Source organism: Scyliorhinus torazame, chromosome 2, assembly GCF_047496885.1.
Source record: "Scyliorhinus torazame isolate Kashiwa2021f chromosome 2, sScyTor2.1, whole genome shotgun sequence".
Classification (NCBI taxonomy): Eukaryota; Metazoa; Chordata; class Chondrichthyes; order Carcharhiniformes; family Scyliorhinidae; genus Scyliorhinus; species Scyliorhinus torazame.
In genome coordinates this window covers 50553939-50626027 of record NC_092708.1, presented here as the reverse complement: position 1 = coordinate 50626027, position 72089 = coordinate 50553939, and positions in this window count along the sequence as shown.

The window sequence follows — 72089 nt, the reverse complement described above, 5'->3', positions numbered from 1 at the left end:
CTATGTGGGAGGCAGGATCAGTGGGGGCGATTCTCCAATATGGCAGCCAAGTGTTCGCGCCGTCGTGAACGACGTCGCGTTTCACAACGGCGCGAACAGGGCCCGGGCACGTCCTATGCTGGCCCCCTGTTCACACCGCTCCAGCCTCTGTACGCGGTGCCAAATGGGCGCCTTGCCAACCCGCGAATGTGCAGTTGGGGCAGCTCAATCCTGCGCATGCGCAGTTGGGCCGCGCCATCCTGCGCTTGCGCGGGGAACTTCTTACACCCGCCGGCCCCAACGCAATATGGCGTGGGTGTTCAGGGGCCGGCCGTGGCGGAATGTAGGCCCGGGGGAGGAGAGGCCGGGCCGCCGATCGGTGGGCCCCGATCGCGGGCGAGACCCCTTCGGAGGCCCCCCCCCCCCCCCCCCCAGTGAAGGGGCCCCCCTCCACCCCCTCCCCTCCCCCCCCTCCCCCCCCCCTCCCCACAGGCCACCCCCCCGAGCGTTCCTGCAGAGTTCCCGTTGGCAGCGACCAGGGGTGGACGGCGCCCGCGGGACCCTGTCATGTCGGAGTGGCCGCTTGGCCTATCCGGGCCAGAGAATCGCCGCTCGCCGTTTGTGGCGATTCTCCGAGCCGTCCGGCGCGATTCACGCGGCGCTGTTTTCGGGGGGTGGGAGAATCGCGTGCGGGGGCCGGGGCGGCGTGGCGTGATTCGCGCGGCGCCCTGTTGATTCTCCCACCCAGCGGGGGGGGGGGGAATACCGCCCATTAAGTTTGCAGGCACGAAGATTAGCCGGGTGGTTAACAGTAAGGCTGAGTATCTTGGGTTGCAGGAAGATATAGGCAGGATGGCCAAATGGGAAGATAAGTGGCAGATGGAATCTAACCCTGAAAAGTGTGAGGTGATGCACTTCGGAAGGAATAATTTGACAAGGAAATATTCAATGAATGCCATGACACGAGGAAATTCTGAGGAACAAAGGGACCTTGACGTGTTTGTCCATAGATCTCTGAAGGCAGAAGGGCAGGTTAATAGGATGGTGAAAAAGGAATATGGGACACTTACCTTTATCAATCGAGGCATAGATTACAAAAGTAGGGAGGTCATGTTGGGGTGGCAGTGAGGCGGTGGCATAGTGGTATTGTTGTTGGACTAGTAATCCAGCGACCCAGGATAATGATCTGGGGACCCGGGTCCGAATCACACCGCGGCAGGTGATGGAATTTAAACTCAATTCAAAAAATCTGGAAATTTGAATTCAATAAGAATCTGGAATTAAAAGTCTAACGATTGTTGTAAAACCCATCTGGTTCACTAATGTCCTTTCGGGAAGGAAATCTGCCATCCTTACCTGGTCTGGCCTACATGTGACTCCAGACCCACAGCAATGTGATTGACTCTTAAATGCCCTCAGGGATGGCCACCAAACCATTGAGTTGTATTCAACCGCTACGAAAACACAAAAAAAGGAATTAAACCGGACAGACCACCCGGCATTGAACCAGGAAGTGGAAACAACAAAGGCAAACCCAGCCCTGCCGACGCTGCAAAGTCCTCCTTACTAACATCTGGAGGCTTGTGCCAAAGTTGGAAGGGCTGTCTCACAGACTGGTTAAGCAACAGCCTGACATAGTCACAGAATCATACCTTCCAGATAATGTGCCGGACACCACTATCACAATTCTTGGGTATGTCCTGTCTCACCAGCAGGGCAGACCCAGCAGAGGTGACAGCACAATGGTATACAGTTGGGAAGGAGTTGCCCTGGGAGTCCTCAACATCGGCTTTGGACCCCATGAAGTCTCATAGCTTCAGGTTAAACATGGGCAAGGAAACCTCCTGCTGATTACCATGTACCGGCCACCATCAGCTGATGAATCAGAACTCCTCCATGTTGAACACGACTTGGAGGAAGCACTGAGGGTGGCAAGGGTGTAGAATATGCTCTGGGTGGGGGACTTCAATGTCCATCATCAAGTGTGGCTCAGTAGCACCACCACAGACCGAGCTGGCTGGGTCATAAAAGACATAGCTGCTAGACTGGGTCTGCAGCAGGTGGTGAAGGAAGCAACAAGAGGGAAGAACATACTTGACCTCATCCTCACCAATCTGCCTGCTGCAGATGCATCTGTCCATGACAGTATCGGTAGAAGTGACCACCGCACAGTCCTTGTGGAGTCAAAGTACCATCTTCACTTTGAGGATACTGTACATCATGTGTGCCACTACCATGCTTCGAACAAATCTAGCAACTCAAGACTGGTCATCCATGAGGCACTGCATCAGCAGCAGAATTGTATTCAACCACAATCTGTAACCTCATGGCCCGGCATATCCCCCACACTACCATTACCACCAAGCCAGAGGATCAATCCTGGTTCAGTGAAGAGTGCAGGAGAGCATGCCAGGAGCAACATCAGGCATACAGAAAGGTGAGGTGTCAACCTGGTGAAGCTGCAACACAGGACTACTTGTGTGTCAAACAGCATAAGCAGCAAGAAATAGACAGAACTAAACGATTCCACAACGGACGCATCAGATCTAAGCTCTGCAGTCCTGCCACATCCAGCCATGAATGGTGGTAGACAATTAAACAACTCACTGGAGGTGGAGGCTCCACAAATATCCCCATCCTCAATGATTGAGGAGCCCCGCATATATATGCAAAAGACAAGACTGAGGCATTTGCAACAATCTTCAGCCAGAAGTGCCGAGTGGATGATCCATCTCTGTCTCCTCTGGAGGTGTCCAGCATCACAGATGTCAGCCTTCAGCCAAGACAATTCACTCCGCGTGATATCAAGAAACAGCTGAAGGCACTTGATACTGCAAAGGGTATGGGCCCTCACAATATCCCGCCAATAGTATTTGTGCTCCAGAACTTGCTGCACCCCTAGCCAAGCTGTTCCAGTACAGCTACAACACTGGCATCTACCTGGCAATGTGGAAAATTGCCCAGGTGTGTCCTGCACACAAGAAACGGCAAATCCAACCCAGCCAATTACTGCCCTATCAGCCTACTCTCCATCATCAGCAAAGTGATGGAAGGAGTCATCAGCAGTGCTATCAAGTGGCACTTACTCAGCAATAACCTGCTTACAGACGCTCAGTTTGGATTCCCCCAGGGTCACTCAGCTCCTGACCTCATTACAGCCTTGGTTCAAACATGGACAAAAGAGCTGAATGCCAGAGGTGAGGTGAGACTGACTGCCCTTGACATCAAGGCAGCATTTGACAGAGTATGGCATCAGGGAACCCCAGCTAAACTGGAGTCAGTGGGAATCAGGGGGAAAACTCTCCACTGGTTGGAATGTTATCTGGCTCAAGGAAGACGGTTGTGGTGGTTGCAGGTCAATCATCTCAACTCCAGGACATTACTGCAGGAGTTCCTCAGGGAAATTTCTATGTGTAACCATCATCAGCTGCTTCATCAATGACCTTCCTTCCACCATAAGGTCAGAAGTGCGGATGACTGCACAATGTTCAGCACCATTCGCAACTCCTCAGACAATGAAGCAGTCCTTGTCCAAATGCAGCAAGACCTGGACAATATCCAGGGTTCGGCTGACAAGTGGCAAGTTACATTCGCACCACACAAGTGCCAGGTAATGACCATCTCCTACATATTGGATATCGGATAGATATTTATTGTCACATGTACCAAAGTACAATGGAAAGTATTTTTCTGCGGCCAGGGAACATAGTAGACAAACGAATAATCGACAGAGTACATTGGCAGTGGTGCATCAACAAATAATGATTGATTGCAGTGCGTAATGAGGCCAAACGAGAGCAGCATAGGGCAGCGTGAATAGTGTTCTTACAGGGAACAGATCAGTCCGAGGGGGAGTCGTTGAGGAATCTAGTAGCTGTGGGGAAGAAGCTGTTCCTATGTCTGGATATGTAGGTCTTCAGACTTCTGTACTTTCTGCCTGATGGAAGGGTCTGGAACAATGTACTCTGTCGATTATTCTTTTGTACGTACTGCGTACGTTCCCTTGGCCGTAATTATTTCAATTACTGTTTAGATCCATTTAGAGTATTTCGTTCAGTTCTGGTCACTGCACCTCAGGAAGGATACAGTGGCCTTGGTGGCAATGTCGTGCAGATTCACCAGAATAATATTGGAATTAAATTGTTAGATCGGTTGAATTAACTAGGCGTTAATTTCTTTGACAATAGAAAATAAAGGCTTGATATAAATGAGTCTTGTAAAATGAAGGTGGGGTAGGTGGGGGAAATTGTTTCCTCTGGTCGAGAAGTCCAGAACAAGGAGGCACAACCTTAAAACTAAAGATAGGCCTTTCAACAGTGATGTTCAGAAGCACTTGGTCAAACAAGAGGCCATGGAAATCTGAAACTTTCTCCCTGAAAAAGCTATTGAGAATGAAAATTTATAAAATGATATTGATATATTCTTGTTCAGTAAGGATATTGAGAAATTTGGGGCGGGATTCTCTAATCCCGCGGCAGAGTGTCCACGCCGTCGTAAACGTCGTCGCGTTTTACGACTGCGTGAACGGGCCGACCCGACGACTAATTCTGGCCCGCAAAAGGGGCCAGCACGGCACTGGAGCGGTTAACGCGCGCATGCGCAGTGCCTTCCTTCAACGCGCCGGCCCCGATGCAACATGGCGCAGGCCTACAGGGGCCGGCGTGGAAGAAACAAGGCCCCCAGCCAGAGAGGCCGGCCCGCCAATCGGTGGGCCCCGATCGCGGACCAGGCCACATCGGAGCCCCCCCCCCACCGAGGTCGGACCCCCCCCCCCCCCACCCCCCTCGACAGGCCGTCCCCCGACCCTTCCACGCCGTGTTCCCGCCGGCTGAGAGTAGGTGTGGACGGCGCCAGCGGGACTCAGCGATTTCACGACGATTGCTCGGCCCATCCGGGCCGGGAATCGGCGGCCCGGATGCGTACAGCGGCCCCAACAGGCGCCGCGCCAATCACGCCGGCGCCAATGGCGCCGCTTCTCCGCTCTGCGGAGAATCGCATGCCGCCGTCAGGATAGCTTGGTGCGATTCGCATCGGTCGCGGGGATTCTCCGGCCCGGCCCCAGCTGAGAGAACCCCGTCCATGAAGTTACGATAGAGATCTAATTGACTGGTGGAATATGCTGATGGGGCTGAATGGCCTACTCCTCTTCCTATGTTCCTAGTGGTACTTTGCAGCAATTTTCCTGGCACTAACTTCATTCAGTTTACAGTAAAATGATCATTTCTTATGTTTGGCTCCACTGAATCTCTGTTGGCAGGAGTCCAAACCATTGAAGCAGATGTTAATTAATATTATACAATCTTAATGTATTTGCAAATGACCCAGTTGACTTGTTGCAGTTGATGTACATTAGTGACAATAAAGAGATAACATGGAATAATATGCTCAACAAAAATAGAAGCTCATCTATTAATTATACAGCGTTTAAAAATACGTTTTTGCAGTTGTTTTTAATCTTTCAGGGGGTGCAGTACCAATGGCAGGGCCAGCTGGACGGAATCTTCCAGTAGCCGCAAAGTTGTTTTTGGCAGGACCAGCGTGCGCAGCCCTTCCACTTCAGGCGGAATGACTGGCCACACACAATCACATGACAGTCGGGCGGACAGCAAGCCATTGCCCCTGAGGGTCAAAAGTCTGGCACCATATTTAAAGAATACCCAGACAAACATCAGTTTATTGCAATCCAGCAGCATCAGTCTTGTTGTCCGAGAGAAGGTTCTGAGAACTGCAACTGCAGCCACCCCTCTGCATCTTTGATCCCTGGAAGTGTTGCCTGTGCACTCTCTGAGGCATTTGGGTGACCTGGCAAGAGTTACTTCAATGTTCCTATCTTGGCAATCACAAGTGTAATTATCTCTGCCAACCTTTGAAAGTCCACCGACAACCGACAGACCTCCTGTTTGAAATGCGCAGTGATTTATTTGCATGTTTCTCTGTTAATTTGGATCAGGCAATAACAATGTTCCCATTGGAATTTATTTGCTGTGCACGGCCTGTTTTTTTAAAAATGTGTAATTCCTTTAAATTTGTTTGCAGTCACACCCATCGGCTTATTACCCCAGGACAAGGCCTGACGAGTACCTGTCATCTGCTGCTGCAGGGTCACACACCCGAACAGCTTAGCGGCAACATTAGGCAATGATTGTGCCTTTATGCCTAACTCCCGGCCTTGAGTACATAATCTAAACTGACACTTCACTTAGCTTTGCCAGCTGTGGTTGGAGGTATTCCTGAAGGTTTAATGACATATGAACATGTGCAAAACGCCACAGAGGGAAAAAAAACAATTCTTTAATCCAGCCACCTCGGTTGTAATACCTCCATGTACTACAATTAAAACAATCCTTCCTGAGAGAGAAGGCGGGGGGACAGATTAAAGACCCAGAAAGAATTCAGGCTGGCAAGGTTGTTGCGTGGGGGGAGTGGTGGCTCTGGAAAATTTCTCTTCAGCGCAGCCTTCACTGACCCTGTCCAAACACCCATAGAATCATAGAATTTACAGTGCAGAAGGTGGCCATTTAGCATATTGCGTCTGCACTGGCTCGTGGAAAGAGCACCCTACCCAAGCCCACACCTCCACCCTATTCCCTTAACCCAGTAACCCCACCCAACGATAAGGGCAATTTTGGACACTAAGGGCAATTGAGCATGGCCAATCCACCCAACCTGCACGTCTTTGGACTGTGGGAGGAAGCCGGAGCACCCGGAGGAAACCCATGCACACACGGGGAGGACGTGCGGACTCCGCATGGACAGTGACCCAAACCGGGATTCGAACCCGGGACCCTGGAGTTGTGAAGCAATTGTGCTAACCACTATGCTACCGTCCTAACACGTCAAGGTGTCTTCTTCTCACATTCAGCACTTTTCCAGCAAATAAATGGCCCCCTTATCTAAATAAAGACATAGTGGCATTGGAGGCAGTCCAGAGAACGTTCACTACATTGATCCTGGGTATGGAGCAATTTTCCTATGAGGAGAGGTGAAGTAGGTTGGGCTCAATGGAGTTTAGAAGAGTTCAGAGGAAATGCAAAAACGTACAATTCTTACAAAATGCCTCTCTGCTTTTTCACCTTTGTTAGTTGTAGTGGTGTCAATGAGGTTGATTCTTAATTCCTGAAGACTCCAGGACAATCCTGGAGGGTTGGCAACCCTAACATCACTGCAATACGAGGGAAATGCCACATTGTTGGACTGGTTTAAAAACTGAAATCCTATTTTTTTCAGTTGAACGTACGAGATCTTGCAGACTGATTCAGAGAGTGCAGCTTTCCTGGTTTGGCCTTCAACGTTACAGTCCCCACAAAGATTCAGTGGAGTTTCCAGCCATTTACTGGGGCCTGAAATAACTGTGGCCCTTTTGTTGGAGATCTGGTGAGAATATGACAGAAGGAATGGGGATCATCAGTGTTATCTATGTCCTCCATTATTGTGTTCCAAATTACTCAATTGAGTGCCTTGAGTCTTCCCCAATAGTATTATCAGAGACAAAGCAAAAGTACATGGATAGCTGGGAGTTTAATAGTGCAAAGGGTGCAGTGGAGGTTTACCAGGATGTTGCCAGGGGTGAGGGACTTCAGTTATGAGGAGAGATGAGAATGTTAGGACTGTACCTTTGGCGGGGTATTGGTACAAGTAAGGACATGGACAACTGGGGTTTGGATTACCTCAAATTTATGAATGATAGAATGTTGGCTACCGGCCAGGACTGGGTGCATCTGCAGACATTCCTGTAACTTCCGTACAATCATCTGACATACGGAGATCGTACGCCGCACGTGTAATCGGGACTGTGCAGAAGTTCCAACGCATAGACATGCGCGCTGAAAGCACGGCAAGTTTTGCTGCAAGTGCTACGCTGAAGCAGCTGTATATGAAATCTCGGGACAGCGCCAACTTGGGCAGCTTTCCCCGATGTTAGGTGAGTTTTTACACTTGTGTATTTGTACTTTTTCCCCCCCATCCAGAATCATCGAGCAGAGGGAGGAGACATCGGAGTCCATTTTTCCCATGGTTTAATCTTTTGTAATATTGTTTCTAAATATGTTTAAAATGTGAAAGAAATACATATTTTTTAATTTTTAAAGCCTTGGTTTGTCATGAGGATCTTAATTCCATTAACGGAACTATAATGGATTGGGTGGGTACGGAGTTTATGTAATCTTCGGCGATCACTCGCTAACAAGTATGATTGTCCACTTAAGAAATTCCATGTAACTGGTCCTTGGCTCTGTGGGTCCTTGAGTAGCTGATGAGCCTGATCCGAGAGATGCGTCTTCAACGCTTGACAGGTATTTCCGGAAGGTGGGATTGGTCCTTGAACTCTAGAATGCTGGTATTCCTCAACAGGCTCCTTTTCCGGGCCTCCTTTTGTCATTGGGTGTTCTCGAAGAATTGTGACACTTCACAAAAACGTTCCTCCAAGTAGAAAGGGTCTCGCAGGGATTGATGTCTGTGTTGCATTTCTTCAGGTAAACCTTCACGGTGTCTTTGAAGTGCTTCCTTTGTACTCCTCTTGTTTGGGAACCATTTAGGAGCTGGTGAAGAAGATTTGCTTTGGCAGTCAGGACTCTGACATCCTCAGCACATAGTCAGCCCAGAGGCATCGGTTTCGGATGATCATGGCATTGATGCTGGTGCTCTTGTCTTCTTCAAGGATGCTGATGTTAGTACGCCTGTCCCCCCAGATTTTGCGGAGCTAAATTGCATTTGGATTTAGCAATGCACTTTAAGCTGTGTTGTTTAAGAGTTTCCCTGATGTAATGTTCATCATTACAAGCCTCAATGATTGCTTCAAATGCTTTAACAAAGTTTAATGTCTTAGCTTACATATGCAAGCCCCCGTAAGCTAATGTGAACTATCTCTCTGCCAGGTATTGCAGAATCCACTGCAGATTCAAAATCTGGAGTCAGGTTATATGTTTGACTGGTGAGGAAATTAATCAATTACCCACCCTTGAGAGTGTACAGACAAAGGACATCATATGAAATGATGTCAGAGGACATGTGTGCCAGGAGACTGCGCTTCAGCAAGGAAGCAATAAAACACCTTGTGAAATGTTGAAGGAAGATCTGAAGCCAAACTCTAACTGCTGTACTGCTTTAACAGTGAAGGTGAAACTCATGGCAGTTGTAGTGTGTTGTGCATGGCACAACTTTGCCCTTTAGCATAGACTGAGCATTCACCCGGAAGATGACTTGCCACCAGAGGTGAAGGAGCTGGAGGAGGGCAATATAGGGCCTGATGCAGACAGACCTCAGGTGCAGATGTGCAAGCCCAGGCTCCAGGGGCTGGTTTAGCTCACTTGGCTAAATCGCTGGCTTTTAAAGCTGACCAAGGCAGGCCAGCTGCACGGTTCAATTCCTGTACCAGCTCCCCCGAACAGGCGCCGGAATGTGGCGACTAGGGGCTTTTCAGAGTAACTTCATTGAAGCCTACTTGTGACAATAAGTGATTTTCATTTCATTTCCAGGTGACGCAAGGGCAGTTCGAGTTTGCTTGGCAGCTGCTGCTTTTGGACATTGAACCCTCCCCCATCCCTCCCCTCCTCCTCTTCCTCTTCCCCTCCCCTCCCCTCCCCTTCCCTCCCTCCCTCCCCACCCTCCCCTCTTTACAGAAAGACAACACAACTGTTTTGTTGAAGTAAAAAATAATATTTTATTGATTGTTGTGTTAAAGTGAAAAAATAAATGTTATTGCAAGAAATTTGGAAACTGAGGTAGTTGTGAAACAAAATGTCACATTGCAGCTGCTAATGTTAAACGTTAAGTTAAACCATAACATGACATAAAAGTTTTGCATTTACAACATTAGTTTTGTTCCTAACCATTTTCCATTAAACTTTGTAAACTTCTACAAATGTATAATTGAAACATCAAATGCAACTTTTAATTATGAGATAATTATAAATGAATAAGATAATTGAAGGAAACAAGGGAGAAATATAATCATGATAAACACAAATGAAAGGGCGGCACGGGGGCACAGTGGTTAGCACTGCTGCCTCACAGCTCCAGGGACCCGGGTTCAATTCCGGCCTCAGGTGACTGCCCATGTGGAGTTTGCACTTTTTCCCCGTGTCTGCGTGGGTTTCCTCTGGGTGCTCCAATTTCCTCCCCACAGTCCAAAGATGGGCACTTTAGGTGGTTTGGCCATGCTAATTTGCCCCATAGTGTCTAAAATGGTTAGGTCGGGTTACAGGGATAGGGTGGAGGCATGGACTTAAGTAGGATGCTCTTTCCAAGAGCCGGTGCAGACTCGATGAGCTGAATGGTCTCTTTCTGCACTGTAGGGATTCTATGCAAAAAATAAAATCAGATGTTACAAGGACAGTGACAGCTAAAAGCAAAAATCCCTGAGGGGGCACTTTTGCAATCTTATGACCAGGTCAGAACCACGTTGTAACAGCATTTTATGACCCCCTTCTGCAGGTCTGTAAGGAGACAGTATTATTTACATTTTGTCCTGCTTCAGGAATCTTCATCGTTAGTGGTCCGAGAAGATCTGGCTTCTCTTCTTCCCGACTAAGATTTCAATTGCCATATACTAAACTAAATCATACAGATACTTTAAGCACGTGACACGTAAAGTTATATAGTGCAGACTTAAATAGTAGTTTCACAGATTTGAAACAAATTACAAAACCTATGTTCACTTACAACTATATAATAATAATCATCTTCAATCATAAAAAATAAAATCAAAATTTATTTTAAAACAACCAATAACAAGAGCATTTTCCTGTTTAAAAGAAAGAAGGAAAGAAAACTGTAAACAAAAACTTCAAAATACCTTTACAAAAGCTGTGAAGCCTGTTGCTTGTTGTCTTCAATACAAACCAGCAGTTCAAATCCCTGAACGCAATGGATGTTGCCTTAGTTTCCCCATCACAAGGGGGTTTGGCTACATTCAAACTGCGCTACGCTGGGGCCTGCGCAGTGTCCCGACACAGGCTGCACCTTTCTTGGGCTAGCTGCTCTGCTATAGATGCTCATTATTTGCTCAGGTGGATGCAGAGCTTTGATTTCAAAATAAAACATTCTCCCAGCGCTATTCACTATCTTGTCCTGCTGCTGCCAATTTGTTCACTAGCATTTTTATAAAAACATGCTTGCATACTTGGCTGCGGAGCACGTTGAAGATAAGTGAAGAACTGAGAATATGGTTGCTTGTGGCAATGAAGGTGCAGTACCATTCTTGCACAATGATGTGAGATGCGGCACATTAGCACAGTGGTTAGTGCGGTTGCTTCACAGCGCCAGGGTCCCAGGTTCGATTCCCCGCTGGGTCACTGTCCGTGCGTAGCCTGTACGCTCTCCCTGTGTCTGCATGGGTTTCCTCCGGGTACACCGGTTTCCTCCCCCAATCCAAAGATGTGCAGGTTAGGTGGATTGACCATGCTAAATTACCCTTTGAGTCCAAAAAATGTTGGGTGGGGTTACTGGGTTACGGGGATAGGGTGGAGGTGTGGGGTTGGGTACGGTGCCCTTTTCAAGGGACGACGCAGACTCGATGGGCCAAATGACCTCCTTCTTCACTGTAAATCCTATCATTCTATGAAGCCTGAGGCTGCTGCTGAAGTTGGAAAGTTCGCTGTGATTTTTGAGTGCTGGGAAGTGGGCACTTTTCTACCTCAATGTCGGCAGGCCATGGCTTTCCGCCAATATGTGGAAGATATGGGCCAAACGTCAGATTGGTTCAGTTGGTAGAACTGCGTTCAAAGGTTGTGACTTCCAGCCCCAGTCTAGGATTTGAACACATATCCCGTCTTCCACTCTGGTGAATACTGAGGTGGCGCTGTACTATTGCAGTCCTTTGGATGACATGTTGGTTCATGCGGCAAAAGGATCCCAAGGCACTATTTAAAGAATAGCAAAGAGTTCTCCTGGTGTCCTGGCCAACATTCCTGCACCAGGAATCACCGAAAACTCATTCACAATCCATTGACTCAATTTCTTTATTTGTGAATTTCTCTGCACACAAAATGGCTGCCACATTGATCTCCAGAACGTTAGTCAGTATATTTAAACATAATTTGTTCTGTAAGATGTTACTGAGAAGTGTAATAAGGAGTAACAAGTATAAATCAAAGCCTCCCTTTATAAGGAGTCAACTGCATGTTGCATGCATATTTTTTCTTGAAACTTATTTATCTTTTATGTTTCATCAGCTGAGTTTATCCTTTAAACCTCACAGGTTGTGATGATCCACTGTAATAGGACATGTAAGGTAGGACCTGCTCTACAGGTTCGCCGGTAGCTCCTGCCGGCTGGCTCCGCCCACGGAGAACTGTATAAATATGCATGACCTCCAGTGCCCTGCCATTTCGCCAGCTGCAGCAGGAGGCCAGTTGTACCCAACTTAGTCTTTGTGCAATTGATCGTGCATCAATTTATTACAGTCAGATTTTCCACAGAATGGATATCCGAATTAAGCCCGATCGCCTGCAGCTGGATCCTCACTCGCCCGACGCCAGGAAAGACTTTACTCACTGGCTAGCATGTTTCGAGGCTTACATCAACGCGGCGGACCCCGCGCCAATGGAGGCTCAGAAGATAAACGTCCTGAACTCCAGACTGAGCTCCAGCGTGTTCCCGTTGATCCAAGATGCCACGAACTACACAAAAGCAATGGAACTCCTCAAAGAACACTACGCGCAGAAGACGAACACGCTCTTTGCCAGGCATGTACTCGCCACCCGCTCGCAACTACCTGGTGAGTCCATCGAAGACTTCTGGCGGGCCCTAATTCCACTCGTCCGGGACTGTGACTGTCATTTCCTCATGCGCGATGCCTTCGTGACGGGGATTGCGTCGGACCGCATCCGAGAACAATTTCTCGAACTGGCGGAGACGAAAACCTTGGTGCTCTCCATGACGGTCGCATCCCGTAACGTACAATCGTACCTCTCCCGCCGTGCTGCCCACCCTTCTACCCCTTCCTACCCCTCCTGGACCCCGCCGCCGTCCTCCTCAGCCGGGGCCCTGCCTTCCCAATACGCCTGCGCCGCACGCCGATCCGCGCACCACGGGGGTCCCCGCTGCTACTTCTGCGGTCAGCAGAAGCACCCCCGCCAACACTGCCCGGCCCGCACTGCAGTTTGTAAAGCCTGCAGTAAAAAGGGCCACTTCGCGGCTGTGTGTCAGGCCCGTGCAGTCGCTGCGATCGCGTCCGCTATCGCCCCCTCCCCCACGCCAGACGCACAATGGGAGCCGCCAGCTTCTCCTCCCGGGTCCATGTGCGACCAATGGGCGCCGTCATCTTGTCCCGACCCCGCAATGTGCGCACCATGGGCTCCGCCATCTTGTCCCGACCCCGCAATGTGCGCACCATGGGTGCCGCCATCTTGTTCCCCACAGGGTCCCCGGACATCTCGACATCGGAAGCGCAACCGCTCGCCACCCGAAGCATCCGATGGTTACCGGCAGCTCGCTTCGATGACGCTGGACCAATCTCGCCCACACAACCTGGCCACCGCGTCGATGACGGTTAAAATCAACGGCCACGCGACCTCGTGCCTGTTGGACTCCGGGAGCACCGAAAGCTTCGTACACCCAGATACGGTAAGGCGCTGCTCCCTCGCGGTCCACCCTGCCAATCAAAGGATCTTCTTAGCCTCCGGATCCCACTCCGTCCCGATCCGAGGCTTTTGTACAGTCACCCTCACGGACCAGGGCGTAGAATTCAGTAACTTCCACCTCTATGTCCTTTCTAATCTCTGCGCTGCACTCCTGTTGTGCCTGGACTTCCAGTGCAACCTCCAGAGCCTCACCCTCAAATTCGGCGGGCCCTTACCCCCCCCCCCCTTACCGTTAGCGGCCTCGCGACCCTCAAGGTCGATCCCCCCTCCCTTTTTGCAAATCTAACTGCAGATTGCAAGCCCGTTGCCACTAGGAGCAGATGGTACAGCATCCAGGACAAGACCTTCATCAGGTCCGAAGTCCAGCGGCTGCTTAAGGAGGGTATTATCGAGGCCAGCAACAGCCCCTGGAGAGCCCAAATGGTAGTGGTTAAAACTGGGGAGAAACACCGGGTGGTCGTGGAGTACAGGTAGACCATCAATCGGCACACACAGTTCGACGCGTACACCCTCCCACGCATATCTGATATGGTCAATCAGATTGCGCCGTGCCTGGTCTTCTCAACAATTGACCTGAAATCCGCCTACCATCAGCTCCCCATCCAGAAGTCGGACCGGCCATACACTGCCTTCGAGGCGGACGGTCGCCTCTACCACTTCCTTAGGGTCCCTTTCGGTGTCACAAATGGGGTCTCGGTCTTCCAAAGAGAGATGGACCAAATGGTCGACCAGTACGGTTTGCGGGCCACCTTTCCGTACTTAGATAATGTCACCATCTGCGGCCATGACCAGCAGGACCACGATGCCAACCTCGATAAATTCCTCCGCACTGCCACTCTTCTCAACCTGACCTACACAAAGAGAAGTGTGTGTTCAGCACGACCCGGTTAGCCATTCTCGGCCCCGAGTGCATGCGCCCCCTCATGGAACTTCCCCACCGCCACTGCCCCAAGGCCCTCAAACACTGCCTGGGGTTCTTTTCCTACTACGCTCAGTGGGTCCCAAACTATGCGGACAAGGCCCGCCCACTCATTCAGTCCACCCAATTCCCCCTCGCGGCCGAGGCACAACACGCTTTCGCCCGCATCAGAGCAGACATCGCCAAGGCCGGGATGCGCGCAGTGGATGAGTCACTCCCTTTCCAAGTAGAAAGCGACACTTCAGACATCGCCCTTGCCACCACCCTAAACCAGGCAGGCAGGCCCGTGGCATTCTTTTCCCGCACCCTTCATGCCTCTGAAATTCGACACTCATCCGTCGAGAAGGAGGCTCAAGCTATCGTTGAAGCTGTGCGGCATTGGAGGCATTACCTGGCCGGTAAGAGGTTCACTCTCCTTACGGACCAACGGTCGGTAGCCTTCATGTTCAATAACACACAGCGGGGCAAGATCAAAAATGATAAAATCTTGCGGTGGAGAATCGAGCTCTCCGCCTATAATTACGAGATCTTGTATCGCCCCGGTAAACTCAACGAGCCCCCAGACGCCCTCTCCCGAGGTACATGTGCCGGCGCACAAGTGGACCAACTCCGGGCCCTTCACGACAGCCTTTGTCACCCGGGGGTCACCCAATTGTACCATTTGGTGAAAGCTTGCAATCTGCGCTACTCCGTCGAGGGAGTAAGGACAGTCACCAGGGACTGCCAGGTCTGTGCGGAGTGCAAGCCGCACTTCTACCGGCCGGACTGTGCGCGCCTGGTGAAGGCTTCCCACCCCTTTGAATGCCTCAGCATGGATTTCAAGGGGCTCCTCCCCTCCACCAACCATAACACGTATATTCTCAGTGTGGTCGATGAGTACTCCAGAGTCCCCTTCGCCATCCCATGCCCCGAAATGACGTCTGCCACCGTCATCAAGGCCCTCAGCACCATCTTCGCTCTGTTCCGTTTCCCCGCCTACATCCACAGTGGCAGGGGATCCTCATTCATGAGCGATGAGCTGCGTCAGTTCCTTCTCAGCAGGGGTAGAGCCTCCAGCAGGATGACCAGCTAAAACCCCCGGGGAAACGGGCAAGTAGAACGGGAGAATGGGACGGTTTGGAGGGCCGTCCAGCTGGCCCTACAGTCCAGGAACCTCCCAGCCTCTCGCTGGCAGGAGGTCCTCCATGACGCTCTGCACTCCATCCGGTCACTATTGTGCACCGCCACTAATAACACACCCCATGAACGTGTTTTTACCTTCCCCAGGAATTCCACATCCAGTGTGTCACTCCCGACTTGGCTCGCTGCTCCAGGACCGGACCTTCTCCGTAGGCACGTCGAATTCCACAAGGCGGACCCCTTGGTGGACAGGGTTCACCTGCTCCACGCCAACCCTCAATATGCCTACGTTGAGTTCCCCGACGGCCGCCAAGATACTGTCTCACTCAAGGACCTCGCACCGTCAGGTTCCACCCCAACACACACCCCCACCTCCCACCGCACCGCCAATATTGACCCCACCAGACCACCGCCCCCCCCCTTCCCTTTTCCGCACAAGAGGACGAAGAGGACTTCTGCATGCTCCAGAGTTCCCCGATGACTGGCCAGCATCAGCACCGCCATCGGCGCCACCTCCACCACCGCCAGCCACCGCCACCGTTACACCGATCCCAACGAAGCACCAAAGCACCGGACGGGCTGAACATTTGACAGACTCCGGACTGTCACATGGACTTTTCTTTCCCTATCACTGTACATAATTCCACTAGTTGTATATCGTTTCACGTCACCCCCGCCAGACTCATTTTTAACAGGGGCTGAATGTGGTGATCCACTGTAACAGGAGATGTAAGGTAGGATCTGTACTACAGGTTCGCCGGTAACTCCTGCCGGCTGACTCCGCCCAGGGAGAAATGTATAAATATGCATGACCTCCAGTGCCCTGCCATTTCGCCAGCTGCAGCAGGAGGCCACTCACCTGACTGTAATAAAGCCACAGTTGTACCCAACTTTAGTCTTTGTGCAATTGATCATGCATCACAGGTACTGCATTTTTTTCTCCTCCATACCAGCTCTTGTTTATGTTCCGCATAAATATCAGAAACTTCTGCCAATGCAAGACTCCTCTGAGACTTTCTTACGCACGCATTTATTCATGCTAAAGTTGACTAATATCTGGATATGCTTAATATGCATGTAAAACAGTTGTAAACATCAGCAGTTCTTTATTGTCCACTTTAGAAATATAGAACATAGAACATAGAACAATACAGCGCAGTACAGGCCCTTCGGCCCACGATGTTGCACCGAAACAAAAGCCATCTAACCTACACTATGCCATTATCATCCATATGTTTATCCAAGAAACTTTTAAATGCCCTCAATGTTGGCGAGTTCACTACTGTAGCAGGTAGGGCATTCCACGGCCTCACTACTCTTTGCGTAAAGAACCTACCTCTGACCTCTGTCCTATATCTATTACCCCTCAGTTTAAAGCTATGTCCCCTCGTGCCAACCATTTCCATCCGCGGGAGAAGGCTCTCACTGTCCACCCTATCCAACCCCCTGATCATTTTGTATGCCTCTATTAAGTCTCCTCTTAACCTTCTTCTCTCCAACGAAAACAACCTCAAGTCCATCAGCCTTTCCTCATAAGATTTTCCCTCCATACCAGGCAACATCCTGGTAAATCTCCTCTGCACCCGCTCCAAAGCCTCCACGTCCTTCCTATAATGCGGTGACCAGACCTGTACGCAATACTCCAAATGCGGCCGTACCAGAGTTCTGTACAGCTGCAACATGACCTCCCGACTCCGGAACTCAATCCCTCTACCAATAAAGGCCAACACTCCATAGGCCTTCTTCACAACCCTATCAACCTGGGTGGCAACTTTCAGGGATCTATGTACATGGACACCTAGATCCCTCTGCTCATCCACACTTTCAAGAACTTTACCATTAGCCAAATATTCCGCATTCCTGTTATTCCTTCCAAAGTGAATCACCTCACACTTCTCTACATTAAACTCCATTTGCCACCTCTCAGCCAGCTCTGCAGCTTATCTATATCCCTCTGTAACCTGCTACATCCTTCCACACTATCGACAACACCACCGACTTTAGTATCGTCTGCAAATTTACTCACCCACCCTTCTGCGCCTTCCTCTAGGTCATTGATAAAAATGACAAACAGCAACGGCCCCAGAACAGATCCTTGTGGTACTCCACTTGTGACTGAACTCCATTCTGAACATTTCCCATCAACCACCACCCTCTGTCTTCTTTCAGCTAGCCAATTTCTGATCCACATCTCTAAATCACCCTCAATCCCCAGCCTCCGTATTTTCTGCAATAGCCTACCGTGGGGAACCTTATCAAACGCTTTGCTGAAATCCATATACACCACATCAACTGCTCTACCCTCATCTACCTCTTCAGTCACCTTCTCAAAGAACTCAATATTTAAACCACATCAAATATGATGTGGTTTAAATAATTCTAATATTTGCGAACTGATTATAATGCCAATGCTCATGTGGACTGTATAATAGGGTAGGTAATTTCCAAAGAGTCACAACCCTCTGAGCAAAAGACATTTCTTCTCATCTCCATAAGATCATAAGACATAGGAGCAGAATTAGGCCACTCGGCCCATCGAGATTGCTCCGCCATTCAATCATGGCTGATATGTTTCCAATCCCTAATCTCCTGCCTTCTCCCCATAACCTCTGATCCCTTTATTAATCAAGAACCTATCTATCCCTGGCTTAAAGACATTCAATTCTGAACAGGTGACCCTATCTTCCATGATTTTGATTTCTAGTTTTAGTCTCTCTCACCCGGAAACAGCCTTTCAGCATCCACAATTGCGCTAAGGAATATTTACATGTCCATGAGACTACCTCTCATTCTTCTTACCTCCAGAGAACATAGGCCAGCAGTGGGCAACTTGCGGCCTGCGGGTCACATGTGTCCCATCAGGGTTCTGAGTGTGGCCAGTGAGGTGTGGGAAAGCGCGAGAGCAAAGCCTGCGAGATAAAGAAAACGCAAGAAAGAGCGACACTCAGAGCGGAGCCGGAGGGATAAATGAGCAATAGGACTGCGAGGGTAAGAGCGAAGCATCTGGTTAGTGAGTATTTTACTTGTTTTCCTCATTCATCTTTAAATTATTGGTCACTGCAAGGTTTTCTTCACAATAAAGTTTTTATAACAACAATAGTAATGCTTATTGGGAGTAGTAGAGTTTATTAATTAAAATAAATAAAGTTAAATACCTAAAGCACATATCTGTGTGATTAAGAACGCTACAACTTTTAGTTGTCGCTGGTACTAACTTTGATAAGTGTAATAAACTGTAATATGTGTTAAGGGTAAGCATAAATATTTATTTTGTTTTTCCCATTTGAAACTGATGACAGATCTATTAATTTCCGAGATAGCGCTGGAACGTGGCAACGCTCTGCAGGCTCTCTCACACAGATCCTCTTTCTACATCTCTGATAACTATACTAACCTTGTAAAATTTAATTCTAACACTAACACTGTCTCTAACCTTTCTCTTTTATGTTCCCTTGCAGGTCTGAAGATCCTCCGACATCCGTGAGCCAGCACACATGACCCGACCCAAACTGGCAGGACACCTCCAATGACCCGGCCTTGGCCCCAACCCGAACGTCCGACCCCAACCTAGCATAGGACCCGACCCGACCAGGCCTACTCCAAAGCCCAGTTTCAGGAATGTCCGACCAGATCACCAACACTGGAACCGAACACGGGACCCGGCTCAATCTGACCCAGGGAGACCCTGTCAGCGACTCAAACCCCGACTAAAGACTCGCAAAAGAGTGGAAATCCTGCATGAGGACCCGAAGGCGCCGAAAGGTAGACCCGTCCTCGCGGAATCCCGGGACGTGACCGGACAATGAACATGACCCACCCACTGACCCCAAAATCGCAGCCAGCATCCGGGACCCCACCAGACACAGCCTTCCACCAGGTGAGATTCCTCCCGTCGGATCCTGGGACCACCCAGAAGCAGCCACTGACCAAATAGCGAGGGAAAGCGGCGGTCTGCAGGTGAGACTAAAGCAACGCGGTTTCAAGTCTCCTCTCCCCCGCATACTCCTGGCAAATGTCCAAGCGATCGAAAACAAGCTGGACAAGGTTAACGCAAGACTTACCTCTCAGAGGGAAGTAAGAGACTGCTATGTGCTTTGTTTCACAGAGTAAGGAGTCTTACAACACCAGGTTAAAGTCCAACAAGTTTGTTGGAATCACTAGCTTTCGGAGTCACCTGATGAAGGAGCAACACCGCGATAAATAACAATGAAACAGACTACCCGAGGCCTTGTGCATCATGGCCAGGGACTTTAACCAAGCCAACCTCAAGAGTGTACTGCCAGAATTCCACCAACACATCTTCTGACCCACCAGGAATGCCAACATCCTTGACCACTGCTGCACAACCAGGAGGGCGCCTACCGATCCATTCCGCTGACCGCACTTTGGAAAATTGGACCATAAGACGGTGCTCCTTCTCCCGGCATACAAGCAGAAACTTAAGTAGGAGAATCTGGTTAAGAAGGTCATGCAGTGCAGATCCGAGGCAACAGAAGAGCGCCTACATAACTGCTTGGAGACAGTGGACTGGTCCATATTCAAGAACTAAGCGGCCAACTAAACAAGTATGTCATCACCATCACAGACGTCATCAGCAAATGTGTGGACGACTGCAAGTCAAAGAAGGTAGTACGTACATTCCCCAATCGGAAACCATGGTTTAATCGGAAGATTCCCTCCCTACTGAGGGGTGAGGGAGGGATTTCCTCCCTCCCTCACCCCTCTGGCAGTGTACTCCTGCCGTCCTCACCTCCCTGAAAAATTTTGCTTCCCTCCCTCAACATCCAACAGTGTTATTTTCCCTACCTCACCACCCCCAATTATGTTCTCCTGCCATCCTCTCCCTTGACAGTACTCCTCTGCCATCTCATCCGTGACAGTGTTCTCTTCCGTCCCTCAAACCCAACAGCATTCTCCTCATTCTCTCATCCCCCCACTGTGTTCTCCTGTGGGTAACAGTGAGGCTGAGTGTCTTGGGTTACAGGAAGATACAGACGGGATGGTCAAATGGGCAGGAAAGTGGCAGATGGCATTCAACCCTGAAAAGTATGAGGTGATACATTTTGGAAGGAGTAATGTGACGAAGATGTATTCAATGAATGGCCTGACACTGGAAGTACTGAGGAACAAAATGACCTTGGAGTGTTTGTCTATTGATCTCTGAAGGTAGAAGGGTAGGTTAATAGGCTGGTGAAAAAGGTATATGGGGCGCTTGACTTTATCAATCTAGGCATGGATTACAAAAGCAGGGAGGTCATGTTGGAGTTGTATAGAACTTTGGTGAGGCCACAGCTGGAGTACTGTGTGCAATTCCGGTCACCACATTATAGGAAGGATGTGATTGCACTGGAGTGGTGCAGAGGTGATTCACCGGGATGTTGCCCAGAATGGAACGCTTTATAAATATAATAATGTTTATTATTGTCACAAGTAGGCACACATTAATATTGCAATGAAGTTACTGTGAAAAGCCCCTAGTCGCCACATTCTGGCGCCTGTTCAGGTACACAGAGGGAAAATTCAGAATGCCCAATTCACCCAACAAGCATGTCTTTCGGGACTTGTGGGAGGAAACCGGAGCACCCAGAGGAAACCCACACATGCACGGGGAGAACGTGTAGACTCCGCACAGACAGTGACCCAAGCCAGGTATCGAACCCGGGTCGCTGGTGCTGTGAAACAATAGTGCTAACCACTGTGCTACTGTGTTTATGACAGGTTGGATACGCTTGGGTTGTTTACGCTGGAGCAGAGAAGACTGAGAGGTGACCAGATCGAGGTGTACAAGACTATGAGGGGCATAGACAGGGTGGATAAGGAGCAGCTGTTCCCCTTAGTTGAAGGATCAGTTACGAGGGGACACAAGTGTGAGGCAGAAGGTTTAAGGGGGATTTGAGGAAACACTTTTTTACCCAGAGGGTGGTGACAGCCTGGAATGCACTGCCTAAGAGGCGGGTTGTCTCAAATCCTTTAAAAAGTATCTGGATCAGCATTTGGCACGTCTTAACATTTAAGGCTATGGACCAAGTGCTGACAACTGGGGTTTGGTAGACAGGTCAGGAGTTTTATCGTGTCGTGTCGTGCGGACTCGATGGGTCGAAGGATCTCTTCTGCATTGTAATATTCTGTGATCCTGCCTCCCTCATCCTGACAATGTTCAGCCCCTTTCACTCCCTGTCACGTCACAAAAATTCTCAACTCCTTCTCCCCCTCATTCCCTGGCAACGCTGGCTCTTCTGACATCAGCCGGACAGGTACTTGGGGTGGCAGGAGGATGTGGGCACTGTCCCCGGGGTTGGGGGAGTGGATCTCACAGCAAGCTGCCCATCACTGCATCAAGGTAGTGACTGACACCCTGTTCAGCCAAGCACAGGAATTTATTTCATTTACTGATGACAATGTAGTCAGGCTGAAAGAGCCAGGGGCTTGGCCAGGGTTTCCAGTTTGGTAAAGGTACAGGGCATGATATATTGCATGTGGCCATTAAAGCACCTTCTGGATAGTCAGGGGCATTCACTAACAGGATGGGATATCACCCTTACCATGCAGCTGGTATGCAACCACAAGCAACACATCATGCAGCTGTATGCACGCAAATGTCTTAGTATGTAGGCATTATGACAATCTGGGGAACAGTTATAATGCCTACATGCTGAGACATTCCAAGTGCTACAGAAATTCAACAGACCACAAGCTTTGGATGGCTGGCTTCTGGAGGACATAGGATACATACACTCTTAGGAAATGGTGAATATCGCTGGTACGAAACCCGGGGAAGGAGGCTGAGAGTCACTCGTCCACCAGGGCTCTTTTGTGATTCTGTTGTGTGGACCGATTAGGTGACGCTCTGCATTATGCACCAGGAAGAGTATCACTAATAGTCATAGTATGCTGTGTGGTGCACAACCTGGTCCTGCAGAGAGGGGAATTCCTGGCAGAAAACAATTTCATGGTGCAAGTCCCATCCTCTGATGACAGATCTGATGAAGAGGAGAATGGGCTGGGCGTGTATGCCAGTCAGCAGGAGGGTCTAGGTGTCAGGGAGAAAAGAGATACACTAGTGATGTGTCTACAACACAACAACAATGAGGTAGCATAGGCCTCTTAAGGGAGAATCTCTCGCAGGCCACTGACCGGCCCAGGGTCTATCCTGCATGATCGCATGAATCCCAATCACCCAGGGGCTGGATAGTGTGGGCTCAGGAGTAATAGAGTGAAGACTGGGTTATGAGGATAGGGTGGAAGCGTAGGCTTATGTAGGGTGCTCTTTCCAAGAGCCCAGTGCAGACTTGATGGGCAGAATGGCTGCTTTCTGCACTGTAAATTCTATGATTCTGTGATTTTAAGACCTGTTTTAGAGACCTCTGTACTGGTATATAGTTAACCTTGCTACTGTAAAATAAGCCCCTCTTGTTGTACAGGAAGCCTCCACAGTGATGCCTCAAGCAACTACATTGGTGACGGGAGTAAATCGGACAACGGTCATGACTCTCGCAATTCAGGGGGGAAAGGGTTGCATTGCAAACCTCCAAGGAACGAAAAAGGACAGTCTTCAGAGAAACAATGAGTGACAGTGAGATCGCTATGATCCATGGGGAAACTTGATCCATTGAACCAGGGGGGCTGAAGACTGGGACAAATATATCAAGTGGTTCTGGTACTTCTTTACCGGCAACGAGATCATGAGGGGAGATAAGCAAAAGGTCATTTTGTGACACTTTGTGGGCTCCCGACCTACATAAGGAATTTAACGTCCCCGGAGACCCAGACAAAAAATCATTTCACCAATTGGTGACGCTTGTGAAAGAGCACTTCAACCCCAGACCCGTCATCATGCTACAGCACTATAAGTTTATCCGGCTGTCAGGAACCCAGGAGAGTTTTTGCTGCCAGACTCTGCCAAATGGCCGAACATTGAGAATTGGGCACAGCATTGAGCGACCAAGCTGTGTGCCCGTCTGGTATACGGCATCAATAACACGAATGTGCAAAGGAAATTGCTGGACGAGACAAAGATATCCTTGGATAAGGCGACTGAAATAGTCCAAGCAACCGAATTTGCTGAGAACGGTGCATCGGAGCTTCAATGCATGCAAGAGAGCGAACCAACTGTGGAGTGGAATGGCTGCAAGGTGTGTACCCAGTTCAACAGGCCAGAGGAGGTTGATCCCAGGAGCAGTACTGTAGTCGGAGGTCAGGAACAAAAACGGGCCGACAACCATGGAGCTATGACGAATGTTATAGATACGGGAGAGATCACCCCCAAGAAATGTTTCACTCCAGGGACCTTATCTGTGTTAGGCACATCCAAGCACGTGGCCTTGCCAGGCAGGGCTCACGAGGTTTGTTAAAAAAACACAACAAAATGGTCCTTACGTCAATGGTTGACCATTAAGCACAGAAGTCAATACAGAGGCATCGGCCAAAGTGATGGGCGAACAAACTTTCTAATACCTTAGAGGAGGAGTCCAGCCTTTGGGCCTAAGTAATACAACCACCAAGGTGGCAACATACACAGGGGAAACCTTGAAAATTTGAGGTACAATGATGATGCCAATGTCATACCAGCAACAGGCTGCCCAGTTACCCATGGAAGTCATGGAACGGAAATGGCCACACCTCATGGGGCGAGGATAGCTGCACCAGATCAAACTAAAGTGGTAAGAAACCTTCAGGATATCAGGTGGCAGATGTGTTTCAGAACGAGCGAGGCCAAATTTGAGGGGTAAAGGCCAACATTTACATCAACCCTGAATCCAAACTAAAGTTCTTCAGGACGAGGCCCGCCCCTTGTGCTTTGCACCAGAACGTTGAGGCCAAGTTCACACACTTGGAAGAATTGGAGACCATAAAACTAGTGAAGTTTTCCAAGTGCACGGCCTCTATTGTCCCTGTCTTAAAACCAGACCACTTTGTCAGGATCTGCAATGACTACAAGCTTACTATTAACCAAGCGGTCCAACTTGATAAGTACAAGACGCTTTGACAAAGAGTCATCCAGACACGATACATTAGCACCTTTCTCTCTCCACAGACGCTGTCAGACCTGCTGAGATTGTCCAGGATTTTCTGTTTTTGTTTCAGATTCCAGTATCCACTGTAATTTGCTTTTCTCCTATCCCTTGGAGAGAAGACCTTCATGCAAAGCTGGCGGTGGGCTTCACTTATACAAAACTTGATGTAAGTCGTGTTTATTTACAATTGGAACTGAACGAGGATTCCCGGAAGTATGCAACCATCAATACGCACAAAGGCCTTATGGTAAATGGTAAACTACTACGCTCGGATCATCCCCAATTTGGAAACTACGTTGGCCCCGCTACATCTCCTGTTAGAGAAGCACCAACACTGGCATTGGACGGGCCCATAAGAACAAACTTTCCACCAAGTCAAACAGACCCTGCGGTCGTCCAGCTTGTTGGTCCATTTCAATCCAAGCAAACAAATCATCCTGACCTGCTTTGCCTTATGGGATAGGCGCAGTCCTATCCCATACAATGGAGGATGGCTCGGAGAGACCCATCTTCTTCTCTCCCCAAACTCTTACTGACACAAAATGGAAGTACGCACAAATTGAAAAGGAACGCCTCGTTATAATTTATGGTGTCAATAAATTCCATCAGGACTACAGGCGTCGTTTCACCATTATAACAGACCACAAACTGCTGCTGGGGCTCCTCCATGAGAACAAACCAATTCGTCCCATCACTTCGACCAGGATACAACAGTGGGGTTTGATTCTGGCAGCCTCTAACTACATTTTACAGCATTAGCCAGAGATGCAAATCTCCAACGTCGATGCCCTGAGTTGGCTCCCGCTCCGCCAAAGTCAACTCCACCGCCTGTAACTCAAGAGATTGTCCGAGCCTTTAATTTTCTTGACATCCTACCAGTTTCATTGACGCACATCAAAAAATGGATTCAACGCGATTCAGTCCTCTCGAAAATCAAACTAATGGTTCTAACCGGATGGCACCATGAGAGGTCTGATCAGCTCAGGCCTTACCTCATCAGGACAGACAACCTCAGTTGTGAGTATAGAGTTTTAATCTGGGGTTCCTGGGTAGTGGTACCACCCCCAGCAAGAGAGGCACTGCTGCAGGAGTTGCACAGTGCACACCCTGGCCAAACTAAGATGAAAATGTACAAACATTTAAATCTGTAATGAAAAAACAACCTGCTGGACTGGTACGCCTCAGGTTGGCTGGCTTCCTCCTCTTGTACAATACTGCCCCACATCACCACGGAGTCACATGGGCAGAGCTCTGAGACCTAAGACATCCTCTGATAGGCTAACCCTGTGAAAGGCTGTTCTGGACTTCCCCATTTTTGTGTCTCAGCCTTCAATATGCATATTTAGCTGTAAATGACCTATGATGTATGTATGTTACTGAGGGACTTGAGGGGGGAGGGCAGTGGTAATGTGGGCCCTGTAAGGGGATGATCCCTCATGGGCCAAGTGACCAACTCGGGACCTATCCCCGACTAATGGGGGAAAAGCACGGGACCCTGGGAACCGGTGTCCAGGCAGTGTGGGCTTGAGAGTGTGGTAAACCACTGTTACACCTTTATAAGGTAGGACCTGTACTACAGGTTCGCCGGTAATCTCTGCCTGCTGGCTCCACCCAGTAGGCGGAGTATAAATATGCATGTCCTCCATTCAGCAGCCATTTCGCCAGCTGCTGTGGGAGGCCACACATCTCAGAGCAATAAAGCCTCAGTTGTATCCAACTCTAGTCTTTGTTCAATTGATCGTGCATCAATTTATTGCTCTAAGATTTTCTAAAAGATGGACCTCCGTATCAAGCCAGATCGCCTGCAGCTGGATCCGCAATTAAGCGACGCCAAAAAGGACTTTAATCACTGGCTACCTTGCTTCGAGGCGTATATCAACTCAGCAACCATCCCTGCTCCGGAGGCTCAGAAGATCCAGATCCTGTACTCAAGGTTGAGCTCCAACGTATTTCCGCTGATCCAGGACGCCCCGAACTACACTGATGCCATGGCGCTTCTCAAAGAAAACTACGCACAGAAGACGAACACGCTCTTCGCCAGGCACGTACTCGCCATTCGCTCTCAACTCCCTGGTGAGCCCATAGAGGACTTCTGGCGGGCCCTAATCCCACTCGTCCGGGACTGTGACTGTCAGGCCATTACGGCCATTGAACATTCGAACCTCCTTATGCGGGACGCATTTGTTACGGGGATTGGGTCAGACCTCATACGCCAAAGACTGTTAGAAGGGGCCACGCTCGATCTAGCTGAGACAAAGAAGCTAGCGCTCTCTATGACGGTCGCCTCGCGCAACATTCAGGCCTACCCCCCAATCTGCGTGGCCCACCCCTCCCACACATCGTGGACCCCACAGACGGCCGCCCCAGCGGGGGCCTTACCCAGCCAGTACGCCTGCGCCATGCACCAGCCCGCACACCCCGGGAGCCCCCGATGTTACTTCTGCGGCCAGCAGAAACACCCTCGCCAACGCTGCGCGGCCCTTTGCAAGGCTTGCGGCAAAAAGGGTCACTTCGCCGCGGTGTGCCAGGCCCGCGCAGTCGCCGCTATCGCCCCCACCCCCCCTAGTCTGCACACAATGGGCGCCGTCATCTTCATCTCCCCAGACCATGCGCGGCCAATGGGCGCCGCTGTCTTCTCCCCCTCAGTCCACGTGAGGCCCACGGGTGCCACCATCTTGTCCAAACCCCGCAATGTGCGGCCCATGGGCGCCACAGTTTTGCCCCCGCAGGATCTTCAGATGCCGCCATCTGGTCTCCCCCACAGCACATGGGCACAGCCAGCATTCCAGGACCAGGGCCCCCCGGGCTCTTTGTCATCCTACACCAGCGACGACCGACCACGACTCGCCTCAGTGACCATCGACCAACCTCGTCCGCACAACCTGGCCACCGCATCGGCCAGCATGAAAATCAACTGCCACGTGACCCCTTGCCTGCTGGATTCCAGGAGCACCGAAAGCTTCATACACCCGGATACGGTAAGGTGCTGCTCCCTCACGTTACACCCCGCCAACCAAAGAATCTCCCTGGCCTCCGGATCCCATTCCGTCACGATCCGGGGGTACTGTACGGTCACACTCACGGCCCAGGGCGTAGAATTCAGCGGCTTCCGCCTCTACGTCCTCTGCGCTGCTCTACTACTAGGCCTGGACTTCCAGTGCAATCTCCAGAGCCTAACCCTCTAATTCGACGGGCCCCTACCACCCCTCACTGTGTGCGGCCTCGTGACCCTAAAGGTCGATCCGCCTTCTCTCTTCGCAAATCTAACCCCGGATTGCAAACCCGTCGCCACCAGGAGCAGACGGTTCAGTACCCAGGACAGGACCTTCATCAGGTCTGAGGATCTAACCCTGGATTGCAAACCCATCGTCACCTGGAGCAGACGGTACAGCACCCAGGACAGGACCTTCATCAGGTCTGAGGATCTAACCCTGGATTGCAAACCCGCCGCCACCTGGAGCAGACGGTACAGCACCCAGGACAGGACCTTCATCAGGTCTGAGGATCTAACCCCGGATTGCAAACACGTCGCCACCTGGAGCAGAGGGTACAGCACCCAGGACAGGACCTTCATCAGGTCTGAGGTCCAGCCGCTGCTTCGGGAAGGCATCATCAAGGCCAGCAACAGCCCCTGCAGAGCCCAAGTGGTAGTCGTTAAAACTGGGGAGAAACACAGAATGGTCGTGGACTACAGGCAGACCATCAATCGGTACACGCAGCTCGACGCGTACCCCCTCCCACGCATGTCTGATATGGTCAATCAGATTTCACAGTACCGGGTCTTCTCAACAGTAGACCTCAAATCCGCCTACCACCAGCTCCCCATTCGTAAATCGGACCAGCTATACACTGCCTTCGAGGCGGACGGTCGTCTCTATCGCTTCCTCAGGGTTCCCTTCGGCGTCACCAACGGGGTCTCGGTCTTCCAAAGGGAGGTGGACCGAATGGTCGATCGGTACGGTTTGCGGGCCACCTTCCCGTACCTAGACAACGTCACCATCTGCGGCCATGATCAGCAGGACCATGATGCCAACCTTGCCAAATTTCTCCACACCGCCACTCTCCTAAACCTCACCTACAACAAGGAGAAGTGCGTGTTTAGCACTAACTGTTTAGCCATACTTGGCTATGTGGTCCAGAACGGAGTTCAGGGGCACGATCCCGACCGCATACGCCCCCTCATGGAGCTCACCCTTCCCCACTGCCCCAAGGCCCTCAAACGCTGAGGTTCTTCTCATACTACGCCCAGTGGGTCCCAAACTATGCGGACAAGGCCCGCCCACTCATACAGTCCACACACTTTCCCCTGGTGGGCGAGGCACAACAGGCCTTCGCCCGTTTCAGAGCCGATATCGCCAAGGCCGGGATGCACGCAGGAGACGAGACACTGCCTTTTCAAGTAGAGAGCGACGCTTCAGACGTCATCCTAGCCGCCACCCTCAATCAGGCAGGCAGACCGTGGCATTCTTCTTCCGCACACTTCATGCCTCAGAAATTCGGCACTCATCCGTCGAAAAAGAGGTCCAAGCTATTGTTGAAGTTGTGCGGCATTGGAGGCATTACCTGGCCGGCAGGAGATTCACCCTCCTCATTGACCAACGGTCGGTAGCCTTCATGTTCAATAACACACAGTGGGGCAAGGTCAAAAATGATAAAATCTTGAGGTGGAGGATCGAGCTCTCCACCTATAATTACGAGATTTTGTATCGCCCCGGCAAACTCAACGAGCCCCCAGATGCCCTATCCCGAGGTACATGTGCCAGTGCACAAGTGGACCGACTCCGGGCCCTGCACAACAGCCTTTGTCACCCGGGGGTCACACGGTTGTACCATTTTGTCAAGGCTCGCAATCTGCCCTACTCCGTCGAGGAAGTAAGGACAATCACCAGGGACTGCGAGGTCTGTGCAGAGTGCAATCCGCACTTCTACCGGCCGGACCATGCGCGCCTGGTGAAGGCCTCCCGCCCCTTTGAACGCCTCAGCGTGGATTTCAAAGGGCCCTTCCCCTCCACCGACCAAAACACGTATATTCTCAGTGTGGTCGATGAGTACTCCAGATTCCCCTTCGCCATCCCATGCCCCGAAATGACATCTGCCACCATCATCAAAGCCCTAAATACTATCTCCGCTCTGTTCGGTTTCCCCGCCTACATCCACATTGAAAGGGGATCCTCATTCATGAGCGATGAGCTGCGTCAGTTCCTGCTCCGCAGGGGTATCGCCTCCAGCAGGACGACCAGCTATAATCCCCGAGGAAATGGGCAGGTAGAGAGGGAGAACGGGACGGTATGGAGGGCCGTCCAACTGGCCCTACAGACCAGGAACCTCCCAGCCTCTCGCTGGCAGGAGGTCCTCCCTGATGCGCTCCACTCCATTCGGTCACTGCTGTGCACCGCCACTAACAACACACCCCGTCTTTTTGCCTTCCCCGGGAAGTCCACATCCGGGGTGTCGCTCCCGATTTGGCTCGCAGCTCCAGGACCAGTCCTGCTCCGTAGGCACGTCCGACCCCACAAGGCGGACCTGTTGGTGGAGAGTGTGCAATTGCTCCATGCAAACCCACAGTATGCCTACGTGGCGTACCCCGATGGCCACCAGGATACTGTCTCCCTCAGGTTCCACACACACACACACACACACACCCCTCCTGTCCGCCGCCACCCTCCCCTCCCCCGGCGCTCCCAGCATTAACCCCACCAGGACCCATCCGGCCTTCCCCTGCCCACGCCCGAGGATGAAGAGGATTTCGGCACGCTCCCGGAGTCACCGACCGTCGGGCCAGCATCGACATTGCCGCCACCACTACGTCACTCCCAGTGGAACATCAAGGCACCAGACCGGTTAAATCTCAAACTGATCCGCCGGACTTCAAAAGATATTTTTTTTCTGTTCAAATACTGTAAATATAGATTCATTGCTGTATAGTTCTCCACCACCCCTGCCGGACTCAAATTTAACAGGGGGTGAATGTGGTAAACCACTGTTACACCTTTATTAGGTGATGTAAGGTAGGACCTGTACTACAGGTTCACCGGTAGTCCCTGCCTGCTGGCTCCACCCAGTAGGCGGTGTATAAATATGTGTGTCCTCCATTCAGCAGCCATTTCACCAGCTGCTGTGGGAAGCCACACATCTTAGAGCAATAAAGTTTCAGTTGTATCCAACTCTAGTCTTTGTTCAATTGATCGTGCATCAGAGAGTCATAGAGTGAAGACCTGTTTTAGAGACCTCTGTACCTGTATTTAGTTAACCTTTCTACTGTTCTCAATAAATCCCCTTTGTTATACAAGAAGCCTCAAGTGTTGCCTCAAGCCACTGCAAACACCTTCTGATCTCCTCAGGAACACGTACGTCCCTCCCCCTCATAGTGGCAGCAGCTGCTCATTCGGGCACTGAGGTCCATTTGGCCTTCCCTGCTTTCCTGAGAGAAACCACATGCTGCGCTCCAGGTTCCTCATCCCTCCCTCACCCTGGCTTTGGTTCCCAGAAATCAGAGACAGCGCAGGTCAGCACACATACCCAGCATCCCGTCAGTGAACTACTGGCTTCAATCCTCCCCATGACAGTCGCCGACCTCTCAATGGAGAAGCCCTGCATTCTGTCAGGTGGGCGATCACAGTGCTCATGGCCAGAATGGACTCTTCCGCTGTCTGTGCCAGTCAGCACAATGCCTCTAAAATCTCTGCCACATCTCCATGCACTTAGTGCTGCACATCCAGCATCTGACGCCTGATGGACGAATCAAGAGGCTCGTTATCTGACAGGGCTTAGCATCTATGTTACCTCAAACAATCCTCCGAGTGATGGAGGCCTGTTCCATCCCACACTCCAACAGCTGGTCTTGCGACTGTGATGTGCTTTCACCAGTGTATGAATCCCGATATCCAAACATCGCAGACCCACCGAGGTGCTGGCTGTGGAGCAGGGATGTGACACCACACCCTCTGATGCTCCCTCTGTAGATCCCTGGTTTATTGTGGTATACACAAATAACAAAACTACAACTCCTCTCTCCAAAGGGCCACCTTCCCTGACCGCACCCAGGGTTTTTATACAAAGTGATTCATCCTTGTTAAGGGGAAACCCCACCCACATTTACTGGGGGAGTTCATACTGAGCTTTGTAAGGGGGGGGAATCATATGCAGCACAGTCCTTGGCCCCCAAGGAGTCATAACACCTCTCCACCCACAACTCCAGAGAAACATCCATGTCTGAAGGCTGAGGCCCTCTTGTTTGTTTGGGTAGCGGACGACGGACTGGTGTTGACGGGACAGATCCAGGAGGTGTGTAACGCACCGGTGACCGACTTTCTTGGGCGGAGCATCGAGACAGGAGTGGTGCAGCTAGCAACAGAGCCGGCCTCTAGGGCGGCTGGTCGATTATGGCGGGCGGGCCTGAGTCCATGTCCAAATCGGTGTCAGAGTCTTCTGATGAGGCGTCGGACATCTCAGCCTCCTGGATTTCTATGGGCGGAGGCGATGGTGACCCGTGTGGTGACCTGGGCGCCGACAGGGACCGCGGTTGGACACGGACTGGCACATCCGGAGCCTGTTCTGGAGGCTCCGGAGTGCAGCGGCGGATGTGGTCCAAGTGCCGGCTGGCCTCACGTTCCTGTGTCCAAACCCAATAGGAAACCGGACCAGTCACCACGCCCGGGATCCATGTGGCGCCGGTGGCAAAATTGCACACCTATACAGCTGCGGGCGTCAACCAGTGTCCATCTCAAAGCGGTCCTGTCGCTGACGGATCTGAGACCCTATGTCTGGAATGACGAGGCTGAGCTGGGTCCTGAGCCAACGTCCCATCAGTAACTCTGCTGGTGCCACACCCATGGTGGCATGAGGGGTCGTCCATGGTGGCAGCACGGTAGCATTGTGGATAGCACAATTGCTTCACAGCTCCAGGGTCCCAGGTTCGATTCCGGCTTGGGTCACTGTCTGTGCGGAGTCTGCACGTCCTCCCCGTATGTGCGTGGGTTTCCTCCGGGTGCTCCGGTTTCCTCCCACAGTCCAAAGATGTGCAGGTTAGGTGGATTGGCCGTGATAAATTGCCCTTAGTGTCCAAAATTGCCCTTAGTGTTGGGTGGGGTTGCTGGGTTGTGGGGATAGGGTGGAGGTGTTGACCTTGGGTAGGGTGCTCTTTCCAAGAGCCGGTGCAGACTCGATGGGCTGAATGGCCTCCTTCTGCACTGTAAATTCTATGATGATAATTGAAGAGAAAATGGGCCAGTCGCCGTCTCCCAAGATCATGTGGCCAGTTTCTTCATTGCCCTTTTGAAAGTTTGGATCGCCCGCTCGGCCAAGCTGTTCAAGGCTGGGTGATACGTGGCAGTCCGTACACGTTGATTTCCGTTCAAGGCCATGAACAACTCAAACTCTTTGCTCATGAACGTGGCACCGTTATCTGACGCCAACACTTTGGGTATTCCATCAGTGCTGAATGTGTGCCACAGCCTATCCATGGTTGTATTTGTGGTCACAGTTTGCACCTTGTGGAACTCGAGCCACTTTGTGTGGGTGTCTATCATAACGAGGAATGTCACCCCCTGAAATGGGCCGGCGAAGTCTATGTGGCTGAGGGACCAAGGTTTTCCCGAACACTCCCAAAGGTGTATTGACGCAGCCGGTGGGGCCTTCTGGTTCTCCTAGCAAGGGCCATAGCGCTGGGCCACCTTCTTAATGTCCGACTCTATCCTGGGCCACAAAACATAGCTGCGGGCAAGTACTTTCACCTTGGAAACCCCCGGCTGTCCACTGTGGAGGTCCTGTAGTAAGAGTGCACGCCCACGTTCGGGACGACAACCCGTGTCCCCCACAATGAGACACTGTCCTCCACGCCCATCTCTGGGAGCTTCATGGCATAGACCCGCAGATCATCAGGCAAAGCTCTGTGTTGGCCCCCGCACTGGACCATGTGTCGGATCTCGGATAGCTGTGGGCCCTTCTGGGGTCATTCTTTTATGCGAGCTACCATGACCGGCAAGGAATCCATGAAGTGGAGGGGGCGCTACTACCTCTGCGTCCTAGCCGGGTGTCGGTGGAGAGGGACAGTCAGCTCAATCCATCAGCATGTGGGATCCGCGTGTCCAGGCGGTATACCAGCATGTACTTGTACATCCTAGGAGTTACGCCCATCGCTGGACCTTGTCAGATGCGATCGGGGAAATCACTTAATCCTCTTTGAATAGACCAAGCAAAGGTTAGTGGTCTGTACAGACCGTAAATGCATGGCCGTCGACATACAGGTGGAACTTCCTCACGCCAAATACAACAACCAGGCCCTCGTTCTCGGTTTGGGCATAGTTCCGCTCGGTATAGGCCAGTGTGCACAACGCGAAAGCTATCAGCCGCTCTGACCCCAGGTCAGGGTTTTTGTACTCATGGTTCCTCCTTGTTAAGGGGAAACCCCGCCCCCAATTACCAGCGGAGTTCATACTCAGCTGTGGAAGGGGGGAATCGTATACAGCACAGTCCTTGGTCGCCGGCCCACTTCGTCCAAGCCCATAGAGGCCTCCACTATGAATGATGAGATGCCGCATATCGAGAGACTGCTGGTACTGATGACTGGACCCAGTGCGTAGAGCGGGTGAAGTATTTCTTTGGTCGAACGAGGTTAGTGAAGGTCCCTCAGGGCTTGTGGCAGCTTCTGCCAATGTTGGGTTTGTGGGTAAAACAAAAATAAGGAGATTGAGGAGCATCATCATCATTTGAGGTGAATTCAGAGGGATCAGCTTACTCACAACACACACTGGCACCATGAGGAGATGGTCGGCAGTGTTTGAAATTCAGACATTTCCACATTCAGACAGACTGTCCTCTCTTAATTGTGCAAGCCTCGACAGACGAAAGCCATCAATGCCACCTTCTTGTCAGAATCCCCAGTTTCCAAGACAGACACCGCACTTCCCAGAAGCAGTTTGCAGGAGAGGGCTATGATCATTTGGGAACTCAGCTCCAACCTCGCCTCGGCCAATGGATCAGCTCCAGTGATGGGCCTCTAGATCCAGGAGCTCCTCCTCTAGCTAGGTGAGGATGGCCATGTTGAGCTGACCACCTCCACTCCTGTCCCTTTCCCTCTCATTGTCTGCCCTCTTCGCTTGGAAATGAGAAAGGATATATTTATAACACTGTGCTGAAATCGCATGCCTCCGAAGGTGTGGCCAGCACGTATTTTGTCAGGGACTAACATTTCTCAATGCTCCTTGCCATGTATAAGGTACTACATTACCAGACCCTTCCTACCCAGTCCAAACCTCCATTGCCAAGTAGAGTGGCAATGTCTGCATCACTTAGGCAGTACAGTAGGCATCCCCATATCCGAGCCACTTCACACCCTCACATCCTTCCATCTATGTCCATCTCTAAAATGGTTAGACACTCTCCCTAGCAGATACCAAAAGTTCACTGAGTTTTCTCCAGCACTGCAACTTCTCTGGACACACCGGGGTCTGTTGGCCTTCACTGCTAGCTCCATCCAGACTGGCTTTCACTGCCTGGGGGGTCTCCTCTTCCCATTTTTCAGCATGAGAGCCACCTGCCTAATACATACAGCCTGGACGAGGACTTACAGCGATTTATTTACATAGATAGAATTTACAGTGTAGAAGGAGGCCATTCAGCCCATCAAGTCTGCACCGGCTCTTGGAAAGAGCACCCTACCCAAGGTCAACACCTCCACCCTATCCCCATAACCCAGTAACCCCACCCAACACTAAGGGCAATTTTGGACACTAAGGGCAATTTATCAAGGCCAATCCACCTAACCTGCATATCTTTGGACTGTGGGAGGAAACCGGAGCACCCGGAGGAAACCCACGCACACACGGGGAGGATGTGCAGACTCCGCACAGACAGCGACCCAAGCTGGAATCGAACCTGGGACCCTGGAGCTGTGAAGCAATTGTGCTATCCACAATGCTACCGTGCTGCCCCAACCTGTGGGGCCATCCTGGATCTCTTAGAAGCTGATGGCACCATTCCCTGCTCCACCTCTGGAGAGACAAAGAGAGGTAGAGGGTTGAATCTGAGTCTTTTCCTAAACACTTGCTATTTGTAAAGGGGAATGAATCAACTGCATTCAAATGTCCTTTCCTCCCTGGCAAGGGTCCTGAATGATTCAATACTAACACAAAAGTCAAACCGTCTGTAAAGCCAAGCTCTTCGACAGATTTGAAAGTCTTCCTGCTAAACCGCACACTCAAAAGCATCGTTTGTGTTTCAGGTGCCACAATCCCATTGCCAGGGGTGTCTTTAATTGGGTGGACATGACCGACTTCCAGTTCAAGGCATGGCCCTTCTGGCCCCCCCCCCCCCCCCGACCTCCCATTTTGCAATGCCGGTTGGGCACTGCCCAACATTTCACACTGCTACTTATCGGTACTCCACTGCCACCCGCTAATTGGATGAACGACACATTATCGGGGGTCTTTCAAAGGCAGGGCTGGGAGTTGGTGACCCACCCAACTTTTGGGCTGCACTCTCACCCCCGCTGAGCAGCATGAAGTTCATATGCAACCCAGGAGGATTTTTCCATTGACCTCAGTTTTGCTTGGGCTCGTTGATGCCTCATTCAGTCAAATTCTGCCTTACTGTTGAAGTCAGCTACTCTCACCTCTCCTCTGGCAATCATTAGTCTATGTCAAGATCAAGGCCAATGTAAGGTCAAAAGCCAAGTTATTCTGGCAGAGCACAAACAGCATTGGTGGGCAGATTAGTCGAGTCAGTGTCACTTGACTGTGATATTGATTGACTCGTCTATCATTTTGCTGACAACTGGAAGGATGTTGATAGGTCAATAACCGGCCAGAATAAAGTTGTCTAACTTTTTTTAAAGATGTGGGGCGGGATTCTCCACTCCCACGCCGAAGTAGCCGCGCCGTCGTGAACGCCGTCGAGGTTCACGACGGCGCGGAACGGTCCCGGTCCCGACCGATTCAGGCCCTGACAATGGGCCAGTATTGGGGCCGCGTCATCTACACGCGCCCGGCCTTGTCGCCCGCGTAAAAGCGGTGCCGCATAGATGGCGCGGCCGCGCCGCATAACGGACGTCATCCGCGCATGCGCGGGTTGGCCGGCGCCAACCCGCGCATGCGTGCTTGTCGTTCTGTCTAAATCCGCCCCGCAAGAAGATGGGGACGGATCTTGCGGGGCCGCGGAAGGAAGGAGGTCCTCCTTCAGAGAGGACGGCCCGACGATCGGTGGGCACCGACCGCGGGCCAACCCACATTCCAGATGAAGCCCGGTGCAGGAACCCCCTCGCCCCCCCCACAGGCCACCCCCCCCAGCGTTCACGCACCGCCCACGACTGCAGCGACCAGGTGTGGACGGCGCCGGGGGAACCCGCCATTTTGGCCTGGCCGCTCGGCCCATCCGGGCCTCAGAATAGCGGGGGCGCCGGAGAATCGGAATTTTGGGTGTCTCCGGCGATTCTCCTGCCTGCGGCCCGCGAAACTCGACCGGGCCATTCCCGCCGCTTGGGAGAATCGCTGGAGGGCGTCGGACCGGCGTCCACGGAAATTTTGGCGGCCCAGGCGATTCTCCCAACCGGCGTGGGAGTGGAGAATCGCGCCCACGATGTACCTGGACTATTTTCCATGATGTCAGAAAGATGCTGGTGTCATAGGTGTACTGAAATAGTTCAGCCAACTCTGGCGCAAATCGAAAGCTGTAACTTTATTTGTATTGCTATAGCATGGACACACCTGGGTTACACAACAGGGCAAGTGTATCTCGGGTAGGATGAGACAACAAAATAAAAATAAGGTGCTCAAACTATTTACAGGTGTGACTGATGCCATTAGATTTGAGAAGACTCATTTAAAATGAAAAGAAAAACAAAGAACAAAGAACAATACAGCAGAGGAACATGCACTTTGGCCCTCCGAGCCTGCGCCGACCATGGTACCTGCCTAAACTAAAACTAAAACCATCTGCACTTACAGGGTCCGTCTCCTTCCATTCCCACCCTATTCATACATTTGTCTCGATGCCCCTTAAATGCCGCTATCGTACCTGCTCCCACCACCTCCCCAGGCAGCCTATTCCATATATTTACCATCCTCTGTGTAAAAAACTTGCCTCGCACATCTGTTCTAAACTTTTCCCCATGCACTTTAAACCTATGTCCCCTTGTACTTGACTCTCCTACCCTAGGAAAGAGCATCTGACTATCCACTCTGTCCATGCCACTCATAATCTTGTAGATCTCTATCAGATCGCCTCTCAACCTCTGTCGATCCAGTGAGAACAGACCGAGTTTATCTAACCTCTCATATCTAATGCCCTCCATATCAGGCAACATCCTGGTCAGAGTAAGCCATATTAATCTTCAAAGTCTTGGCATAGGTATAATGCCATATTCCCCATGATGATTCCAAGAAAATCCCTGCTTGAAGATGTTGAAATGGTGTTCTTCAAACACCTTGCTAATTGCATGAGGGGGGGGGGGGGGGTAGTTTAGCTCAGTTGGCTGGGCAGCTGGTTCGTGATGCAGAGCAAAGCCAATAGCTAGGGTTCAATTCCCATACCGACTGAGGTTATTTATGAAGGCCCCACCTTCTCTACCTTTCCCCTCGCCTGAGGTGCGGTGATCATCAGCTTAAATCACCAGTCAGCTGTCTCCATCAAAGGAGAAAGTTAACTATGGTCCTATGGGACTATGGAGACTTTACTGTTGCATGGGCAGCACTGAATCTCATCTGAGCTCTTGACATTGGGTAATGCAGGTCAGAACCTGATCCCTGAAAAAACAATACTGGAATAAGGCTAGCACCTCTGACTGCCAGAAAATGAAGAAATCATTGGAGCTGCTAGGCTAATAAGCCTGAACATGTATCACTCAGTTGTGCATTCATTGATTGACAGCTCTTTGATTGATATTATATTCAAAATGGAGCGTATAAGGCCACATGGGTACATTTAAATATTCCCTGCACTTGCAAACATCTTGACACATGATAGAAGTATAAGATTTTCTTGCTGTTGCCTACGCTTTTATTATGAAATGGGATGAAATCCATGACAAACAATGCCCTTTTGCTTGATGATGTGGACTGATGGTTAGTGTAGTGTAAGGGTCTGGCACATATAGGGTTAACATGGGACTGAGTACGTGGCGACGTGTGAAAACATATGACCCACACCAAGGGATCAGTCTGCCGTTGGATAAAGCCATGTGCACAAGCAAGCAAGGAGACAGCCCCTGCCTTGAACTCTTTACTGTTTCTGTGTACACAGACACTCTAGTTGATAAGTACGTGCAATTAATCCGCCTAAAACTACGAAGACTTCATTAAAATTTTCCGCACAGTATCCAACACTGTAATAGTTAGGGAAAGTCTCGTTGGCCTGGAAGGAGCTGGCAGCCATGTCAACGCTGGAAATGGGATCAAATTTGAATGTTGCGGTGATGTGAGAAGAACTCAGCGTAAATGAAAAGAAAGATAATTAAATATACTGGAAATCTAAAACATAAACAGCAAATGCTGGACAAAACTCATCAGATTATGTGAAGATTTGGCTGCCGGGCCCCATTCCAAGCACTAATGTTGCTCTGCTCCTCCTCTGTCCTTCAAACATCTTTACCGACGAGGCAGCTTGTACTAGTTTGCTGTCAACCAGTTATTTTCTTCTCCCTGGTTCCTGAATTGCTGGGCCCTGGTCCGCTTTGCTAATTTTTCCATCTTCTATTTCTAACTGCCACACCCCATCATATCTCCTCCGTCTTATAAATGGCTTTATTTTCGTTCATAATGGGCGCCATTCAATGGAAAAATTTCAAAGTCTGGTTTTAGGGGCTGGTTTAGCACAGTGGGCTAAACAGCTGGCTTGTAATGCAGAACAAGACCAGGGTTCAATTCCCGTACCGGCCTCCCCAATCAGGTGCCGGAATGTGGCAACTAGGGGCTTTTCACAGTAACTTCATTGAAGCCTACTTGTGACAATAAGTGATTATTATTATTATTTGGCGGGATGTTTCGCGACAGCCGCGTTGGCGAGGTCGCAGCCCATATTCAACAACACTTAGTGCTGAAAACTAGCCCCCACGAGATTCTCAACATTACTGGCTGCCTCACTGTCTGATTCACCCAACTCGCACCTGAGCATCTCGCCACCAACAAGGAGGAGCTGCTTTTAAACATTCCCTTGCCACTCACTCCAAGTCAACACAGAAGCGCAGCACGCTCCTCGCTTTGAGGATGATGACCTCACACGGCTTCTAGATGGTGTGGATGAGAGGCAGGCCAGCTGATTCCCCCAAGGGGGTAGGAGGATCAGCAGCAGGGTCAGCAATGCCGCCTGGCAGGCAGTGGCATCCACCAGCAGCGCAGGCAGCATTACCAGGAGGGCCACCGTCCAAAGTAGGAAGAAGACAAACAACCTCCAGCAAACTGCAAAGGTAAGTTAGCACCTCCCTCCTGGCATCAGTTCTGCCTGCCACCCGTCAAATTCTCAAACACCCCCCCTCTTGAATTCACTGACTGACACCTCACACCCTCTCCACATCTGGATCATCGTAGTTGTTCCTCAGAACCTTCTGGCAGCCACCAGCATAATCCCTTCATGTCCAGGTGCGATGCCCACACATGCCACTGCTATAGACCCCCGGCCCATCAAGTGTGCAGCTCACAATGCCCTCCCTTCATCCCCGCCGAAGGTATCCCATAATAAACGGGAAAGGGCCAAGGCGAGGGGCGGAATCCCAGAGATTCGAGTCCTCATCCCCGATGAGGAACGGGCCCTGGAACTTGCGGGGTTGTGCAAGGAGAGAGCAATCACCGACAGTGAAGTTGACCTGTGCGGCAGCGGTGAGGATCCACTGCCCCTTCATCCAGATGACCTGTCTCAAGTGAGTTGTTCATATCAGAACAAATGGTTCTTCCTTCTCACTGACCACATGTCCATTATCTTGCAGGATCTTCATAGAACATACAACATACAGTGCAGAAGGAGGCCATTCGGCCCATCGAGTCTGCACTGACCCACTTAAGCCCTCACTTCCACCCTATCCCCGTAACCCAATAACCCTCCAACCTTTTTTTTTAGTCACTAAGGGTAATTTATCATGGCCAATCCACCTAACCTGCACGTCTTTGGACTGTGGGAGGAAACCGGAGCACCCGGAAGAAACCCACGCAAACACGGGGAGAACGTGCAGACTCCGCACAGACAGTGACCCAGAGGGGAATCGAACCTGGGACCCTGGTGCTGTGAAGCCACAGTGCTATCTACTTGTGCTATTGTGCTGCCCTCATCTGATGAGGCCGGGCCATCCGGAGTGATTCCAGCCACCCCCCCCCCTCCCCACCCCTCTAGCCCAACCAAGAGATTACCTCGGAGTAGAACTCTGAGGAGACAACTGGCAGATGAGGTTGCATGTCCCTCTGCCTCCTCCTACCCTCCCTCACAGCTACCACACCCACCTTCTAACAGCACAGAGATACACATCTCGGTGGGTGACATTAGTGGGGCACAATCTGGTGAGCACCACACAGGTGGAGGCAGAGGTCTCCTGGATCCCAGGTTGCAGCTGGGTCCCAGTCAGATGCCGAGTCTCTGGACAAGGTACTCTGAGAGTTGATGCAGATGATAGGACACAGCTGTGAGATTCAGGAGAGTGTGTCAGTGGCATTTCAGCAGCTGCAAGGCCGGTTGGTCCCAAAGGCTGCAGGCGCAGGAGATGGTGCCGACAATGCGTGGCACCGAGACCAACACTGCTAGGGTGGCGACCACAGTTGAAAACCTGGAGCACTATGTCTGCAACATGAGTGCTGGTGTCCAAAGCATGGGTCAGTTTGTGACGACTATGGCTGAGGCTGCTGGTATCATGTCCCTGTCGATGAGGGACATGCCCCAGGCGCAGGTGGACATTGCCGAGGCACTGCAGGGCATGGCCCAGTCACTGAGGAGGATCACTGTGGGCTCGGCACCATGGCGCAGACAATGGGGAGTCTCCAGGACTGGCAGCATCAGCTGACTCAGAGGTCGCTGGAGCTCACTCCAGCTGCCCGTCCATCCCATGGAAACCCCAGGACCCTGTGAGCACCGTCAGGGAGGAGGAGCACTGGAGGCCAACCCGGGGCCTGCCACCAAGGAGACTACGGCCTTCTCCAGTTCTTCCGAATCCCCCCCGCCCCTTCTGACACCAGCACGTCTTAAGGGCAGCGTGCCGAACAGGGTGGCACAGAGACGTCAGTGACACCGGTACGTTGGCCTGTGCCCCTCCGGCTCCAGGCCCTCCAGAGGACATCCATAGATACTTCGATACATTTTTGATCCCATTCTCCCCAAGTGCTATATCTTGCCGCCTCTTGAATAAATTCAACGTTTTTGCATCAATTACTTCCTGTGGTAACGAATTCCACAGGCTCACCACTCTTCCACTCGCAGATATATACTGGCAACTGACAGACAGCCTAGACAGTGAGAGAAAAACTGCCTGAAGTTCTGCAAAATATAACTTCGACTTAGCAATATTGCTGAATCCCGAATTTAAATAAATGTGACAATCAGAAACCGACCCAAACTTAGCATCGGAAGGGGAAAATTAGAAGTGATCATTTCATCAGGCCTGCGAGGCCTGGATAGAGTGGACGTGGAGAGGATGTTTCCACTTGGAGAAAAACTAGAACCACAAGACACAATCTCAGACTAAAGGGACGATCCTTTAAAACAGAGATGAGGAGGAATTTCTTCAGCCAGAGGGGGGTGAATGTGTGGAACTCTTTGCCGCAGAAGGCTGTGGAGGCCAAATCACTGAATGTCTTTAAGACAGAGATAGATAGGTTCTTAATTAATAAGGGATCGGGGGTTATGGGAAGACGGCAGAAGAATGGGGATGAGAAAAATATCAACCATGATTGAGTGGCGGAGAAGACTTGATGGACCGAGTGGCTTCATTCTGTGCCTGTCTTATGGTCTTATCAGCAGAACAGGAATGTTTTATCACAAGTGGCCTTTGAAACAGAGATTATGAAAAATGGAATTGGATAAGTATTTAAAAAGAAAGAAAAATAAAAGTATATGCGAAAATAGTAGTGAATTATGAATAGAGTAGAGAGTTCCCAGTTAAAGAGCTAACACTGACGTGAGTGCAATGGACCGAATGGCCTCCTTCTATGTAATAAGGTCTATGATTTTATGGTGCTGGTGGCATTTTTACAGTTAATGAGAGATCTATAAACAATGTGTACAAGAGCAGCGTTCGTCCCATGTCATCAAGTGAGGTTGTTTGCCATCAATTTTGGAAAATTATGCTTTCACATAAAGAGCTAATTTGGGCAAAAAAGAAAAATCCATCTACTGAAGCCTCTGCGTGTATAATTACATTCAGATGAATGTCATTGACCTGACGCATTAACTCTGTTTCTCTCAGCAAAGAAGCCACTTGATCTGCTGAGTGCTTCCAGCATTTTCTGATTTTATTTCAGTTATCCAGCAATGACATTATTTTGCTTTTACATAAGAACATAAGAACTAGGAACAGGAGTGGGCCATCTGGCCCCTCGAGCCTGCTCCGCCATTTAATGAGATCATGGCTGATCTTTGTGGACTCAGCTCCACTCTCCGGCCCGTACACCATATCCCCGAATCCCTTTATTCTTTAGAAAGGCATCTATCTTTTTCTTAACAACGTTTAAAGAAGGAGCCTCAACTGCTTCACTGGGCAAGGAATTCCAGAGATTCACAACCCTTTGGGTGAAGAAGTTCCTCCTACACTCCGTCCTAAATCTACTTCCCCTTATTTTGAGGCTATGCCCCCTAGTTCTGCTTTCCCTGACCAGTGGAAACAACCTGCCCGCATCTATCCTATCTATTCCTTTCATAATTTTATATGTCTCAATAAGATCCCCCCGCATCCTTCTAAACTCCAATGAGTACAGTCCCAGTCTACTCAACCTCTCATCATAATCTAATCCCCTCAACTCTGGGATCAACCTAGTGAATCTCCTCTGCACTCCCTCCAGTGCCAATATGTCCTTTCTCAGGAAAGGAGACCAAAACTGAACACAATACTCCAGATGCGGCCTCACCAACACCCTATACAATTGTAGCATAACCTCACTAGTCTTGAACTCCATTCCTCTAGCAATGAAAGACAAAACTCGATTAGCCTTCTTAATCACCTGTTGCACCTGCACACCAACTTTTTGCGACTCGTGCACCAGCACACCCAGGTCGCTCTGCACAGCAGCATGTTTTAACATCTTACCGTTTAAATAATAATCCATTCTGCTGTTATTCCTCCCAAAATGGATAGCCTCACACTTGGCAACATTGAATTCCATCTGCCAGACCCTAGCCCATTCACCTAACCTATCCAAATCCTTCTGCAGACTTCCGGTATCCTCTGCACTTTTTGCTTTACCACTCATCTTAGTGTCGTCTGCAAACTTTGACACATTGCACTTGGTCCCCAACTCCAAATCGTCTATGTAAATTGTGAACAACTGCGGGCCCAACACTGATCCTTGAGGGACCCCACTAGTTACAGGTTGCCAACCAGAGAAACACCCATTTATCCCCACTCTCTGCTTTCTGTTAGTTAACCAATCCTCTACCCATGCTACCACTTTACCCTCAATGCATGCATCTTTAGTTTATGCAGCAACCTTTTGTGTGGCACCTTGTCAAAAGCTTTCTGGAAATCCAGATATACCACATCCATTGGCTCCCCATTATCTACTGCACTGGTAACGTCCTCAAAAAATTCTACCATATTAGTCAGACACGACCTACTCTTTGTGAACCCATGCTGCGTCTGCCCAATGGGGCAATTTCCCTTCAGGTGCCCCGCTATTTCCTCCTTAATGGTAGATTCCAGCACTTTCCCTACAACCGAAGTTAAGCTTACCGGCCTATAATTACCCGCTTTCTGCCGACCTCCTTTTTTAAACAGTGGTGTCACGTTTGCTACTTTCCAATCCTCTGGGACCACCCCAGAGTCTAGTGAATTTTGATAAATTATCACTAGTGCGTTTACAATTTCCCTAGCCATCTCTTTTAACACTCTGGGATGCATCCCATCAAGGCTAGGAGACTTGTCTACCTTTAGCCCCATTAGCTTGTCCAATACTGCCTCCTTAGTGATTACAATCATCTCAAGGTCCTCACCTATCATATACTTATTTCCATCAGTCACTGGCATGTTATTTGTGTCCTCCACTGTGAAGATTGACCCAAAAAACCTGTTCAGCTCCTCAGCCATTTCCCTGTCTCCTATTATTAAATCTCCCTTCTCATCTTCCAAAGGACCAATATTTACCTTAGCCATTCTTTTTTGTCTTATACTATCTGCTTTTATATTCTGAGCCAGTTTACTTTCATAGTCTACCTTACTCTTCTTTATGGCTTTTTTAGTTGCTTTCTGTTGTCCCCTAAAGACTTCCCAGTCCTCTAGTTTCCCACTAATTTTTGCCACTTTGTATGTTTTTTCCTTCAATTTGATACTCTCCCTCACCTCCTTAGATATCCACGGTCAATTTTTCCCCTTTCTACCGTGTTTCTTTTTTGTCGGTATGAACCTTATCTGAACACTGTCAAAGATCGCTCGGAAGGTTCTCCACTGTTCCTCAACTGCTTCACCATGAAGTCTTTGCTCCCAGTCTACCTTAGCTAGTTCTTCTCTCATCCCATTGTAATCTCCTTTGTTTAAGCACAAAACACTAGTGCTTGATTTTACCTTCGCACCCTCCATCTGTATTTTAAATTCCACCATATTGTGATTGCTCCTTCCAAGAGGATCCCTAACTATGAGATCCTGAATCAATCCTGTCTCATTACACAGGACCAGATCTAGGACCGCTTGTTCCTTCGTAGGTTCCATTACATACTGTTCTAGGAAACTATCGCGGATACATTCTATAAACTCCTCCTCAAGGCTGCCTTTACCAACCTGGTTAAACCAATCAACATGTAGATTAAAATCCCCCATGATAACTGCTGTACCATTTCTACATGCATCTGTTATTTCTTTGTTTCTTGCCTGCCCCACCAAATTGTTACTATTTGGTGGCCTATAGATTACTCCTATCAGTGACTTTTTCACCTTACTATTCCTGATTTCCACCCAAATGGATTCAACCTTATCCTCCATAGCACCGATGTCATCCCTTACTGTTGCCCGGATGTCATCCTTAAATAACAGAGCTACACCACCTCCCTTACCATCCACTCTGTCCTTCCGAAAAGTTTGATACCCTCGGATATTCAACTCCCAGTCATGACCATCCTTTAACCATGTTTCAGTAATGGCCACTAAATCATAGTCATTCACGATGATTTGCGCCATCAACTCATTTACCTTATTTCGTATACTACGAGCATTCAGGTAAAGTACACTTATGCTGTTTTTTATGTCTTTGTTATGAATCCTAACACCTTGATCAGTAACTTTTCGCAATTTATTTTTCCTCTATCCCTTTCTCCTAATTTTCCTTGTCTTGGAACCCATATCTCTACATAATAACCTGTCACGTAACCTGCTGCCTTGATCTCCATTAACCATTATACTGTCCATAGCTTTACACTTCCCTTCCCCCCAACTTGCTAGTTTAAAGTCCTTGTGACCAACCTATTTATCCTTTTGACTCAATATTTGCAGCTAAATATTCCTCCAAGTAAATTGTAACAATTGAAATAGCAGCAACATTTCTCCCATGGCTAGATGTCCAGTATACATGCACATTTGATCCTATTATGAAGGTAGGCATTACAAAAGTGACTACAGGCGGTAATCTCCGGAAGTGACGAGGTTGTCTATGGCAGAATCGGAAGTGAATGGCATCACTGCCTATGGGCATGATCACAGTAAGAAGTCTTACAACACCAGGTTAAAGTCCAACAGGTTTGTTTCGATGTCACTAGCTTTCAGAGCGCTGCTCCTTCATCAGGTGAATGAAGAGGTATGTTCCAGAAACATATATATAGACAGATTCAAAGATGCCAGACAATGCCTGGAATGCGAGCATTAGCAGGTGATTAAATCTTTACAGATCCAGAGATGGAGTAACCCCAGGTTAAAGAGGTGTGAATTGTGTGAAGCCAGGACAGTTGGTAGGTTTTCGCAGACCAGATGGTGGGGGATGAATGTAATGCGACATGAATCCCAGGTCCCGGTTGAGGCCGCACTCATGTGTGCGGAACCTGGCCAAAAGTTTCTGCTCAGCGATTCTGCGTTGTCGCGCGTCACAAACAAACCATTGTTTGCAGCAAACTACCCAGCCTTCAGAACAGTGACCACGACACCACACAACCCTGCCATGGCAATCTCTGCAAGACGTGCCAGATCATCAACATGGATACCACCATTACATTTGAGAACACCACCCACCAGGTACGCGGTACATACTCGTGCGACTCGGCCAACGTTGTCTACCTCATACGCTGCAGGAAAGGATGTCCCGAAACGTGGTACATTGGCGAGACCATGCAGACGCTGCGACAACGAATGAACGGACATCGCACGACAATCACCAGGCAGGAATGTTCCCTTCCAGTCGGGGAACACTTCAGCAGTCAAGGGCATTCAGCCTCTGATCTCCGGGTAAGCGCTCTCCAAGGCGGCCTTCAGGACCCGCGACAACGCAGGATCGCCGAGCAGAAGCTTATAGCCAAGTTCCGCACACATGAGTGCGGCCTAAACCGGGACCTGGGATTCATGGCGCATTACATTCATCCCCCACCATCTGGCCTGCGAAATCCTACCAACTGTCCTGGCTTGATACAATTCACACCTCTTTAACCTGGGGTTACCCCATCTCTGGATCTGTAAAGATTTAATCACCTGGTAATGCTGGCATTCCAAGCATTGTCTGGCATCTTTGAATCTGTCTATATATATGTTTCTGGAACATATCTCTTCATTCACCTGAGGAAGGAGCAGCGCTCTGCAAGCTAGTGACATCAAAACAAACCTGTTGGACTTTAACCTGGTGTTGTAAAACTTCTTACTGTGCTCACCCCAGTCCAACGCCGGCATGTCCACATTATGGGCATGATGGGTAACCATGTGTAACCAAGAGGCCTGCCAATCAAGTATTCATGCACAGGAAGCATGGTGAGTCATGTGGCTGGGGCGAAGAGGAATTTAATGCTCCTTCATTACCTCACTGGGCGAAAGGTCACTATATTTAAAGAGCATCTGGTCAGGCATTTATTCCCTACAAGCCAGCGGCATCAGTCTCACTGTTTGAGAGGGAGCTTTAGGAACTGTGACTGTTGCCACCCCCTTCTTGACCTGCTCATCACTGGAGCTACTGTGACCACAGGCAAAAGTGGTAAATGTCTGAGCATACAAATTCACCTCCAGTCATCCAGGAAAGATGGCTCGTGCTGTTTCTCAGAGATGGCAACAGAAGGACCGCTCTGCTGTATTGAGCACCTTTGACAAATGGGGAACCCTTTACTTGGTATAAACCATATGCTGGTCTTCACCCATCACACTGTGTTCAACTCCATTCTCCAAGGTGCACTGCAGAGAGCTATTATTGTTGAATCAGCCATGTCCATGGACACTTGATTAGTGAGTTTGGAACGGGAAGCCATCATCCTGCACCCTTCCTCATTTACATTTGACCTTTCCTCCATCACCTTTGGCCCTCACTCCATCAATCTTTCCCTACCTTTTGTGGCATATTACCACCGTCATCACCTTTACCAGCCATCATTGCCCCTTGAGCTTCCCCCGAGTATGGTGGAATTGCACCCCCATAATCCTCAGCCTTCCTTTGTCATCCTTGGCCTTCCCTCTGTCACCTTAACTCACCGTTGACCTTCACTTGATCTCCCACAATCATGATTGACCTGCCATCTTTCAACATTGAATAGTCCAACATTCAGTAACCCTGTATAGTCAACCTTTCTCACTCTGTACAGCATGAGACTTCACAGGGCTGTCAATTCTCTCCCTTCCTCCCTCCCGCAGACAGCCATGCCCCAATCCCCTTTGACTGCATCCACCTGATCTCGATCATCAGTGCGTCCTCCTGATAACTGAACCAAGCTTCCCATGGGAGAAAAAGCAACTTCACCTCACTCCAAATCCACCAGTCAGGAAGCCCATCAATCTGCCACTGATTTAATTACATAGTTTCATCCCGCCATCGGGAAGCTGCTTTTTGGCCTCCCGCATAATTCCATCTCGTTTCCCACTCCCACGGGCTTCACAAGACTCTGTCCTACATTTCACAAGTACTTCATTGGCTGTAAAGCATGTCAGGACGTCCTGAAGTCACGAAAGGCAATGCATGTTTGCAAGTGTGTCTGTCTTTGCTTCTCTCCTTCTTCATTTCCTTCTTTTCATACAGAACATGACAAGATCAATGGCAGACCATTCCGACCAGTAGTGTTTCAACAGGGTTGTCATTCTGTTTAGGTTTACTACTGAAAATCAATATTTTACTTCAGGCTCAGAATCACCCCCCAAATGTCTTTAAGTGTACAAATGAAATTTCATTTATATGTGAGGTTCCATTCGCTTGTGCACCAAGGTTGTCGGCCCTGCCTGGTCTCCTCAAGGTATTTGACAGCTGATAAGACAAATTCATCCTCTGAGCTGTCTCAAGTGTCGACAGTGTTGACAGAAAGCCTCGGTGCTGCTGAGCATCTTGTTCCCAATGATTTCACGTCAAGTCCCACCTATGTATCCAGGAAGGACAAGCCACCCTCTATGTACAGCAAATGGCGATGAACCTGCTGTGCCTCGCAATCAAGACTTTACTTTTTGTGTTTTTTTATTTTCTTAAGAATTAACGACCGTGTTGGTTTTTTCCTCGCCAGCTGACTACCAGCACGTGATTGGTAATAAATGCGTCCAGTGAATAAAGTGACAGTAATGAGCTGAGAGGTCTTAATTCACATTTTAAACCCGCATCAAATCTAATTACAAACCACTGAAAATAATTTTAACACTTATTTCATGTGTGGGTGTCAGCTGTCTGTTAGATGAAGCTCCCTTGCTGCTCCATTGACTACATACCACCTGTCAGTATTTGATGCTGAGAGTCAGCATTTTGGCTCAATGCTTGCTGGTACAAATCAGCCCACCTCTGCCTCACTGTTCTACTTCTGGCAGGTTGGCCCATTCCTACTGTCCAGTGGGATAATACCCCCAATGACCTGCTTTCCTCCCAGTCTTCTCTGAGTCATAATGGCAAAAACTGTGCTAACATGGGCAAAAGAACTGAATTCAAGAAGTGAGGTCAAAGTGACTGCCCTTGAGACTCTATGGTTCTATGGGTTAGCTTTAAATGGGTTTTTGGGTTGGCATGGACCAGGGCCTGACTCCGTAGATTCTATGATTCTATCAAAGCAGCAAGGGGAGGCAGTGGCTGAGTGGTATTGTCACTGGACTAGTAATCCAGAGACGTAGAGTAATACTCTGCAGACCCAGGTTCAAATCCCGCCACTGAAGATGGTGAAACCTAAATTCAATTTTTTCTGGAATTAGAAGTCTTGTGATGACCATGAAACCATTGTCGATTGCCATTAAATAAAAACAAGCTGGTTCACTAATGTCCTTTAGAGAAGGAAATCTACCACCCTTACCTGTTCTGGCCTATATGTGACTCCAGACCCACAGCAATGTGCTTGACTCTTAACTGCCTCTCAAGGGCAATTGGGGATGGGCATTACACGCTGGCACAGCCAGCGGCGCAAACATCCCATGAACAAATTTTTTAAAATTGAGCATGGCATCGCGGAACTTTAGCATAATTGAAGTCACTGAGAATCAGAAGGAAATCTCTCCATTGATTGGAGTAATAGCCAGCACAAAACAAGATGGTTATACTTGATGGTCAATAATCTCAGCCCTGAACATCACTGTAGGAATGTCATAGGGTAGTGTCTTAGACCCAAGTATTTTCAACTGCTTCATCAATAACCTTCCCGTCATGATAAGATCAGAAGTAGGGATGTTCCCTGATGATTGCACAAAGTTTAGTACCATGTGCATCTCCTTATGTTTAAGCCTTCTGGATAGAACTCAGGCACGGCCTGATAAATGGCAAGTAACATTTTCTCCACACAGGTTCCAAGCAATGACCATCTCTAACAAGAGAGTATTTAGCCATCTCCTTTGGCACTCAATGGCATCGCCATTGCAGAATCCCCTTCTATCAGCAACCTGGGATGGGTTACCATTGACCAGACATAGAACTGGAGTAGGCATAATAATACTGTGGGTACAAGAACAGAACAGAGGCTTGGAATTCTGCAGCACGTAACTCACCTTCTGATTCCTCATATGTCCACCGTCTACAAGGCACATATCAGCAGCATGATGGAATACCCTCCACTCTCCTAGATGAATGCAGCTGCAACAGCACGCAAGAAGCTCAACACCATCTAGTACAACACACTCTGCTTGATCAACCCCAACCACCAACTTAAACATACACTTCCTCCACCAATGACACACAGAGGCAGGAGTGCATACCTTTTACAAGATGCACTGCAGCTATTCATCAAGGCTCCTTTGACAGCAGATTCCAAACATGCAACCTCTGCCGCCTAGAAGAACAAGGGCAGCAAATGCGTGGGAGCCACTTGCAAGTGCCCCATTCAAGCCACACACCGTCCTGTCTTGGAAATGTATTACCTTGCCATGGAAAACCTACACTGCACATCTCGCTTAAACTTTCCCCCTCTCACCTTGAACCTGTGCCCCCTTGTAATTGACACTTCCACCCTTGGGAAAAGCCTTTGAATATCCATCCTGTTTATGCCTCTTATAATTTTGGAGACCTCTATCAGGTTTCCCTCAACCTCCGCCTTTCCAGTGAAAACAATCCTAGTTTATTCAACCTCTCCTCATAGCCAACATCCTCGAGACCAGGCAACTTCCTGGTGAACTTTCTTTGCACTCTCTGCAAAGCTTCCACTTCCTTCTGATAATGTGGTGATCAGAACTACATACAATACTTCAAATGCGGCCTAACCAAGGTTTTATACAGCTGTAACATGATTTCCCAACTCCTGTACTCAATGTGCCAGCTGATGAAGGCAAGCACACCATATGCCTTCTTTTTAAAAAAAATAAATTTAGAGTACCCAATTCATTTTTTCCAATTAAGGGGCAATTTAGTGTGGCCAATCCACCTATCCTGCTCATCTTTGGGTTGTGGGGGCAAAACCCACACAAACACGGGGAGAATGGGCAAACTCCACACGGAAAGTGACCCAGGGCTGGGATCGAACCTGGGACCTCGGCGCCGTGAGGAAGCTATGCTAACCACTGCGCCACGTGCTGCCATTGCCATATGTCTTCTTAATCAGCACGGTAGCATTGTGGATAGCACAATTGCTTCACAGCTCCAGGGTCCCAGGTTCGATTCCGGCTTGGGTCACTGTCTGTGCGGAGTCTGCACATCCTCCCATGGTGTGCATGGGTTTCCTCCGGGTGCTCCGGTTTCCTCCCACAGTCCAAAGATGTGCAGGTTAGGTGGATTGGCCATGATAAATTGCCCTTAGTGTCCAAAATTGCCCTTAGTGTTGGGTGGGGTTACTGGGTTATGGGGATGGGGTGGAGGTGTTGACCTTGGGTAGGGTGCTCTTTCCAAGAGCCGGTGCAGACTCGATGGGCCAAATGGCCTCCTTCTGCACTGTAAATTCTATGATAATCTATGATAATCACCTTGGCCACCTGTGTTGCCACTTTTAGGGAACTGTGGACCTGCACGCCCAGACCCCTCTGTATGTTAATGTTCCTACGGGTTCTGCCATTTACAATATAATTCATACCTAGATTTGATCCTTCAAAATGCATCACCTCGCATTTGTCCAGATTGAACTCCATCTGCTATTTCTGTGCCCAAATCTCCAATCTATCTATATCCTGTTGTGTCCTCTGACAATCCTTGGCACTATCAGCAACTCCGCCAATCTTCATGTCACCCGCAAACTGACGACACACATTTTAATCCAGATTATTTATATATACTACAAACAACAGGTTTGATAAGTATGTACTGGTCAGGCAGGGAGGAAGGCGCCGAGCGAGGGAACCGTGGTTTACCAAAGAAGTGGAATCTCTTGTTAAGAGGAAGAAGGAGGCCTATGTGAAGATGAGGTGTGAAGTTTCAGTTGGGGCGATGGATAGTTACAAGGTAGCGAGGAAGGATCTAAAGAGAGAGCTAAGACGAGCAAGGAGGGGACATGAGAAGTAATTGGCAGGAAGGATCAAGGAAAACCCAAAAGCTTTCTATAGGTATGTCAGGAATAAGCGAATGACTAGGGAAAGAGTAGGACCAGTCAAGGACAGGGATGGGAAGTTGTGTGTGGAGTCTGAAGAGATAGGCGAGATACTAAATGAATATTTTTCATCAGTATTCACTCAGGAAAAAGATAATGTTGTGGAGGAGAATGCTGAGCCCCAGGCTAATAGATTAGATGGCATTGAGGTACGTAGGGAAGAGGTGTTGGCAATTCTGGACAGGCTGAAAATAGATAAGTCCCCGGCACCTGATGGGATTTATCCTAGGATTCTCTGGGAGGCCAGGGAAGAGATTGCTGGACCTTTGGCTTTGATTTTTATGTCATCATTGGCTACAGGAATAGTGCCAGAGGACTGGAGGATAGCAAATGTGGTCCCTTTGTTCAAAAAGGGGAGCAGAGACAACCCCGGCAACTATAGACCGGTGAGCCTCACGTCTGTAGTGGGTAAAGTCTTGGAGGGGATTATAAGAGACAAGATTTATAATCATCTAGATAGGAATAATATGGTCAGGGGTAGTCAGCATGGCTTTGTGAAGGGTAGGTCATGCCTCACAAACCTTATCGAGTTCTTTGAGAAGGTGACTGAACAGGTAGACGAGGGTAGAGCAGTTGATGTCGTGTATATGGATTTCAGCAAAGCGTTTGATAAGGTTCCCCACAGTAGGCTATTGCAGAAAATACGGAGGCTGGGGATTGAGGGTGATTTAGAGATGTGGATCAGAAATTGGCTAGCTGAAAGAAGACAGAGGGTGGTGGTTGATGGGAAATGTTCAGAATGGAGTTCAGTCACAAGTGGAGTACCACAAGGATCTGTTCTGGGGCCATTGCTGTTTGTCATTTTTATCAATGACCTGGAGGAAGGCGCAGAAGGGTGGGTGAGTAAATTTGCAGACGATACTAAAGTCGGTGGTGTTGTCGATAGTGTGGAAGGATGTAGCAGATTACAGAGGGATATAGATAAGCTGCAGAGCTGGGCTGAGAGGTGGCAAATGGAGTTTAATGTAGAGAAATGTGAGGTGATTCACTTTGGAAGGAATAACAGGAATGCGGAATATTTGGCTAATGGTAAAGTTCTTGAAAGTGTGGATGAGCAGAGGGATCTAGGTGTCCATGTACATAGATCCCTGAAAGTTGCCACACAGGTTGATAGGGTTGTGAAGAAGGCCTATGGAGTGTTGGCCTTTATTGGTAGAGGGATTGAGTTCCGGAGTCAGGAGGTCATGTTGCAGCTGTACAGAACTCTGGTACGGCCGCATTTGGAGTATTGCGTACAGTTCTGGTCACCGCATTATAGGAAGGAAGTGGAGGCTTTGGAGCGGGTGCAGAGGAGATTTACCAGGATGTTGCCTGGTATGGAGGGAAAATCTTATGAGGAAAGGCTGATGGACTTGAGGTTGTTTTTGTTGGAGAGAAGAAGGTTAAGAGGAGACTTAATAGAGGCATACAAAATGATCAGGGGGTTGGATAGGGTGGACAGTGAGAGCCTTCTCCCGCGGATGGGAATGGCTGGCACGAGGGGACATAGCTTTAAACTGAGGGGTAATAGATATAGGACAGAGGTCAGAGGTAGGTTCTTTACGCAAAGAGTAGTGAGGCCGTGGAATGCCCTACGTGCTACAGTAGTGAATCCGCCAACATTGAGGGCATTTAAAAGTTTATTGGATAAACATATGGATGATAATGGCATAGTGTAGGTTAGATGACTTTTGTTTCGGTGCAACATCGTGGGCCGAAGGGCCTGTACTGCGCTGTATTGTTCTATGTTCTATGTTCTAACAGACATCCCAGCACTGATCCCTCCGGAACACCATTAGTTACAGATCTCCATTCAGAAAAACATCCTTCCACCGTTACTCTCTGTCTTCTATAACCAAGCCAGTGCTGTATCCATCTAGCCAGTCCACCTCAAATCCAATGTGATTTTAGTTTTGTACCAGTCGGCCATGTAGGACCTTGTCAAATGCCTTACTAAAGTCTATATAAACTACATTTACAGCATTTCCCTGATCAATTTTCTTTGTCATCTCTTCAAAAAACTCAATCAAGTTGGTGAAACATGACCTTCCCTGTACAAAACCGTCACTAACTAGTCCATGTTCCTCCAAATGTGCATATATCCTGTCCCTCAGTATCTTTTCCAAAAACTTCCCCTCCACTGAAGTCAGGCTCACCGGCCTATAATTTGCTGGATTATCCCTGCTTCCTTTCTTAAACAAGGGAAAATCCTCTGGAACCTCGCCTGTGGTACAAGAGGTTGTGAAGATATCTGTTAAAGCCCCAGCTATTTCTCCCCTTGCCTCTCGCAGTAACCTAGGATAGATCCCTTCTGCCCCGGGGACTTGTCTACCTTAATGCAGTTTAGGAAACTCAACACTTCCTCCTTTGATTTATTGATGTTCTCAAGAGCGTTCACACACCTATCCTGACCTCAACATCTGGCATGTCCTGCTCCCTGATGAATACCAATGCAAAGTACTCATGAAGGATTTTGCCCATTTTGGCTGGTTCCACACATAGCTACCCTCCATTGTCTTGAACCAGGCTTTGGTGATTGTCTGTATGGAGTTTGTATGTTTTCCCCGTTTTTGCGTTGGTTCCCTCCGGGTGCTCCGGTTTCCTCTCACAGTCCAAAAATGTGCAGGTCAGGTGGATTGACCATGCTAAATGGTCCCTTAGTGTCCAAAAGATTAGGTGGGGTCACTGGGTTATGGGGATAGGTTGGGGGTGGACCTCGGTAGGGTGCTCTTTCAACGTGTCGTGCAGACTCAATGGCTGAATGGCCTCCTTCTGCACTGCAGGGATTCGATGATTCTATGAATAGTGATTGCATTTCAGAAGTATTGATCATCATTCTGAGGTAATGAAAATGAGTGATTTTTATGGGATTACTAACAGCATCAATGACAGAGAATCCTTTAATTATCTTCCCTAAAGCCCGCAGGAGACAGAGGGGCAGTTGTGTAGTCAGATACTGAAAAGATGTTAAAAAAGCAGGGTAATTGTGATGGGTGACTTTAACTTCCCCAATATTGACTGGGAATCCCTTAGAGCCAAGGGCTCGGATGGAGAGCAATTTGTTAGATATGTCCAGGAGGGCATTTTGATACAGTGTGTTGACAATCCAACCAGGGAGGGGGCCATATTAGACCTGGTATTGGGGAATGAACCAGGTCAGGTGATTAATGTTTCAATGAGGGAGCATTTTGGGCTTAGCGACCATAATTCCATAAGATTTCAGGTAGTCATGGATAAGGACAAGAGTGGCCCACGGGTGGGGATGCTTAATTGGGTGAGGGCCAATTACATCCAAATTAGACAGGAAATAGGGGAATGTGGATTGGGAGCGGCTATTTGAGGACAAATCCACATCTGACATGTGGGAGACTTTTAAAGGCCTGTTGATTGAAGTGCGGGACAGGCATGTCCCTGTAAAAATGAAGGATAGAAATGGCAGGATTTGGGAACCATGGATGACAAGGGAAATTGTAAGCTTAGTCAAAAGGAAAAGGAAGTGAACAATAGGTCTAGGTGTCTAAAAACTGACAAAGCCTTTGAGTAGTACAGTGAAAGTAGGAAGGAACTAAAATTAGGAGGGCTAAAAGGGGCCATGAAATGTCTTTAGATAACATGGTCAAGGAAAATCCCAAGGCTTTTTATGCATATATTAGGAGCAAGAGGGTAGCAAGAGGAACATTGACCACTTGGAGAATTCTCAACTCTTCTTCACATGGTGTCTCAGGATATTTTATGTTCAGCATCTCAGTGTAACATTCCTTCAATAGAGTGTCACTCTAGATTTTGTGCTAAAGTCTGTAAAGGACTGTGACCCAAGACCCATGGCTCAGATGCAATCAACTGAACCAAAGTATCAATTAAAGCACGTACGCATTAATCTCTAGATCATTTGATCAGCTGTATTTAATAGAAGCCAGCTATTTATTAAAGTTACATTACGATGAGAATAGATTTCAAAGTGTTCTCATAAAACCGGCTTTAATTCTTAGCTATCATCAATAATTGACTGTCCAATGTTTTCTCACAGTTGAGGACATATGAGACAGTGAACTGATACAGTTAACGACATCATAAAAGCACTTTATCAAGTTATAAGTTAATATGTTATTAGCATTATAGTTGCTGCAATAATATTGATCATTCATGAGCATCCAAAACCTTTTACTTAACTTCATTGTCAGCATAATTGAAAGTGTTGGTACAAATGTACTTGTTCCAGTCCAGGACATTTCACTAATGATTGTCTTTTCAGTCTAGACTGGGAACTTTGTACACTGTCTGTCAATCCTGTTTACTGATTATTTATCTGAGACTAAAGTTCAGAACCTTTGAAAATTTGAGTGACATTCCATCAGGTATCGTTGAAATACCAAACCACCTGCAGCATACTAAACCTATTTATTGCTGCAAAAGGGACATGTTGAAGCTTTTTGTCTGGCACTCATCTGAACACTTCCTGTATGAGAAGCGTGGCCGAATTTGGGCCCAACTCCATTGACACGTTTGCTGACGACATGACCGTAATGGGTCGAATTTCGAACAACGACGAGTCAGAATACAGGAGGGAGATAGAGAACCTAGTGGAGTGGTGATTGTAACAACAACAATCTCTCCCTCAATGTCAGCAAAATTAAAGAGCTGGTCATTGACTTCAGAAAGCAAAGTATCGTACACACCTCTGTCAGCATCCACGGGGCCGAGGTGGAGATGGTTGACAGCTTCAAATGCCTAGGTGTGCACATCTTCAAAAATCTGTCCTGGTCCACCCACGTCGACGGTATGACCAAGAAAACACAACAGCGCCGATACTTCCTCAGGAAACTAAGGAAATTCAACATGTCCACATTGACTCTTACCAACTTTTACAGACGCACCACAGAAAGCATTGTATCTGGCTGCATCACAGCCTGGTATGGTAACCGCTCAGCCCAAGACCGCACAAAACTTAATTGAGTCGTGAACACAGCCCAGTCCATCACACGAACCTGCCTCCCATCCATTGACTCCATCTACACCTCCCGCTGCCTGGGGAAAGTGGACAGCATAATCAAAGACCCCTCCCACCCAGCTTTCTCACTCTTCCAACTTCTTCCATCGGGCAGGAGATACAGAAGCCTGAGAACACGCACGAACAGACTCAAAAACAGTTTCTTCCCCACTGTTACCAGTCTCCTAAACAACCCTCTTATGGACTGACCTCATTAACACTACACCCCTGTATGCTTCACCCGATGTCGGTGTTATCGAGTTACATTGTGTACCTTGTGGTGCCCTAATATGTATTTTCTTTTATTTCCTTTTCTTTTCATGTACTTAATGATCTGTTGAGCTGCTCGCAGAAAAATACTTTTCACTGTCCCTCGGCACACGTGACAATAAACAAAATCCAAATCCAAATCCCCAGGGCAATGATTGACCAATCTGGGTTAAGCTGCCTGGTTCAAATTTCAAACAATGGTTGGCAGTAACCTGTCAACCACCATTGGCTGGTGCATTCTCCATGGCAACTCCTCTAGCAATCAGTGTCCACTTGCAAATCAGCATTCCCATCTCATACAGGATGAGTTGTTGATTTCCCCTCGTGTCGGTATTCTTGTGAAGTGTCCTGCTGGGTACAAAACAAAAAGCTTCAACATGTCTCTTTTTCAGCAATACTCAAGTTCTATGCCACCAAATGACTACTGAAACCAATTTATCCTCTAAAAATATAAAGGAAGAATTAGATATTTGCAATTTCAGTCTGATGCTGAATACAAAATTGCTGCTGATTTAAAATTTTGACTTGTTATAAGTTCGTCAAGGTTTTATTGGTGCTTTATGCCGAAGAAAGTGGCTTCAACATAATTTGGAAATAAGGGAATCAATGAAAGATCAATGGGTTAATGTACAGCCTATTCAGAAAGCCACATACTGATCTTTAAACTTTTGTATCGCACACAGCAGAACATTACGAGAAATTAGAGCAATTGACCTCAGCTTCAACGCAGCATCTGATCATACATAGCACCAGGATGTCCGATTAAAACTAAGATTAATAGAATTCAATGGGAATACATTCCAGCAACTGGAGTCAAACCTAACACATAGTAAGATGGTTGTAGAAATCAGAAGCCACTCCATTGCCTCAGAACATCACTGCAGGAGTTCCTAAGAACTATGTCCTTGGACCAACTATATTCAGCTTCTTCAGCAATGACCTTTTTCTCTGTCATAATGTTTGGAACAGGGTTGTTTCCTGATGGTGTAAGGGGCTCAGTCCTTGCGCAGCCTTTTCAACATTGAAACATCCTGCAATAGGATCTAGACAACATCCAAGCTTCGGCTGCCAAATGGCAGGAAATATTTGCACCACATTAGTACCATCTGCAGCAAGAAAATGCCCACCAACGCTTTATACTTTCAAAAGCATTACTGAGTTCCCCTGCCTTCAACATCTTGGAGGTGATCACCATGAACCAGAAGCCTAATAGAACCAGCCACATGGCCATAACAGCAGAAGCTCAGCACTTTGTAATGAGTAACTCAACGCCTGACCCATTATCAAAGTGGAATAACCCCATTAACCTGAATGGATACAGGTGCAATACCACTCAATCAGCTCACACAATCTAGGACAAAGCAAATTACCAGCTTGTCAATTCCTCAATTAAAATAAATATCTACATTCTCCAACAATGGCATTCTCTGACTGCAGCAGGTTTTATCTATATCAGTGGCTTCCGCTCCTTGTTTGACCACAACAAATTTATTTAAAAGGATGTGCTTGACAATTCAGTGAGTGTTGAACTGTTCAGGTGCTGTGATTGTAAGCCACGGTAGCACAGTGGGCAGCACTGCCGCTACACAGCTCCAGATTCCCAGGTTCGATTCCCGACTTGGATGACCGTCTGTGCGGAGTATGCACTTTCTCCCGTGTCTGCGTGGGTTTCCTCCCGGTGCTCCAGTTTCCTCCCACAGTCCAAAGATGTACAGGTTAAGTGGATTGGCCATGCTAAATTGCCCTTCGTGTCCAAAAAGGTTGGGTGGGGTTACTGTGTTATGGGGATAGGGTGGAGATGTGAGCTTCAGTAGGGTGCTCTTTCCAAGGACCGGTGCAGACCTGATGGGCTGAATGGCCTCCTTCTGCACTGTAAATTCTATGACAAACACACAGGTTTCCTTGAATTTTTTAATAAGTGGATAATAATTATGGTACTTAAAAACCGGTCTAAATAAAAAGTAATAAAACACTCCAATGTCCATGCACACACACACACACTTGAGATTCACACACAAACCAGTAAGTTACATTATGGGGGACAATGGATTAAGTCATCTTTTTAGAGTCCAATAAATGTTAACAGTATGGGATTTTGTCTGATTACTTGGATGGTTTCAGGCAAAGCTCAGTGGTGGTCACTCTGGATTCAGTGCCAGGAATACTTAACTATGTTGATGGATGATGTATTTGTTTTCAGGAGACAGCACCTGCTGGGTTGACATTTGAAGAAACTCTGCCTGTGGTGCATGGATAGTCAAATAGCAGACAGGATACAAGATTGCAAGATGGTGGGAGAGAGAGGGAGAGAATATTAATTGGAGATCCATCTGTTCTCCAGACCCATTTTGATCAATGGCCTTGAGAAAAACAGTTTCCGGAACTCAACAGAGAGTTGGCTGACTTGACACATGATGCTTCTCTCTCATCAACTAGTCACTTACCCAAAAATGGCATGGCGGGTGGATTCCAAGTGCATGGGTTCATCTTAATTAGATTATGGCTGGGTAAATTCCTTTCCCAGCCAGAGACCTTTGAAGGACTATCTGTAATACTTGTCCCCCACCTAGGTGTTGTCTGGATGCTCTGTGAATGGGTGAGGGGATGCGGCTCATGCATACTTTTCCAGGGTAATTGTCTCTGATGGGGTTTTTCCCAGTCAGGCTGGCTCAAGTTAATGGCTTTTAAATTTGTAGTGTTCATCCTCCTTGATATTTCAAGTCACTGGAATGTTGTCTCAGTCTTTTTAACATGTGAAATGAATTGAAAGTCACCACAGTCCCCGAGGACCATAGGCTGCTCTACCCCTTTTGAGAGAGAGCTGACTGGTGGTGATTTATCCTGAGGGTCAGCACACCTCAGGCAAGGGGCAAGGTTGAGAAAGTGGGGCCTTCATGGATAACCTCATCGGGTTCGGAAATTGAACCCGCGCTGTTGGCGTCGCTCCACATCATACCAGCCGTCCAGCCAACTGAGCTAAGTAAGCAGTGGTCATCAGCCAATAAATAGGTAAAACCATTATCGATACAAAAGATGGCTCCCTAACAATGTCTTTAGAAGTTGCTTAGGACAAGCGTGTTGGCTGGATGTTTTGAGATGATGAAGGCAAGTTTACCAATGAATGTAAATGAATGGTTGCTTGACTCCACATCAAACAGAGATGAACAGAAATCCTCAGACTCTCAGGAAGAGAAAAAGATGAACGTACAGAAGTAAGAGCAAGTAACAAGCTCAATATTATGTCCGGAGACAAAATCAATGAGTACACCTTTAAGAGTTTTCAGTGGCTGCTGCACAGGCAAGCCTGTTCTTTTCCCAGCTCACCAGAATGGCATTTTACCAACGATACAAAGTTATACAGACTCCAATACATTCCAGACACTCTTTCAGAGTGCTCCAAATGCACACACAAGGGAACCTTGTGCGAGGTGTGAAGCTGCTAGCTCTTATTGCCACAGTGCAGACTCAATACAAATCTCTATACTCACACAGAGTGCACAAAGACCAAAATCCCGAGGGAGCTCTCTTTCAGGCCCTGAGTTTCATGTACAAGAGCTGCTCAGGCCAAATTAATTTGTTTCCTGCTGAGGCACAAAGTTCATGTTCCTCAGTTCCCAATTGAATCAGAACGCTATCCATTCCTTTCTTCAGCACTGGAGTCAATGTTCGGATCGACCATGATCTAATTAAATAGCGGAGCAGGCTCGTGTTCAAAGCCCTCATTCATGCCTTTGTTGCATCCAGATATGACTACCCTATGTAAACATGAGGTCATCCTAAACTCTGCTACCGATATCCCACCTCACAGCAAGTCCCATTCCCCTATCATCCCATGCTCACTGACTTATGCTGGCTTCCAGACAAGCAAAATCGTGCTTATTAAGTTTTCATTCTTATTATCAAATCCCCCCTTGGCCTCGCCCCTCCCTGCCTCTGTAATCTCCTCCAGCTCCACATCCCTCCGAGCTCAATCTCTGGAATATACAGTGAACCCACAACTTTCTGACACAGAGACGGGCATCTTATCATCTGAGCCAAGTTGACATGAAGCACAAAAGAGGATTTACAAAAACATTTCCTTGAAGCTTCACTGGCAGATCATGTTAAAATAAGCTAGAAGAATAAAAAAGAAAATAGATTCTGGCTAAATTGAATCGATTTGCATCTATGACACCATTTTAGGTGCAGGAATAAAAATGTAATCACAGGGTTATCTTTGTTAATACATGGTTCAGTAATTCATTAGAGTTCCTTCAGTGGTATGATATTACAAATCAATAACTTATCAACTATGCATATAGTAAAACCATATTATTACTGTTGAAAACTGGTTTACAATTTCCAGCAGTCAAAAGTAGCTTTTGCTAATAACAGTAATCTTTAGTGCAGATAATTATAGCTCTGTCAGCCTGAATCATTGTGTTTTGTTCGAAACATGAATTTATTTATTCGAGTCGTTTTCTAAGGTTTTCTAATAAACGCAGTGTTTAAATGAACTTTATTCCTCAACATTCAGTATTGCAAAGAGCTGTTTTAAAATATTACGCTTTCCTAAAACCAGTTAAAATATTACTACGGGACAATAATAATAATCGCTTATTGTCACGAGTAGGCTTCAATGAAGTTACTGTGAAAAGCCCCTAGTCGCCACATTCCGGCACCTGTAGACGGTTCACAGTATTGTACCAGTCACAGGCAGGCATTGTTCTAAGCTGATTAAAACCACGGTTTACTTCTACTCGTGTCTTTGAGTGAATTGATGGTCACATCATGAAGAATAATACATCTTTGCTGAGGTGAATGGATACAAATAATTTGCAGATATCCAACTCAGCTAAGCCACCAGCCGCGCCAAATCCAATTCTCAGGGCTCTGATTAAGCCACTACTCTCTTGCCTTTCTTGCCTTGATGGCATGAGGGCTTTTTCGGATATTTATTTTGTGATTTATGCCTTGTTTTTCAATTTCCAAGGAGAGTTTCTGGCAATAGTTGATTTTCAATGGTAGTTCATTTACATATGTCAAGGAATGGAGTGTTGCAGTAATTTACCAAGATTCCTTCGGCAGCACCTTCCAAACCCTCGACCACTACTATCCATAAGACATAGGAGCAGAATTGGCCACTCGGCCCATCAAGTCTGCTTCAGAAGGGCAAGAGCAGCAGATACCTGGGCACCCCACCACCTGGAGGTTCCCCTCCAAGTCTCTCACAACCCTGACTTGGAAATATATCACCGTTCCTTCATTGTCGCTGGGGCAACATCCTGCAACTCCCTCCCTAACAGCACAATGGGTGTACCTACACCTCAAGGACAGCAGCGGTTCAAGAAGGCAACTCACCACCACCTTTTAAAGGGCAACTAGGGATGGGCAATAAATGCTGGCCTAACCAGCGACTCCACATCCCGTGACAATGAATCTAAAACACAAAATTGTGATAATTTTATATTGTGTGATAACAGTGCAAATTCTGGTCCCGCTGTCTGACAGAATTTAATGGATGGAAGATAATGCTATCAGACCGCATGCTTCAATTCTTGATATTTGCTAGTGTCTCACTGAGGAATCACTGGTCTGTCCACGGTGCTCCATCAGAAAACTTGCCCATGTGAAAGACTCCCTCTGTTCATTAGTTGAAGTGAATTTATAATGTTTTTCTCGCCTGCCCATTTACTGTTTTACAACAAGTAGCGGAACCCTTCTCACCCACTCCTATCCCTCAAGTTAGTGGTAAAAACAATTACTTGTTGGAAGTTGAGCAAGTCATTACTTACACAACTCAAGGATGTTTTTTTCCGCTTTCCCTGATCCACGTTGCAATCAATGTGAGAAATTCAGACATTCGTCAGACACCAACCAGCCGTCATCATAATTTGAAACAGGCTGAGGAGGAAGAAATATTATTAGGTACGGAGGTGTGGTCAAGTCCGAAACATTAATTATCCTTGACAGAAGTAAATAACAGGTGATAATGTATTTGCTAGGCATTATGTAGCTTTATTTTAGATTTCTAGTATTAATCGTGTTTCTTCTTACCTGCATTATTAAGCACATTGCTTATGTTTTGTACTGCCCAGGCATTGAGTTTATTATTCAAAATGCTTTTATATCTTTCCTCAGTTTTATAAAATTATTGTCTTTATTTGGTGTATTACCAAAGGATATTTATATGTTACAAAGGTGTATTTTCATTCCAGTTCTAGTATTGGTGAGAGTTAGTGACACTTAATATCAGCTCTAAAATCATCACGCAAATACCGCAAAAAAATTCAAGATCGTGGCCCAGTCTGATCTGGAAAGGGAAAGGTGTGAGACTCCAAACAGGAGGGGGGAACCTCAGTTCACTTCACTTCACTTCAGGCCTTCCCATCCAATTTACAGGACAACATCCTTCATTTATGGAGCTTCGAAAATTGTAGATAATGTCCCAAATCACAGAGAGGTGTCAGGAAATAAAATTGGACATTGAGCCAAAGAAGGAACCATTAGGACAGGGAGACCAAAGGTTATTTTAAGGAGGGTCATAAAGATGGAGATCGAAGGGAAGGGGTGAAACAGTTTAGGGAGGGAATTCCTAACCGAGGCTGAAGGGATGGACACCAATGGTGAGGCAAAAATAAAGGTGGGGCGGGGGGGGGGGGGGGGGGGGCGGGGGGGGGGGCGGGGGGGGGGGGGGGGGGGGTGGGGGGTGCATAAATCCAGAGTGTGAGGAACAGAGAGTTGGAGAGAAGGAGTGCGGTTTTTAAGGACGCTGGAATGATTTAAATACAAGATTAGAGCATTTTCAATTTGAGGCAATGGAGAATGAGGAACCAGTGTAGGTCACCAAGGTTATAATAATAATCACTTATTGTCACAAGTAGGCTTCAATGAAGTTGCTGTGAAAAGCCCCCAGTCGCCACATGCCGGCGCCTGTTCGGGGAGGCCGGTACGGGAATTGAACCCGCGCTGCTGTCTTGTTCTGCATTACAAGCCAGCTGTTTAGCCCACTGTGCTAAACCAACCCAGCATGTGGAAGCACTTGCAAAGGTTTTGAAAAGGCTCCACTTTTCAATTCAGTGTTGGACGCTTACAATGAGAAACTGAACACTGACTGAAAATAATTGGTTTTCTCAGCCCTGGACCCATTTTTAGACCCCTCCAATTTCACAGTGAAATTGGTTCCTAAAATATAATTGTGAACTGAATCTACGTCAGTTGATGAAGTTAAATGTAAGCACAGCTGTTTTCTTTGATGGAGAGAGATTAGTTCACATCCAACACTACTCCAAGCCCCCAGTTTTCCAGCTATCCCCATTTACAGATGAACAAATACCCGTCACCTGTTTAACAATGAAATTGCCATTAAATCTTCGCAATGTAATTCGAGATATATTGACAGAATCAATTCTTTTCTTCTAAATTGTATGTTTTTTTCGTTTATGTCTCACATTATATTACATCCCATATTACCCATTCTTTCAGCAAAAACATTTGTTTCTTCTTTGCCATGTATAAATAATTACAAAGTAATCAAAGGAAATACTGGTTTTCCATATGCTCATTCTAACACAAGGCATCCATCTTCCAGAATATTTATTAATTTTATGGAACTGGGCCCTTCCTTCATAAAGCAGTCTTGGCAATTGGTGACTTGCAACCACCCATTTTATTTTAGTATTCCGTCTTCCTTCTGACATTTCCTTTATGCTAGCAAGGTCAATCCTTGATCTCTTCTCTGTGACACCCTCAGTTGAATGAACATTCTCCAAAGGGAGTGGTTATCCACATCGCATTCTATGGGCAAACATTTCTCAGATTGCCCCTTGCATTGGATTTCCTTCGGTATATTAGGTAAGTATACCCCCATATCTATTGCTTCTACTGTCATCAGTGTTACAGCAACTACGCTGCTTTTAATTGCCCTTTTTACTTTCTTCGCTTCCTCACAGTATTTCATCACAGTATTTAGTTCAAGAAAGATAAGGTAAAGTCACCATAGTACCAGATGACAATAGGCTGCTTTCCCCTTTGAGGGGGAGAGCTGACTGGTGGTGGTTTAACCTGAGGGTCACCACACCTCGGGCGAGGGGCAAGGTTGAGAAGGCGGGGCCTTCATGAATAACATCAGCCGGAACGAGAATTGAACCCTCGGCTGGGGGCCGGCCGAGCTCAGTGGGCTAAATAGATGGTCAGTTCCAGGATATCATTTTTTAAAAATAAAATTTAGAGTACCCTATTCTTTTCTTTTCCAATTAAGGGGAAATGTTAGTGTTGCCAATCCACCTACCCTGCACACCTTTGAGGTGTGGATGAGACCCAGTTCCAGTATATCATAACCAGCATCAGACTAAATCTAGTCTGAGTACACAACCAGTTCATATGAACACACAAATTAGGAGGAGGAACAGGCCACTTAGCCACTCAAGCCCGATACGCCATTCAATGAGATCAGGGCGAGGCATGATCAATTTGGCTGGAGATGAAGTTGAATTCAAACTGAGGCTTTATTAGTATCTGATGTGAGGCCTCCTACAGCAGCTGCCGAAATGGCTGCAAGCTGAAGGCCACGCATATTTATAACCTGGCTCCTGGGCGGAGCTAGCATGCAGGGGCCCAGGTGAACCTGTAGTGCAGGTTCTACCGTACAACCCTTAATATAAGAACACAGTGGTTTACCACATTCACCCCCTGTTAAAATTGAGTCCGGTGGGGATGGTGGATAACTATATATAATTCGCAATCTTTAATATTTACAAAACAGTTTTAAAAATGTCTCTGGTCATCCGGCGGGCCGGTCAGAGGTTCAGCCGGTCCGGCTCCTTGATCGTCCTCTGGGATTGACGAAGTGGAGCCGACGATGTTGGTGCTGTCGTGGTCGAAGTTGACTCTGGGAGCGTGCCGAAATCCTCTTCATCAACGGGGGTGGGCAGGGGGAGGACGGACAGTCCTAGGGGGGGTGATGGGGGTGGTGGGGGAGGGGAGGGTGGCGCCGGGGGTGTCGGGGGTGGTGTGGGGGTGGAACCTGCTGGTGCCAGGTCCCTGAGGGAGACGGTATCCTGGCGGCCGTCGGGGAACGCCACGTAGGCGTACTGTGGGTTTGTGTGGAGCAGGTGCACCCTTTCCACCAACGGATCCACCTTGTGGAGCCGCACATGTTTATGGAGAAGCACGGTTCCCGGAGCTGTGAGCCAAGTTGGGAGTGATGCCCCGGATGTGGACTTCCTGGGGAGGGCAAAAAGATGTTCATGCGGTGTACTGTTAGTAGCAGTGCAAAGTAATGAGCGAATGGAATGTAGTGCATCAGGGAGGACCTCTTGCCAGCGGGAGGCCCGGAGATTTTTGGACCGTAGGGCCAGCTGGACGGCCCTCCATACCGTCCCATTCTCCCTTTCTACCTGTCCATTTCCCTGGGTGTTGTAGCTCGTCGTTCTGCTGGAGGCGATACCCCTGCTGAGCAGGAACTGACGTAGCTCACCACTCATGAATGAGGATCCCCTGTCACTGTGGATGTAGGCGGGGAAGCCGAACAGAGTGAAGATAGAATTAAGGGCTTTAATGACGGTGGCAGACGCCATGTTGGGTCATGGGATGGCGAAGGGAAAACGGGAGTATTCATCGATCACACTGAGGAAATACGTGTGTCGGACGGAGGAGGGGAGGGGGCCTTTGGAATCCACGCTGAGGCGTTCAAAGGGGCGGGAGGCCTTCACCAGGTGTGCGCGGTCCGGCCGGTAGAAGTGTGGCCTGCACTCCGCACAGACCTGGCAGTCCTTGGTGATCGTCCTTACTTCCTCGACGGAGTAGGGCAAATTTTGTGCCTTAATGAAGTGGTACAACCGAGTGGCCCCTGGGTGACAAAGGCTGTCGTGCAGGGCCCGGAGTCGGTCTACCTGTGCGCTGGCACATGTGCCTCGGGATAGGGTGTCTGGGGGCTCGTTGAGTTTGCCAGGACGATACTTCATCTTGTAGTTATGGCTGCGAGCTGGAGGCCACGCATATTTATAACCCGGCTCCTGGGCGGAGCTAGCATGCAGGGGCCCAGGTGAACCTGTAGCGCAGGTTCTACAGTACAACCCCTAATATCAGAACACAGTGGTTTGCCACACAGGGCTGATCTGACTGTCACCTCCCACCGACCCCCATGAACCTTTCACCCCCTTGCTTATGAAGAATCTATTTACCACTGCCTAACAAATATTAAAAGCAGATTTGCTTCCACTTGTTCAACTGTCCAGTCAAACCTCTTAATTGGGCTATTTCTTCCTGTCTTTGCGAACTCCTGCATCTGACACGTGTTCTTTAATTTTGCTTTCACCAAGTGCTGACTTTTGTTCTCATATTGACACATTCTTCTATCTTACTTTTAGGCCGCTATCAGCACCTTCTTTATTCCTCAATGCTACCATTAGCGCGCCCTTTATTTTGTGTCCATAACATCTTTGTCAGTCTCTCCTTAGCTCCAACCTATTCCTAATCTTTTTTTATGTTCTACCTCGGCAATCCCCCCCCCCCCCCTCCCCCCCCCCCCCCCCCCCCCCCCCACTCCAACAATATAATCCATCACATTTCTACCCCTCTTCAGCTCTGAAGAAGAGCCATATGGACTTGAAACGTTAACCATGTTTCTCTCTCCACAGATGATTCCAGAACTGTTGAGTTTATCCAGCATTTTCTGTTTTTATTTTATGTTACATTTGTCCAGCTGTAGCCTTATATGTGCCAACAGGAAGTACATTTTCTGTGCATATCCACCTGTGTGTCCCCTGTCGGGTATTTCAGTGCATATTCTTTCCAACCTTGCAACTTTTTGTTTGACATCCTTTATCAACTTATCTTTTAACTCGTTGGTAGCCATTGTTCCTCCTGTGGACGAGTGGTATAGGCCACTGAATTCAAATCTGCAGCAATTACTATTATTATTATGTTCTGGGGTTCCAGGTTCGATTCTTGGTTGGCACGGTGGCACAGTGGTTAGCACTGCTGCCTCACAGCTCCGGGGTTCCGGTTTCAATTCCGGCCTCAGATGACTGTCTGTGTGGAGTTTGCAATTTCTCCCCGTGTCTGTGCGGGTTTCCTCCGGGTGCTCCGGTTTCCTCCCACAGTCCAAAGATGTGCAGGTTAGGTGGATTGGCCATGATAAATTGCCCCTTAGTGTGCAGAAGGTTAGGTGGAGTTACTGGTTTCTGGGGATAGGGTGGAGGTGTAGGCTTAAGTAGGATGCTATTTCCAAGGGCTGGTGCAGGCTCAATGGGCCGAAGGGCCTCCATCTGCCCTGGAAGGATTCCATGATTCTATCCTAAAACCTCTCGGTCATAAGGGCTTCTACTTCTAGTGGCATTCCTAAACTATTCTATGGCCCTTATTCTTGTCAAACTACAACCTCTGCTCTCCATTCTATCTCTTTCAGGACTCCTGTTATAACATCTCTTTCTCCTACGACCAGCGTCTCTTCGAAATGGATCAAAAACAGTGCGTTTTCTGGCCTTCTATGTCTTTGCCTCACTTTGCCGATCCATGGGTCTTACCTCCTATCCCTCATATTGCACATTCAGTCAATGTTTGTATTTGTCAGTAGCTTTTCCCACTGTCCCTATAATGGTGGTATCCCTCCACACACAGACCCCTACTGGCATACTTGTTACTTCTGGCTTGTCCTTTGGGATAAATAGCCTTAACCTGCACTTCAGTATCATTTTATCCATATTTAGTCAACCCTTTATCTGCCATAATCTGCTGCTAGTAATTATCCAATACATGTAACTGTGAAGTGCATTCCTTGCTACCTCTTCACTTTCTGTTCTCTGTTCAGATTCTGTAAATGTATAATTAGTGCCAATTAGCCTCGAGGAATGTAACTTAACAGTTTGATTCCCATGTTGTAAAATTGTGTTTTTTTCCATCACTGTCCTTACCAGGTCCTTTCCATTGTCCTTTTGTAATATGTCATATCTCCTGCATTGTAAAAGTTTGAGAACGCGCAGCAGCAGATTCAAAACCAGCTTCTCCCCTGCTGTTACCAGACTCCTGAATGGCCCCCTTAGGGACTGAACTGATCTCTCTACACATCTTCTCTATTGGGTAGCGCTACACTCCATGTGCTTCACCCGATGTCCATGTCTATGTATTTACGTTGTGTATTTATTATATGTCCTATGTTTTCTCATGCATCGAATGGCCTGCCTGGAATGCATGCAGAACAGTATGTTTCACTGTACCTCGGTACACGTGACAATAAATCTCAGTCTAAAACTACTTCTGATGGTCTTACGTGGTGAGGTAAGGCTCGCCGAATTATCTTTGAGAGCACAGCCTCGATAAATACCTTTCTCCCTAGATGCAGGATGTTCAAGTACTCAGAAAATGTTTAACTCATTGTCGTCCCTTCCAAGGCCAGGGGATGATGCTCTGAATGCATTTTTGTGTTTTTCCCATAAACGGTTTGATAGGAACTGTAGCCCCCAACAATTTGAAGTGAATCCTTCGCATGGATTGCCCAAGCAAAGGCAGATGACAGCTTACAGCTCAGTTAGTCAGCGAAGATTTGTGAAGCATCTCATCAATTACAGCATGATTTATGTCATAGATCCCATTACTAATGGGATTTTCCGCTGCTGTGTCCATCACTGCAATGTTCATATTTTTACATATATTTTTTAATTCATCATTGACAAATTTCCTCCTGCTCCTCCATAGTCAGTTGGGAATTTAACCAGTGCTTTCTGACAGATGGCTTATTTAATAGTAAGCATATTTCACTGGACATTACCTCTGTGCTGCTAAAATGGTTTACTCTGGATATTTTACCTAGAATAATCACTCTCTTTAGTGATTTTATTGTGGCATCACCACCTAATCGGAAGTCAGTAGAACTTTCATATTACTTAATCTTGCTATTTAGAGAATCCAGATAACATTTTAACCCATTCACTCCACATAGTGTAGATGCACTTTCTAATACATGAATGAGCCCAACACTAGATTACCTATCACCAGCCTAAAACCAGGGGTGTGCAGTACAATTCCTTCTGATTGATCAGTATCGTTATCTTCCCCAGATGACCCTTCTTTACCATGTCTCATTTCAAAAACTCTGGTAGTCTGTTTCAGACAATTCATGACATAATGATATTTCCAGTCACATTCGAAGCACCTGTTTATTGTTCCTCTGTTATTTTGGGGTTCATTATCCTGCCATAGTTACCCAATTCCTCTTGTCTGTTCGAGCTACCAAACTGTTTCTATCCTCATTTCTTTTCTTTTTTTGATTCTTTTTTCATATTGGTGTTTGCGACCCATACCCAAATGTCATGAAATGCTGCCAGCATCGAATCCTCCATCTTTTTTGCTACCTTCGAATGTTCCATTGGTTCCAGGAAAGTGGCTGGAAATTAATATTTTCCCAGAAGTTTCTGTTTATTAAATGTCAATCATCTGTTCCAAAATTGTAACTCTGAGAACCTTACTCCAGCCAAGATCAGGAACCTATCCATGTTCGATACTTTAGCACAATCCAACAATTTGAAGGCAAGCACTGAATTAGGGATCTCCAAGTAGAAATTCTGCAATCTGTTAAATAAGCAGTTAAATTCCATGATATATTATTCAATGTGGTAAAGATCCATCCTTTAAAAATTTATCAAGATCTGACCATGCCTCATATGCATTTAACGGGTCATCTTTATCATAAATCTTGTCTATAAATTTTAAGAATTTATCCAAATCTTCATCAGTGTCCAACGGATGAGCCTCTGGCTGTGAAAATACTTTGCACCTGACCTGCTTCTGGTGGGAAGTGAAAGTGCCAAGCCCATACCTTGCTGCTTTTTAATTAAGATTGTGACCTGTGTCCACATCGCCCACTTTATTTTCCCATTGGTCACAAGGTTCCCCTTCACAAAACAAGAGTGGAAAATCATTTCCTGACACTTTACACTTGGTTTCAGCTCTTCTTCCCGAAAGTAACTCAGTTCGCAATTTTCTGTCTGAAAGGGTAAAGGGTGGGCAGGGTT